Consider the following 60,948-nt stretch of genomic DNA (forward strand, 5'->3'; position numbering starts at 1 on the left):
GGCTGCCGTTCACGGGCTCAGGGGAGGCCTGCTGGAGCAGAGGGTGCAGGCCGGGGAGGCGCGGGGACCGGGAACCCTTCTGGTCCCTGGGGCCACCTGCTGCCCGTCAGTCCCGCCTCTGTGTGAACAACTCCCAGGTCCCTCTGGCCCTTCTCTGCCCCTCCTTTCTGTGTTTTGTTACTCTGGAGCCCGCTGACCTCCTGGAGGGCTGCTCTGCCCACCCCGTGGCTCACCACGCCCTCCCCGGCGGTAGGGGTGCAGGCGGGCGGCGAGGTCCTCGGCCTCTGTGCCCCCGCGTCCCCTGGCTCCGCCCAGGCCTGCCGCTCGTCTCTGAATTCTCCGATCTCTTCAGCCGCAGTATCGGTTACTCCCAGATCTTTTCCCAGAAACAGTTCGCGTTCTATATCTGGATCGTTGCTTTTCTTAAATCTGTGAAGTTCTAACTTCATCCTGTTAGTTTCCGGGCTGCTATTCCAGGCCACGGAAACCATTCTCCAGCCTCGGTCCTGCCGTCTCTGCCACGAGGATCCGCAGAGCTTGGTCTCATCTGCTGGATTATAAAATATGTCCTTCTTCAACGGAGGCATAACTAAGGTTTTTGAACAGGACAAAACCAAGGTCAAGGACAAAGCCTTCTGCCTCAGCCAGAGACCGTCCCCGGGGCTCATCAAGGACATGTTTCTTCCAGCGAGGCTGGAAATCCCGACAACAGCATCCACTCGAGGACGACACTCTTCTGCCTTGAGAGAACGCAGAACACACTTTCCTCATGCCAGGCAGAAATGGCAACAGTGGATCCACAGCTCTCCTGAAACTCGCAAATTAATTGCCCTGCTTCTACAATCAGACTGATGTTCATTTCTTACATTTTTGTCCGGTAGGAACTTACCTCTGCATCCACTTCAAAATACTCAACATCCTTTAAGAAATGGATTTTGAGGGGCGCCTGGGTGGCTCAGTCAGTCAAGCTTCCGACTCTCGGTTTGGTCTCAGGTCATGATCTCGATCTCGGGGTTTCGAGATCAAGCCCCAGGTAGGGCTCTGCACTTAGCGCAGGTTTCCTTGGGGTTCCCTCCCCACCATCATTCTCTCTCAAACAAGTAAATAAAACTTACTTTTAGAAATGGATTTTGAACGTGGCGGGTGTCAAGAGCGTGCCTCCCTGCCTGCAGCTCTCCGATTTCTCGGTGTTAGCTAGTGAGAGTCTACACGCTTCTTCGGGAAAGCTCACCGCCACCTTGTCCCAGGGGAGAGGGGCCTGGCTCTTTGTAATTGTCCATTCTCTCTTCTGGAGAAAAGCCAACTTGCACCAGACCCTCTTGAAACACATGGAGAGATAAACAAGCATGAGTAAACGCAGTAAGACAATCAGAGGAGACGATTAATTTTTTAATATTAAACCAGCTCCTCCATAGGGTGAGGATTTCCGGATCCAAGCAAGATTTCAGAAGCCTTTTCTCTTCTTTTCTTTTCTTTTAATTATTTTTATTAACATACAATGTATTACTGGCCCCCAGGGTACAGGTCTGTGACTCATCAGGTCACACATTTCAAACGCAACTACAGCAGCTTGTAGAAGTCCGCCCTGGCGAGGCCCTTCCTGACGGGCTTTTCCCTCGGTCTTGTGTGTAAGACTCTCCCCCTTTCTTTCACGCTTCCTCCTGCAGGCAGCACCATGAGTGGGAGGGCCGGCGTGGAAGCCTGCACCCCAAGGTGCTAGACCTGGTTCCTCCCTGGCACGGTCCTGGTCTGCTTTGAGTCATGGCCCAAGTTCACACCATCACCCCAAACCCACCACCCTTCCCTCTGTACGGTCTGTCTTCAAGGAAATTGTTGGAGGTGTTAAAGCAGAGGGATGATATGAATCTAAGCCAATGGCTGACCACGTCCCCTCAACTCAAGGTGGGGAAAAAAAAAAAAAAAGAGGACACACTACAGTACAGTGAAGAGAACAAAAATAGATACCTGATTAAGATCTGAGTGCCACCCAGGACCTGAGCCCTGCCGACTTCAAGTCAGCACACCCTGCTTTCTTCCAGCCATTCTAGACCTTTGTAGGAAGTGAAATGATGCCTTTGAAAAAAAAAAAAAAAAAACAGTAAAAAAATGATCATTCTTAATGCTAATGGGCATTTATCAAAAGCTGTGTCTTTATTTATTGCCTGTCCAAGCTAACTTGGTTCAATCATTCTGCATTGTTAATACAAAGCACGGATCGATAGGAAAGTCCCACGCCAAGGAAGCTTATCCTTCCTTGGGCAGCACAAGTGCGTCACCCCTGCATAGTCCCAGCTAGATACTATGTACTCAGAGATATTTTTGAAAAGCTAAATAAATAAACCTTTCAAGAAAAAAAAAAGAGAGAACTAAAAACGCACCACCTATGAAGGCAAGAGACTGTAAGGTCTTTGGGACTCTACTGAAACAATCATTTTCAAAGTCATTTTGTCTGACACTTGGAGGGTTGGAGTGCCTGTGCCAGTGGGAGACCGTGAGCCTCCCTTAGACGGATCTCCCTTCTTGGAACTTAGTTACTTGGCTTACTCTCAATAAAATGAAAGTCGAGTATCTACATTGCTCCTCGACTTTCACACCCTTTCTGAAAATGCAAATGCTCTCTTTTCCTAACCTTCCGGGGCTACTTTTGAAAGTGTCTCTCAGGACTCTTCCCTTCCAAAAGGTCCCAAAAAGGAGTGGCCCGAATTCGGCACACCACCAAGACAAGCCATTTGCAGGGCAGAGGCGCTGAGAGCAGCTGTCTCTTGGGATCGGGCAGCTCCGTGAAGCTCCTGGGGCTCTCGGCAAACACATTTTTTTTTAAATTTTTTATTTCTTTTCAGCGTAACAGTATTCATTGTTTTTGCACCACATCCAGTGCTCCATGCAATCCGTGCCCTCTCTAATACCTACCACCTGGTTCCCCCAACCTCCCACCCCCCCATCCCCTCAAAAGACCATATTTTAAACAGGCAATAGCCAGGCTTTGTTAAACATGGAGGTGCCCGTGCCCAGAGGGAAAAATAAGTACACATCTTGCAGCCCAGGAAGAGTGCGCAAGAGAGAAGGGAATTCTTCCCAGCTCGGCCTTCATGCTGCTAAGAGGGCAGGTGATGAGGTGACTGCACAGAGGTGACTCCCCGGTGGAGGACACGCACCTCCCGCCCAAACACTAAGGAGCTCGCAGGAGGGCAGGAATTCTTCCGCTAGGCCACAGAGCCGGGCCGTCGTATAACATCCTAGCATCTCTGATCAGTTGGGACATCGGGTCCACTCCTTGCTGTGGAGATTCTCTACCTGCAAAGTGCCAGGCGTTGGACAATTGGATCTGTCCCAACTGATCCCGGGCCCCCTTGGATCTCACAACAGCCCCGCAAATTAGGTATTACCATCCCCCGCTCTACAGAGGCCGAAGCACAGACCCAGAAAGCTTTAAGAAGGACGTCAACTCACTCATCCCAGCAACGGAGAGCCAGACTTTCAAGCCAGGTCTGCCGAGCCCCCAGCATGGGGGCGGCTTTCACACTCCCCAACCCTATTTTACCCCACGTGGGACAGAGGAGAACCTGGAGTGGAAGGAGAATGTGGTCCATAGCAGTGCCCCGCAGTTTGCTCAGAGCCCGAGAAACGAAAGACTTGGTCCCCTCTCCAGTCTCCCCATCACTGTCACTGGGTCCCTTGAATTTGTAGAGCATTCGTATGGCTTTTCATAAATAAGATTCCTCTTGTTCTACAATAAGCTTGCTAAGTTTGATATTCAGGGAAAAAAATCAGTAAAACCACATTTAAAATTCAGAAAACAGAGGAGACAGTGGAGGAAACATCATGACAAAGTAACCAAGATACAATTTTCCGCTTGGTTTTAACCTGTCTTGACAGCCACATCTCCACCCGCTGTCATTACGAACATGTACCCAGGACCTAATGGTGTTACATCTGGAACAGTTCACGACGCCTGGGCAAGGCTCGGAGCTCAGGGACCAAGGAATTGGACTGAAGCAGACGCTCTGATCCCGCAGAGAGCGCACACCTGCGCCCTCACCTCTCCAGACCGGGCACCTGCCGAGTCTGGGTTTCTCACTCCTGAGCGGGCGCTGTGCGTGTGCACAACGGCGCCCCACCCCCGCTACCCTGGGACCTCACGGGGACCTCCAGACCCACGCAGCTCCTGCCCATGCACAACCACCTCCTGAGCCTTGTGCGCCCAGGACCCCGGGCCCCAAAGTCATTGCGAGGCCGCAGCTTTAAACGGGGTGACAGTCACCATCTGCCCCGCTGCGTGCTGCGACCCCCAGCTCACAGTCATCAGGGCTCGGGGGTCCCCTTGCAAGAGGCGCCCGCGCAGCGCAGACCCGTCCCGCTCTCCGCAGGGGCCAGAGCGCGGAGCGACCTCGGCAGCCGGCCTCCCCGGGAGCCGCTCTCTTCTGCGTCCACCGTTCCCCAGACCCGCGCCCCGGCTCGCACCTGCGCAGCACGCACCCCCTTGAGTGCCCGGAACTGCCGGGGCACCCCAGGTCCGCGCGGGCGGGCCGGCCCCGCACCGCCTGCAGAGGCTCCTGAGTGGGAGGAGGCCCTGCGTCCTCCACCCGCATCTCTCTGAGGCGACGGCTGCCCTTTCGCACTAGAGGCACGGTGGGACCTGGAGCTTCTGCAGCCACTAGAGCTGTCCTGAGCCACAGGAAGATGCTCAGCGCCTCCCTCCCAGCCGTAGAGTCCCTCCAGCGCTGCCATCAGAGTGAGCGTGCGTCTCTCAGTGGGTTGAAGCTTGGAATTATGCGGATGCCTTGTTCACCCAAGAGGCCAGTCCTGCAAGCTGCCTCTCCTGGCCCGGCCGCGTCCCAGTCCCTGTCTTCCCGGAGCTGCTGTACACATGCCCGCCGCCCACTGCCGCAGGTTATGCCTTGTGGCTCGGGGTAGACTTCGACCTTGGACAGTCGTGTCCTGTGCCAGTGTCGTACTCGATCCTTCCAAGCCGCAGTTTCCCAGTTAAAACATGTGGTCTCTGCAGAGGTCAAGTTAGATTAAAGTACCTGGCATCACTCTGTAAGTCATAAAGCACCGAGGCCGTGAGTTCCCTCTATTTCATACGTGGATTTCCATGCCATTCTTCTTGTCAACCTCCTGTTCGCACACTCTCTGAGACACGGCAGAGCGATTCTGGGGACACTGGGAAAATGCAAATTATGAGCAAACCCAGCATCCATCCTCAAATTCATCAAGAAATGCTTCCATTGTACGCAAAGAATTGATTCCGGTGAGGTCATACGTGAAAATAGAAAAGTAGAACTTGCATGTATGGGATTCCACTCTCACTCATTAAGCCAAGAAGGCTTTCTGGAGAAGGAGGGATTTCAGGCTCCTTACAACTATCAGAAGGTGAACCTAAATGCAATTCTGTGGGTGAAGTGGTCCACTGACCCCTGACAGCACACGGATTTATCTCAGCGATCGCCCAGCTCTTAGGAGAGCCCATGGGGTACACGGGCCATGTTCTTCGTCTCACTGAAGCCACAGGGAGACCTTGCCAGATGAGAAAGTCAACATGGCCACAGAGATGGCAGCATCGGGTTTCTCCTCCTCGGCAAACCTGCAGCTCTCCACTGCCTCTGGAGCGGATGTGCACTTAGATGGTGAAGACTCCGCAGGGGAGGCGCCCCCGCTCGCTCCAGTCCGGCGGCCTCTCCGCGGCCTTTGGAAGCCTCCCACCATCTCTGAGTGACGTCAGTAGCTTTCAGGCGAGCTGAAAACCCCATCCTCAGCAAGAAGATCGTTTTCGCAAGTGTGACAAGCTCAGCTGAGACACGCTGGCTCGTTGGGGCGCCGGGCGGCTCCGTGGGCTGAGCAGTGGACGCTTGGTTTCAGCCTGGGTCCGGGGGTGGCGGAATCGAGCCCCACATGTGGCTGCAGGCTCGGCACAGAGTCTGCTCTGTGGGTTTCCTTCCCTCTCCCTCCCCTCCGCACCCCTGCACCCTCTGTCTCTCTCCCTCTCCCAAATAAATAAAACCTTTTAAAAAGAAAAAAAAGAGAGAGAACGGCTCCTGACAGCCCTCTAAAAAAATCCTGCTGAGGTAGTAGCACGTGTGGGAGTGGGGAGCAGGGGTGAGGGGTGGGCTCGTTAAATGCTAAGAACGGTGTGGCCTTCGGGAGACAGGACTCGGGTGCTCTGGGCCCAGCAGAGCACGTGTTTCCACGCACGCCGCCGCCCGCCCCCACGTGTCCTTGCCTTCCTCCGGGATGCAGCCGGGCGCAATGGGGTCGGCCATCGGCTGTCTGAAGGCTCTGCCTCAGAAGCAGACGGAGCCTTTCTCCCGGGCCGACCCCTGTCGGTCAGGAAGCCCCTCTTGACACCGTCTGGGCCCACACACACCTCCAGGGTGCTCGCGAGCGCTGCAGGGCCCGCGGCCGTGGGTCAGAGGCGACCTCACTCAGGCGCGCAACGACCTCCTCCACGGCCAACAGATTTTCATGAAATGTTCACGTTGAACGGCCGGGCTGCCGGGAGAAGGGGCGTCAGAGAAGCGCCCGCTCCGCGTCCTCGCACACCGCCTGCCCCCGGTGGTCAGCTCCGGGCACCAGGGCCACAATGGCGTGGACCGTCCCCAGACGTGTTCCATGACGAAACATAATGAAAAGCAGCTTTGGTCCCGGCGACAGCTCAGCCACCCCGACTGCTGTCTTCAGAGCTGCTCGTCTGGCCCAGACGGTCCCTCTGAACCGAAAATCTGCAGACACCTTTCCTGTGGCTCTGCGGCGGGCGCCGGTGGGACGGGCTTTGCTGCCACCTGGTGTCCACCGTCGAGGTTGCATAGGAGAGAGGCAGGGGCTGCGGGAGGCCGGCCCTGCAGGCTCTCCCAGTCCGTGGTGGTTCCAGGTGAAGACTGGCCCCCGGGCCCAGGGCTGCGTGGAGACAGGGGTGAGGAACCGTGCAGAGCTCTGGGCCACGGCTGACTTCAGGAGGTCGACCCAGAGACAGAAAACCCAATCCTGCCCCCTGAGTCCTCGCCAGGGCGAAGTCAGGGTGGCCCTCACTCGCCCGCTCCCCACAGACCTTTCCTTTTTTCATTACTGTAATTTTTTTTAAGATTGTATTTTGTTTGTTTGTCAGAGCGAGCACAAGCAGGGAGGCAGCAGCAGAGGGAGGGGGAAGCAGGCTCCACACTGAGCAGCGAGCCCGATGCCGGTCAATCCAGAACCCTGGCATCATGACCCCAGCCCAAGGCAGACGCTCAAGCGACGGAGCCACCCAGGCACCCACAGAACTTTCCAAATGGCCTCGGTGATTTTTTCTGCCTGAATCCCACACCCCCACCTCCGCCAAAGGCTCCCCTAGTGAATGGATGAAGGGCAGAGGAGGGAAACCAAGTCTGTGATCCCCTCGGGGCTCCTCAAGCCCCTACACAGAGTTCTGAGTGGAATCGTAGTTCAATCCGTGCCCAGAAATCTTCAGGAGACACGGGCCATCCCAGTGATGCACATGGTTCCTTAGGAAGGGCTGGACAGGACCCGTGACCCAGCCACACACAAACACGCAAGGGAAAACACTAAAGCTAATTTAACCAAACATATGTCCGACAGTTGTTTGCGGTTCATCCGCCTGCGAGTCCAAAGCTCCAGGAGTGCCTGGTGTGTATTCCGTATGGAAACAAAACGGGGAACGCTCACACCAGACTTCCTCGAACCTTTAGCAATAATGCTCTGAACTTGACTTCATCAGGAGGATCGGGGTCAGGAAGGTGTAATTCCATTCTCTAGTGAACTGAGAGTTAAGACAGAAATTGTCTCTTATCCTGGAAGATGGTTTCTGGTGGTTACAACGCTCACAGTCTGTGTCCTGTGACGACTTCTGTTCATACCTGGGAAGAATGAGACGTGTTGACCAAATTTCACACAGCAGAGGCTGGGGAAGATGGATCACGGGTTCGGTGGCAGGACTGCATCCAAAAATCATCCAACAGGGGAAAATTCAGACTTCTCCGAGATGAGACTAGAGCCTGCTAATTTTAAGTTGATTGCACAAAGAAAGGGTGTGCAAACGTGGCTCAAAGCCCAGGTGTGGGCTGCTGCCCACAACTGACCTGGCACGGCTGGCAAAAATGCCAGAAGAGTCTTGGTGGCACCGACAGAGACAAGTGGCAAAGGTGAACAGAGGCAGACACTACCTGACGTGGCCAGGACGGACTGAACCAGGAGGGAAAAGAGTCCGGCACGAGCTGAACTGTCCTTCGACTTGCGCAGAAGTTACGGGGTGTCAGGGAATGGCAGGGAGGGTGAGCGGGGCCCAGGAGAGTCGGGGAAGCGAAAAGTGACGGACGGCTGCGGTGGTGTTGGTCCGTGGGGCGCCCACCTGGGTTTGCTAACCGGCACCGCCTGAAGCTGGGCTCCCACCTCTCGGAGGCCGGGAGACGGGGCATTGCTGGAGAAACTGGAAATTCTTCGGACGCCTTGGGTTTTCCAGCACTTCTCCTACCTCATCCTCTCTCCGTTCCTCTGTCCCCTCCCAGCTGCCTGGATTTCTCTGCCTCCCTGTACGCGTTGGGGAGAGCGCGACACGGAGGACCCCAGGGCAGAAGGCCGCCCTCCTCGGCCACAGGGTCACCGCTCTTCAGTTGAAAGACCTGGAGTTGAACCGGACCCTGAAGACTGAACTCCAGACGCACGGGAAAGAGGGCCCAGGGTCTGGCTTGCATCCTGCCGAGGTTCTCCGCTGCACCGGGAGCGACGGAGTCCCGCACGGTGTGATTCACCCACACGGAGCGAAGGGCATGAGTTCAGCAATTTCCCCAGCAAAGGGGGGGGGGGGTGGCAGCTGCCAGGCCCTTTGCCAGCCTCCTGCCGGGTGGTCAGGACCGAGGACCCCTTTGGACACCGTCTGAGGGAGAGGAGTTCACTGGCTCACATGTTAGCCGGACACAAATTTCCCAGAACTTACATGGGGGGTCTAAACCCCTCCTCAGAGTTTCAGGGCTGGGTGAGGCCCAGGGGCGGTTCTGGGGAACCTCGGAGACCCCCGCAGCGCCTCTCGTCCCCCCACACATTTCTTCCACCTGAGAACGCGAGTCTGCTCTGAACCCACGCCCTCACCGGCCTTTCCTGTCTACAGCTTATTGCACGGATGGTTCTACGGTCTTCCAGGTCAAATACCATTTTCTCTCAAAAACACGAACTTCTACAAGTTACGGATCAGCAAAGCCGATGCGTGTAAGCGTGTGGGACAGGACGCGGTGATGTGCACCGACGGGGAAGGTTCGGGGAGCGAGTTCAGGGCTTGTGGAGACTCTGGTTTGTTCTGCTTCATACTGGACAGAGATAAGGGGGCCGTGACCTGTATACCCAGGGCCCTCCCCTGAGAGACCAGAGATACAGGAATCCCCAAGACTTCTTTAAAGGGGGAGTGGGCTGCCGAGGAGAAGAAAATAGGCGGCATGACCAGAGCCAGCTTCCGGCGCTCCCAGAGGGCCCGGCAGAACGCGACGTGATCCGACACTGAGGCTGCGGGGAAGGTAACTCTGCCGCCTCTCGCAGGCTCCGAACGAAAGGTGTGAAATACAGGCGGGCCCCATTTCAACTCACATCACCCCAGAGTCACAGTCTTTTCCTCTCATTACCCAACCGCCCGCTCCAGTTACGTTCCCCCCACGATCCTGCCCGTCCCGACTCTGGACCCGTGTGCGGGCCCCTGCCTGGCTTCGGTCTTGAATTTGTCTACGGAGACCCCACTTGGGAGCAGGCAACCAGGCGGTCTTTCCTCTGGAACACTGGGAAGCCACCTACTGGGTTGCCCCTCCGCCCTGTGCTAAGAGGCATCTTAGAGGCATCTTCTCCATGGTCCTGGACCACGGAGCCTCCCCAAATGTCGCCACGCCTGGCCGCTGAGGAGTGCTGGGACCACAACATCCCAGAGCCCCGTGGCACTGGGGCTCAAGCAGCTGCGCCTGGAGCAGGGCTCACAGGCCAACGGCAAAGCTGGGGAGCGCGTGTGGCTCTGCAGCAGAGCGTCCTCCTACCGGGAGAGCCCTCCTGGCAGGGCCTGGAAGCTCCACATCCTGAAACTGTAGAGACGTGATCCTGATCCACCAGGAGATCGGGTCCCAGGGACAGGTGTGCTCACTGGGAGAGGACAGCCAGCCAGGGTCGTACACAGAACGACGGGAGAAGCGTCTGCCGGCCGCGGATCACTTCATGTAGACCCCCCAACCGCCCTCTTGCTGCAGGAGGCCTTGAGGGATCACTCGGGGACAACGCTGGCCCCAATCCCAGTCCCTTTCTAACTGCTTGACTCCTGCCAGTGGGAGCACTGGTCGCTTCTCGGGGATTCCTAGGAAAGTCCAGTCTGGCCTCGGCTTTGCTCTGGAGGATGCACTCCATGTCCTCCGGGTTTCACAGCGTGTGGCTGACGTGACGGCTGACAGCCAGGCTACGCATCCATCCGGTGGCTGGAGGACTAGGGACAGATCTTGCTGTCACACACAGGGTCAGCCCCACCTGGTGAAGGCTTCCGGCTCTGCTCCCGATGTCCACGCCGTGGTCTCAGCACCCACCGATCGTGCAGGCACCACTGCAGTGCCAGCCCCACCTGTGTCCCTCCGGTGAGCAGACTCGCTGTCCCCACACCGCGCCTGGCAGGGCCTGTGCCCGTGAGCGTCCAGCACACACGTTCGTGTCACCGTCCTTTCCTTCTAGTTTGCGTCTACTCTGGAATCCAGGGCCGCTTCCCTGAAGAGGGGTCTCTGTTCACCAGATCCACTGCTGCGCCCCCATGCCCTCGGGCGCCCCCCACTTGGCACGGAGTCCACGTCCCAGGTCCGCCTGGCAGAATGGCCAACCGCCCTGCAGTGGGGGAGGATGAAGACCTAGGACTGTCCACACTCGCGTGACTCTACCATCTGGGATGTTCCTGCCCAGGAGGACGAAGTGACAAGTTACATCCCCGCTTGCTCCAGACGCGTCCACGGGCGCCTGCGGGGCGCGCGGCTCAGATGCGGGGCGTCTGCCTTCGGCTCAGGTCATGGTGCCGGGTCGCGGGATGGAGCCCCGCGGCGGGCGCCCTGCTCGGCGGGGAGCCTGCGCCCGCCTCTCCCCGCCGCCCCCCTGCCTGTGCTCTGTCCCTCTGTCCCTCCCTCGCTCTGTCGCTGAGTCACATGAATAAATAAAATCTTCTTTAAGAAGCAGAAACGTCCTGAACACGCAAGCACCGGAGGGATCCGCGCGCGAGTCTCGGGCAGCGACGCCGCAGCCGCTCCCCAACCCGCTCCCGCCGCTCCGACCCGGTCCCTCGCGGCCTCGTCCGCTCCGGGGCAGACACCGCCGCGCTCCGGCCGCTCCTCCGCGGACCCGAGACCCGCGCTTGGGGAACCGGCCCGGACGCTCGCAGCCCGTGTCCGCCCCGTCCGCGGGCCCCGGGTTTGGTCCGAGGGAGCCCGGCCCGGCCCGACGCCCCCGCGGTTCACGGTCGCGCCCCGGGTCGTCCGTGGGGGCGTCCATCGGGGGCGTCCGTCAGGGCGTCCGTGGGGGCGTCCGTGGGGGCGTCCGTCGGGGCGTCCGTCGGGGCGTCCATCGGGGGCGTCCGTCAGGGCGTCCGTGGGGGCGTCCGTCGGGGCGTCCGTCGGGGCGTCCATCGGGGGCGTCCGTCAGGGCGTCCGTCGGGGCGTCCGTCGGGGCGTCCGTCGGGGCGTCCATCGGGGGCGTCCGTCGGGGCGTCCGTCGGGGACGCGTGTGGAGGCCGCGCGGCTCCGGCGGTCGAAGGGCCTCGGAGCCCCGGAGCCGCCGCGGTGCGAGTCGCGTCCCTCGTGTCCCGGGACGTCCTCCCTCCGGCGGTGTCGCGGTCGTGGTCAGCTCAGCCGCTCGCCCCAGAGCCCGCGGCGGGGACACGAGTGTCCGGCGGCGCCGCTGCCGTCGGGATCCGCTCCGGAGCGGCGAGGCCGCGTGCGACGGGCCCGGGGGGCGGGGGGAGCGCGACGGTCTCGGGCAGCGCCGGACACTCAGGCTGAACCGGCCGCGCGTCCAGGGCCCGGACCCTCGCGCGGCGGCGGGAACGGGCGTCCGGTCCGCTCCCCGCGGGGTCCGTGCGCTCGCGCCGGACACGGATGGCACCGGGCGCGGGACGCTCGGGCGGGAAAGGCCGTGTGTCGCCGTCGCCGGAGGAGACCCGAGGACGGACGTCGAGCCCGACAGCCCATGGGGCGGCTCCGGCGGGAGCACAGGGACCGAGCGCGTCTCCGGCGAGGACAGCGGGTGACAGCGAGCGCGGCGGGACATGCGGCCGGAGGGAGCCCCGGGGGGGCGGCCGCGCTCCTTGACCGTCCGGGTTCTTACTCCTCACGTTACCTTGCGGAGGCTCCGCGCCCGTCATGGAGCCCGACCTGGGGCTTGAACTCGAGGCCCTGAGATCAGGGCCTGAGCTGAGATCCAGAGTCCGAGGCTCCACCGACGGAGCCACCTGGTGCTCCTGAACCCTTATTTTCAACCCTGCCTTCATCCGCCAGTCTTCACGGGTTAGAGGCACAAATTGCATCAGAAAGACACAGACCCCACAGCTTCGTGGACAGGACAACAGGCAGTGCCCAGCCAGGACGGAGGGGAACAGCCCTAGAGCCCCAAGCCCAGCACAATGCCGGAGGCCACAGCTTTTCGAAGGGCTCTCAATGCCGACAAGGGAGCACTGGAGGGAGGAGGTACGGGTAGAGCAGCACGGGAAGTGTCACCCCAAAGGGTCACAGGCCCAGGGACACGCTTCTCTACCTGCTACCCTGTAAGTGCCTTACACTGAAATACTGGTGTTTGCTGCTTTGCAAATACACAGAATCATATAAATGCTAAACTCATTACTAAGTTATTAGATAGCTACAGGCCTTTCTTGCCAGGAATGTCAGGGAGTCTTTAAACAACAAATAACTTTTTAAAAAATCCAAGATAAAATAATGCAGTCAGCAAGAATGAATGGATACTTAATAAAGGACAAAAGCAAGAGGTCAAAATAGAAGAAAGGAGCTCATTCCCATTCAAAACCACTCAGTGAGCCTCTACCTCGAACGGTGTCCGTGTTTGTTGTTAGAAATACAAGGATGGATAGCCGCTGTTCTGGGGGAATCTTCTTTCAGTGCGGCAGAAAGATGCCTAAAAAGATAAAACTGAGGCAGTTATAGGAACCCTGACCTTCAAAACATGACATTGTCCATGAAAGACAGAACTTGGGAAAGCCCGCCGCTGGACACAGGAAGAACTGCATGGAAGATGATCCACCTTTTCTGGTTTCCAAGTGGGAGAAAAGTTCTCCCTTCATAGTTTAAACCTTTGAGCTGAGATGTTGGATTTAGGGTCACTTAGTCTAAAACCTTGGACCTGAGACTCTGGACTTAGCACTGGTTCAACACTTGGGAACAAGCAAACCCCAACTGGCAAAAGTGACGTTCAATCAAGACTGGAGGGGACGCGGGGGCTCAGTCATGGGGCATCTGCCTTCGGCTCAGGTCATGATCTCAGGATGCTGGGATCGAGCCCCGCATAGGGTTCTGCTTAGCGGGGAGCCTGCTTCTCCCTCTCCCACTCCCACTGCTTGTGTTCCCTCTCTCTGTCTTTCTGTCAAATAAATAAATACAATCTTTTAAAAATAAATAATAAAAAAATAAAATAAAAACAAGACTGGGCTACTGTGGCAGGTAGGTCTTTTTCACTAAAGGCCACGTGTCACGCTCTCTTCTCCCAGCATGGCTGTGGCATGCCTACTCTCCAAAGGGAGCGTCCACATTCCTTCCCCCTTAAATCTGGATTGGCCGGAGCTAGAACTGGAACCCTGTGCTTACTGTCTCTGGGCCGCCAGCCGCCCGCCAGGTTTCCTGCAGTCGCTGGTAACCCTCTTCGCGTCCAGGAAGTCCTTTCACTGCTGCTGACCAACCGGTAGTTCCTGGGGCCTGCAGCCCTGTAAGCAACAGAAAACTGACTTATTCACCACAGATAATAGTTACATAATAAAAGGGGTTTTTGTCCTAACCCAAAAGAAACACAAATTGGGGGGAAACCTGGAGTCGGTCAGGCTGCAGACATACATACTTCCGGGAGTCCTTCCTCACTGGCTTTCAGACCACCTACCACGACCGACTGCACGCATCGGTGACGCCAAACCCGAGTCTTCTCTTCTGGAAAGAGAATCGGCCACTATAGATGCCTCCCGAAACCTTGCAACAATCCCACAAGAACCAGAAGGCTGCAGGCGTTGGGTTCACCGTGCGGCTTTGCCATGCGGTTGTCATTCGGGGGGAGGGAGAGAGAGAGCCTCAGCGAGGAGGTGGGCAGTCTGTCTGCTCGTGGTCCAGGGAGAGGGTGGGAAACCATGGAAGAAAAATGCCTGCTTTCTCCCGGGCATCAGTCTTGGTTTGGATATCAAAGAACTGGACTATCTACTGAGGGTATTTTAACTAATGAGTGTAAGGACGATCTTGCAGAATGGAGGGCTGGGCGGGAGCCAGACGGGGCACCAAAGACACAGCGTTCAGACACGGACGAGTCTCTACCTCCGCCTCCCACCCATGAAGGTCAAGAGCTAGACTGACGCGCACCAGACTGACCAGCGAGTGTCTGTCTCGGGCTGAGCCTTCGGGGATGTGGAAACGCTCTGTCTTGATCTCGTTGGGTGTTTTACAAGCAGATGTACATGTAAACCCTCATCAAGATGTACACTTGAGGTTTGTTTACTTACGGAGTCTTACATCTCAATACAAGTAGTTTCCCAGCAGACTCCCAGGATCGGAAGCTGAGTTCTAGCGACTGCTCCGGATGGAGGGGCTTGTCATGCTCAGCCTCCCTCTGTGGGCACGAAGCCGTTAGGAAAAAAGGCACCACGGCTGGGTTTGAGGACCACTGCGCAGCGGTCACGCATCCCCCCCAAGCCGGCCCCAGAGCCCGGTGCAGCAGAGGCTGTGGTGGTCTGAAAGAGGCATCAGAAACCCAGAAGCTGCAAAATCTAAGTGCTGCTCCTCACAGAACGTTCTGCCTCCACTGCCAGCCGACGAGGATCTGTGTGCGCCTCTGCTGATGGAAACGGCGGTTTCCCTCGCAGCCCCTTCTGCACACTGTGGTACTCGAGATCCAAGACCCTAACAGCAACCTAAGAACTAAGATGCCTGAGGCATTACCAGGCAGACAAGCCGAGCAGTGGGACAATGAATGCGTCCCTAGTAGAACCCTGCGCGTCTCCATGGCACAGAGACAGTCTCCACGAGTTGGGGAGAGACGTCTGCCCAGCTGGAGCGGGACTTGGGCTTTGCACAGGATCTAGCCAGTATGTTGGATCCTCCAATGGGAAAGTCTTTACTTCATGGGATGATCTCCGCCCCTTTTCTAGGCTAGACCAGTCATGCGTGCTAACAAACCTGGGTGGCCCACTGAGTGACTGGAAGCATCTGGAAGCACCTGGCCTAGGTATGCTGGGCTGAGGTGTTTGGTGACAAGGCTGACTCACCTGGAAAGGGGAGGGCTGGTGGAGCCACACAGACCAAACAAAGGTCCCACAAGGGAAGACACCTTCACAGACCAGGGGACACCTTCAGAGACCAGGGGGCACCTTCACAGACCGGGGGACACCTTCAGAGACCAGGGGGACACCTTCACACACCAGGCTTGGCTCAAAGAATTGTATTAACTCTTTATTTCGTTGTTTTTTTTTTTTAAGATATATGTATTGATTTGAGAGAGTGCAGGGGAAGGGGCCGAGGGAGAAGGGGAGAGCCCCCAGCAAACCCCACGCTGAACACAGAGCTGAAAGCAGGGCTCAGTGTCACAACCCTGAGATCACGACCTGAGCCGAAACCAAGAGCCAGACGCTCAACCGACTGAGCCGGGCACGTGCCTCATTCGGGTGGGGTTTAAGTTTCTCTAAAATTCATGGCGACAGGCCTGGATCTCTGGCGTGGCATCAGTGTTGCTCAGGAGCTGGGTAAAGTGAGCAGCTGAGCAAGGAGCTGGCACAAAGGCTCCAAAGTTAGTCTGGGACGTCAGAGGCTCCGTCAGTCATTACGATGACTTCAGCAACCAAGGGTTGCTCTCCCAGGCAGAAATGAGCCTGCACTATCTGGAGAAACCACCAGAAAGCACACTGCTCTGGCTGCACTGGGGACACCATGCAAGGAGAGGCCCTTGGGGCAGAACCAGCTGTCATGTCCCGTGTTCCACAACCATCACGGGCTCCTGGCCGATGACACGCAACCACCCCAAATTCGGCTGAGGCTTCCACTGTCGCTGTGCAGAGGACCCCATCCCCTGAGCAAGATGAATAGAAAAAGCAGAAGGTGATCAGCTTCTCTCTGCTCTGACCTGGGCCACGTTTCCTGTCCAGTCCTGGCTGTGAGGAGTAGGTCAGAAAGGGCAAGACGAGAGACCGGTCCGTGGACCTCACTGAGCTTGCTGAGCTGCGGGCGCATGACCAACGGCTTCCGTGACCAGGGCAGGGCCCTTGCCAGGCCTCCTGGGTAGCTGGAGGCTACCATTGCCTGAACTCCTAACAGACAAGAAACGGCCACTTTTGTAAACTTACCAAAATAGCATCTTGCAGAGGTGCTAATACATTAATATCTCAATGGCCTCTTACGCTGTCACAGGGGAACCAGGGAACCGAAAACACTCCTGCCACAGGGCATGCGGAGCAGGTCGCTTTTCCGAGAGCAGCGGTGTCAGTACTCTGGGCTCGGTCACTCGTCCGTCAGTTAGGGACCTGGAGCACTGGGCAGGCAGCCCTGAGAGCATAAAGCCACTTCCCGGGACCCCACGCTGCTGGAGGGGCATTGTTTCCAGAGCTCCGTGTCCAAGAGTGGGCTGGCACCGGAAGACCAGACAGTGCTAGCCACAGCCTGGCGAGGGTCCCTCGCCTGGGGAAAGAGCCAGGGACTCAGTGGCGTGCTGTGTGGACACCCAGACTACGGCTGGGCGTGCAGTGGGCGTGCGTGGGCTCCCCACAGGCTCCCAGCAGAACCCTCTCCCACGCCTTCAGGGATGCCCAAGGGACCACTCCGTCCGCAGGCTGGTAACGGTCTGGGAGAGCCAGGCATCACGCAGGTCTGGAAACCCCTCCGGGCGTTACCAGCACAGCCCGCAGCGGTACAAAAGGGAAAAGGCAAACTGAGACAACACTGACTTCGTGCACCGGCCCGGGACGGCTGTAGCACCAGCCCTCGCTGCGGCGGAGGCTGAACTCCTGCCTGGAGTGAGGCTCCTGCAGCACCTACTGCTCCACTTCTCTGTTCCAGGCAAGTCGGCTCCAAACCTGGCTCTGCGGCTGACCTCCAGGGCTCTTGTTGGCACGCGGATTCCTGGACTCGGACCCTAAAGATTCTTATCCAGGAGGGATGGAGTGTGCCCAGAGCTGTGCTCCAACAGGTGCTCTTGGTCACGTGGCACAGGGGATCCATGGAGCGGTATTTGGAAGGAACGGCTCGAGCCCACACTGTCTCCACAGCATCCATTGCTGGGACGGGCTGTGGCTCAGACAGGAGGTTTGGGGGACCACCCAGCATGTTCTGGGCTCCCCACACTGACCTACTAGCGTGTGCCTGACACGCATCTCCGAGCTCTGCCTCCCCACGGGCCCCACAGCTGTCATTCTAGCACACAGGCACGGCACACCAACTGCACTCCGTTTATTGGGCACCTACTAGGGACAAGGCACAGTTCCAGGTGCTGCGGGGTACAAAGACAGAAGGCTAGCCCTCGCCCTCAAGGGCTCACAGTCTAGTGGGGGACAGACACGCTCACAGGCAAACAAAAACACGGGGGCGGGGGGCGAGCTCCAGAAAGAGGCAGGACCCGTGGGAAGGCAGGCAGCCGGGCAAAGTCACGTGTGCCGAGGCACCCTGGGTGTTTGGCCGGGCCCTCCGGCCAGTCCCCGGGGATGGGCAGGATTCACACGGATGGGGCTGACCAGAGAAGGACGTCTCAGGCACAGGGAAGGCAGGGGGATGGGAGGGTCCCCTGACATGTCGGCCTCTCCCGGGATGACGGAGGGAACTGAAGCTGGGAGCAGGGGCTGAGGCCAGGAAGTGGGGGTGTCCTCCGAGTCGGGTAGGACTTCGTTCTGTGGGCCATGGTGAGCCACGGAAGGTTTCTGAGCAAGGGAAGGACATGACCTCGCTTTCTAAACTCCAGGCGCATTGCTGTAACACGTGATGGCCTCTCTTCTCCGGAACGTCACTCCGGGGCTTGCACTCTTTCCTGGTGTCCAAGCAGAAACCCCGGGGCTGCAGAGACTTCCCAGGGCTGCCCAAGGCCAGGAAGGCGCAGTGCAGGTAGACGCGGAGCTCGCTGAAGAGCTTCGCACCACCTCCACGGAACAGCAAGCAGGAGGTGAGGCCTTCTAGAATCATCTGAAAGTAAGCAGCAGAGCCAAGGAAGGTGCCCTGTGAACCCCAGTTACCTAAGCATGTCACCGACGGGCTGCCGAGAAAACGGGTGTGGGACAAGAAACCAGAGAGCATCTCCAAACTAAACCACTTCCCGGAACCCCTCCACCCTGCGCTCACTGGGTGGGGAGACCCGGCTGTCTAACTCACTAGACGCAGAGGTGGGGCTTCTAAACGCTCTGTACAGACAGGGCTCTCCGCTGACCCCTCCCCAGGATCCGGCTTACCCATCCAGCGAGGAGGGAGAATGGCGCCCCCCACTCCCCGGGCCACCCCAGCCCGAGAAGGGATGTGAGGCCACCGCTGTCCAGGTGGACACGGCGATGCTGGTCAGCGAGGGCTCCCCCAGAACCTCGGCACCCGCTGAACTGGGTGCCTGGGCGGAGAGGGGTGAAGTCACAGCTGGGCTCCCCAGAAGAAAGGTCCCCGGGGAGCTGGCGTGCACGTCTGGGCCAGGCCCGGCAGGACCTCCGCCGCCGTTGCTGATGGTCCACAGGCACGGGTAGGGGCTGCAGAGACACAGAACGCTGAGGATGCTGTCCGCAGGCCCAGCCAGCTGCCCAGCACGCGCACTGCACCAGGAGGCCCAGGCCTAGGAAGACGGCGCCTCCCCCACGGCTTTCTGGCTCTGACACAGCACAGCCCTGTTTCTGTGGAGCAGCGGAGGCCAGCGGTGACCCGCTGCGGAAGGAGCATGGGATTAGGTACCCTGACCTGAACTTCCTCCGCCCTGCCACCGGCACGTTTGATTTTGAACACAGCGTTTCACTCCGGAGCCCCGCCCTGCAGCCTGCGTGGACGGCTGGAGAGCCAAACGGGGGCGGATATGGAAGGCCAGGCCTGCGAGGGGGACCTCAGACTGGCAAGAGGGCTGACGGGTGTAGCGGCCGGGACACACAGGCGTCAGAAGACCCGGGTCGGCCGCCCCGCCCTACGGCTCACGGCCTCCGCGGCCTCACCTTCAAGACTCCGGGTCGCACTCACACACAGGGTGCAGAGGCCGGCGTGCACTGGAGGAAGAGGGAGCGGGCGATGCCCGGCCCACGGCACCCAGGAAGGGCGGCGCTTGTAACGGACTCTCGGCTGCACCCAACGGCTCTGCTCCCGGCAGAAAGGCTGGGAGCTAGACCACCGCCTCGGACCGCTCCCATTTGCAAGCCCTGGTCACAAACCTGGCTGTGCCGGGGAATCACGAGGCAAGTTCTGAAATAACACCGGTGCTGGGGCCTGCCGCCGCACACCCTGACGCGACCATCTGGCTTGTGGCCCGGGCATCAGGGCTTTTTAAAGCTTTCCAGTGGATCATAATTTTTGCTCGCGAACACAGACGAACACGCCCGCTGCTGCAGCAGGTGGGGTAAACGCCCACGCCCGCGGCCTTCCGGCGTCCCTAGTCCGGACGTTTAGAGTCCTGCCTCTTCTGCTACGCCCGGCCTGAGAAGAGCTCGGGACACGCCGACCGTCCCGGGCACGTTTGCTGTTCTCTAGCAAAATCTGTACGGAGCCGGTCGTCGGTTAAACACGCTACTGAGGGAACAAGAGGGAGAAATGCCCCTGTGCTCTGCGCCCCAGCCCAGAGACGACAGACCTCACGGGGCCAGAGGAAACCCACAGGAGGCCAGGCTCTGGGGGTGTCTGTCTCTCTGGGTGCTGGCCAGCTCGGCTGGCTGGGATTTGAGGCCTGATCTCCAGAAGAGACGTTTCCACAACGTCGCTCAGGGGGGGCCCTGCCTGATGCCTCCCGCCCGGTGGGAGCCCCGCGCTCGTTACACACGCGGTGCGCGACCTTCGGGCCGCTTTTAATGCCTCCGAGCTGTAGTTCCTCCAGTGGTAAAACAGGGTCCAGCGCCAGCCTCGCGGACGTCTTGGATACTGTAAATGACTTCCGTGAGGGACGGAGGACAGAACTCGCCACGGGGCTACTTAACGTCTTCAGGGGCTCCCTGTCTGCCCTCCTACCACAACCCAAATCCACGCTCTTTCCTCAGATGACCCACTCGGGCGCTGTCCAGTAGATACAAGACGTGACCACAACTGCAAGGCTCCGCTGTCTAGCAGCTACGCATTTCAGGAGGACGACGCTTCTCGCTATATTTTATGGAACCAGGAATATTTAAATATTGTCATTTCAACATGGTTTTGAGGTAAAAAGAGAAAAAAAAAGAGTTGAGCTTTTTATGCTCTGTGTTCTGCTCCATCTTCAAGCCAGTGTGTGTGTGTTTCCGGCACACACACCCCGCGGGACCCGCTCCGTCTCCAGGGCTCAGCGGCCGCCCGCAGCCGCCGGCAGCTGTGTGGGACAGCACAGCTAGACCCCGAGCACCAAGGCAGCATCAGCATCAAGACCACCAAGGCCAAGCGTACAACACCCACAGCCTGTCACAGGGCAGAATCGCAGGCTCCAACCCAGACCTGTCTCCAGATCCTGCATTTTAACGACATCCCAGGTGATTCTAACTCTCCTCCGGCGTGAGCAGCCGTGCTGTACACCCAAACGCTACCATCTCCTCACGTTTTCTAGACCGGCAAACCACAGCCATCCTCGGAATCTTCCGAGACCCACCGTTCAGTGTGGGATCCCTGTCTGGACCTTCTCACCATCGGCGCACCTACGCGGGAAGTACAGCTGGCGCTTCTGCAGCGCATTACCGCTCACGAAGCATTTTAGTGCCTTTTCTCCTCCTGGGCTCATCACGACCCAGGGCAGCCCCTATAGTTTCCGCTTTAGCGACCAGAATGCTGGAGCTCAGTGAGGCCAAGAAAACTGCCCGAAGACGCGACATCAGTAAGGGACAGAAGCAGGACTAAAGCCCACGTCCACCAAACGCCAAGGTCCCTGTCCGTCCTCTCTCCCCTCATCTCCAGAAGTCCGAACAAAACGCAGGTCTCTGGTGTGCAGGCCACGCCGCGGCTCTGTCACCTGGGCTGTGGGCCAGACTCCCACAGCCTGTCCCCGGGTAGGACGGGTGGTTTATGACAACACGGACAACCCAGCATCTTGATTCTCAGTATCTACTGACACTTCCTCCAGCCACCTCCCACGGTCGGTGTCTATCTGCCGCCACCACGGCTCACACCATCTCTGGCTGGTTCAGGACAAACAACTCCAGGCCATCAAGTCTTTTCCCTTTTCAAAACAGAACACCGAAGCATGCAGCGGAGCAAGTGCTTTCCCCTCCCTCGTCTCTGGGAGAGGAAAGTCCATCGTCTTGCTCCCTGCGCTTGTAGTGGCTTAAGAGTCAGGACAACGAGTCTGCAGCGAAGCCACCGTCGGAAGAGCGGGGACATGAGTCTCCAGCACCTGCATCACCCCCGAGACCACCGAGGAGCAAAGCTGCCGGTGCTGGTCTTACCTAGGCCCTGGGTTGAGCGGGCCGCTAGTGTGCGGGACGGGCAGGATGCTGGTGTGCGGCGCGGAGGACAAAGAGGTCCAGCTGTCCGCTGCGGAGAACACCTGCAGGTTGCTGCTCGAGCTCTCCATCAAGTTCACTTTGGGGAAAGGACAACAGTTGAGTTGACAGAGCGCAGAGAACAAAGACGGTGGCCGAGGACCCGTCTCACGGTGACACACCGTGGTCTGTGCTGCTGATGCCGGGAGTCTGTGGGTCCTTGCGGAGGGAAACGAGACGCGGTCTCCCAGACACACCGAGTGTCCACCGTAGGCCACACGGCGCTCACGTTTTAATTGTCACCGCAGCGACCTGACCTCCCCACAGTATAGAGGAGGCCCGGAGGGGAGGGTCGGTCCGCCGTGGGTGACCAGACCCGCCGGACGCGCACCACCCCGCGCTGTCCCGTGGAAGAACGGGCACGTCAGCGTCCCCTCAACACAGGCCGGAGGGCCCGCCGGAGCCCCAGACGGCATTTCTGAGGACCGGCCCCTTCCTCTTCTGAGCAACCCCAAGTAACGTGAAACCCCGCAAGCACGGAGTCTGCGAGCCTCCGCCTGCGTGAACGTGCAGACACGAGGGGGAAGAGGGGGGCGAGGAGGAAGTTTCTGGTGCCTACGCCAGGCTGGCCCAGGCACGCCTCTCAGGACGGGGCCCTTGGAACCGCTTCAGCCTCAGCCCCGCGCCCCCCCACCCCCCCACCCCTGCCACCTCCATCCCAGACCTGCCCCCCAGCCACCCTGGGCCTCTCCCCGCTGTGCCCCTGCCCGCACCACTCTTCCCTGGAGTGCCCTGGGCCTCTCCGGGGTCCCCTGCTGGCCACCTCACTCCCGCCCACTGCCACCGCTTTCCCCTTCTGCACATCCCGCAAATCCCAGCTCCGGCCGGAGCCCCTGTGGGCGGCTCCGCGGCTCTTTCTCCCCCAGCCCCGCGGCCGGTGAGTGTCACAGACTTCCTCCAACTTCACTGTGCCCGCGCGTCCCCCCCCCCCCCGGGCCCTGGTTAAAGTGAAGGAGAGCCCGAGAGCCTACACTTGTAACAAGCTGTGCTGCTGCCACGGGTCCGAGCGCCACGGAAGAGCCCCTGCGACGGCGTGCCCCGCTCTGGCATTGACGTGTCCCGAGCTTCCTCATGCAAGAGCCTGCCCCCCCCCGTCCCATCCCCCCTGCCAGCTACAAGAGGGCCTGGCGCCCAGCGGGTGCTCAGAAGCTGTGTTTTCTGTGCTGACCGAGGAGGGACCCGGTGAGAACACCGCCCACTTTCTGATGTCACGAAGCTCCATGTTCCATCTTCCCGGCAGAGGCTTGCAAGGTTGCTGGGAGCAGCAGCGAAGGGACACAGGTGGCAGGCGACGGGGAGGGCCTCTGCAGACAGCTCGGGCGTCCCGAAGGATGGAACCTTAACGCTTCTCCTCCACGTCCCCTGCCGCGCGTCTCCCTCTCTCTGCTGTCTAGCGTCGCTCTCCCCACAGGGGACCAGAGTCTCTGTCAGGCTGGGGGTTTGTCTACTCCGCGCACGGACAGAACCCAGCACACAGCCAGCCCTCAGGAAATCTCTGGGGCGCCCATCACTGAGCGAGAACTCAGCCCTGGCTTCCCTTCCCCCTTCCTGCCTCCCCACACATCTAACAAGCAGGCAAGGGTCTGGGCTTCTGCAAGACCAAGGCCGGCTCGGTGGGGTCAGGGAGGAAGAAAGCGCACCAAGGCCAGCGGCGGCTCCGCAAATAAGCAGAGAAGCTGCGGATGTGCCCGAGGCCGGCCCTGTGCGCCCCCAGCCGAACCACGCGGAAGTCTGGCTGCAGTCGCCCGGCTTCCTACGGGCCCTCCGGGACTGGGCCCGCTCCGCCCTGGGCAGAGCCGCGGCCTACGAGTGCGGAAAGGAGCCACGGGGAGGCGGTGAGCTGAGGACCCTGGGCGCCCCCCGGCTTGGCTTTTGGAGACGCAGCTTGAGCTGCTGAGTCCACCGGCGGCCTGGGAGGAGGCCCATCACACGTATCAGGGACCAGGACATGGTCTTATGAAAAAATCATAAAACACGGAAGACGTCATGATTATATGCTCCACTGCTAGTGAGTAAAACAAGACGTTAAAATAACAATACACAATCCATGTTAGATGAAAGCGATGCCACCTTCGATACTTCTTGTTACTACGGGCTGTTTACTGTTTCCCAAACCAGCCCCACCCCCAGGGGCTTCATTAGCAAAACCACGCACCTGAGGGAGAATGGTTTCTGTGCGTGTGAGCCGCAGGGTAGGGAGCCTGCCGGTGCCCCCGGAGGCCAGGGTAGAGCGCACGACCACCGTGGTGCGCGTGGGGCGCAGGCAGAGGCAAAGGGGCCGCATACTGGTGACCGGCGTGTCCTGCTGCGCACACTCCCTCCGGGTTGGAAAAGATCCAGCCTCCCACTGGAAGAGACGAAAGGAAGGCTCGGACCGACCCTGAACTTGCACACCAGAGGTCAGGTCTCCAGGCCCCTCACACACTGCGCCTCTGTGTGAGCGACCCTAAAGGTCTGCCCCAGGGAGACGGAGGCCGCCCCGCTCACTGTCCCCCCCCTTCCACGCAGCGGCGTGGCTGGCTGCTTAGGACAAGGCCCGCAGTGCTCTCAAGGCTCGGAAAGCCGCGCGGGGAAGGCTGGCACAGAGCTGTGCAAAAGGCCCTTCGAGTGAGTGAGTCACAAGAATGCAGAAGTCAGGTTGCTTCTGACTCACTTGAGTTAAATCAAAAGTCAGTCTGAGACGGGGATGTCAGATGTCTGTGTCATCCCCAGCCACCAGGGCACCCTTAGTGAGCTTCACGGGAACAAGGGTCTCTCTCTGCCCAGGGGGAAGGTGTCTGCAGCTCACCCCCAGCCAGAGCCACGATGGCTCCCCTCACCACCCCCCACCAGAGGCTTCTGGAAGCAAAACGTGGGGAACTGGCTAGCACTAAGAATCTTGCAGAACATTCTGGAAGGTTATACAACAGTTCACAGAAATTTGTTTTTGAATGAAAAGGACAAGAAACAAAGAAAAGGCACCCGAACTGGAAAGAAAGAAAGAAAATGTTCTTGACGCAGGTGTCCAGTGGGCAAAGCCAGGCATGGGGTCTCCCAGAGCCAGGCTCCTGTGCCCTTGACTCTGGAGACATTCGCTGAGAAGATGACAACACGAGAGCTTAGTGTGGGGCTCAGCACACGGGGCCGGTACAAAAGGTTCGTTTTTCCAGCTCGCTTTAAAAAGGGCTTTTCTTTCTTTCTTCCTTTTTTTTTTTAAGTGCTTTTCTGGGAGCTGTTCCCTTTCCACTCTGCAGTGGAACACGCGCCAAGGCTTACGGGAAGGAGCCAGGAGAGAACCCCAGAACCCCAGAGCAGGGCGACAGCAGAGTGCCCGAGCGAGTGAACCACTACGATTCTCATTCAAGTTTCTCCGATGCCAGGGTTAACCTTCCACCCTGACCTCACTGGCCTGGGCCTCCGCTGCAGCTCCAGGGCCTTCCTCCCTCAGGGGGTCTCCCCCGCCATCCTGACATGGGGAGGCCGGTGCCTGGTGAGGGACCCCCAGTGTCTGTAGGGTCCCCAGCCGTGTATCACTCACCCCACCCCGTGGGCGTCCAGTCAGCCACCCAGAGTCCTCCCCACGGGCAAGGCTGGAGCCTGCCTGAAGCATTGTGGTGGGAACCAACTCAAAAATGGGCAAACACTAAAACAGGGCCAACCCAGGCCAGACCACCAAGAGTGGAGGTGGAGAGGCAGGAGAGACTCCCAGAGTGCACTTGGGACAGTCCATAGCCTCTGGGACATGAAAAGTCCAGTCTGAGAACGCTATCTCCCGTCCCAGCTTCGGTCCAGCCCCTCAGGAACACTGGTTCTCTCTGGGAATCCTAGAAGGGCACACACTGGACTTGAGTGGAAGAAGCAACCTGTTGAGTCTTGAGAGAAGCTGTGGAACAGTCCCCAAGCCTCTGCCACAGGGAGGGTCTGCGTGTGGTGGGGGATGGCTCCCAGGGTCCCCAGGGAACCCCCCACCCGGCGTTCACCCGACTCACGGTGAGAGTAGGCCACGCGCTGGCTCTCGGACACAGCTTCAGGAGCGTCTCTGAGGTGACTCCTGGAACACAGGGAAGTGCGCCCGGGCTGTCCGGCGGAACACAAGTCCAGCGGGACATCTACCCCACGCTCCCTTTGGAAAGCAATCCCTTTCTTGAAATAAGGAAACCAGACACCTTTGGTCTCAGACGTCTCCCCCCTTCACCCAGGGTGCTTTATCTAGTGTGTGATCCCCCTCAGAACACGACCCGTGGTCATGCTGATTTGCCCTGTTTCCCGCTGTCCCACTTAGTTGGGTCTCTCTCGCTTGTGGTCACTGCTTCTGCCTGACGGAACTCCGGCGCTGACAGCAGCTGGGGTTTGCGCAGGACTTCGGGGCATGCGCGAATCTGGGATAGGCTAGACCCACCAATAACTCTGCCAGGAAAATACTGCTAGACCCACTCAGCAGATGGAAAAGCGGGTCTCAGAGAGGTAGCATGACCAACCCCCAGGGAACAGCAGAGCCAGGACTCCAAGTCAGGACGACCTGCTTTTCCTGTTCATCTCACACCTGCGATCTCCCTTGGGCTTTAGATATCTGAAATTAAGTTAAATACTAACAGGACAAAGTCCATCAATAGAAGTCAATTAGGTAATATTGTTGTTTTATTTTTTTTCTAGAATGGAAAAGGAAAACACGGAGCTGGGGAGTCACTAGCCTAAGTGGTGGCGTCACCATTCACCATCCCAGAAGCCTCGGAACTGGCAAGAGCAGAAACTACACTGATCTTAGCCAAAAGGCCCAGAAGAGATCCCTAGCAGTCTCTGAATGGTCTTCCCTCAGACCTGAAAGATAGGAGCTCTCACCTTTATGACCTACTTATATGAATCACTCACCTCTCCTGGGCTACATGGAGTTAAAAAAAATAATAATAATTGCAACTGTACCACTCAGAGAGAATTGGAGGAAGGGCAGAGTGATCATTAAAACTCAAAATCACAGGGCACCTGGGTGGCTCAGTGGGTTAAGCCTCTGCCTTCGGCTCAGGTCATGGTCTTAGGGTCCTGGGATCGAGCCCCACATCGGGCTCTCTGCTCAGCAGGGACCCTGCTTCCCTCTCTCTCTCTGCCTGCCTCTCTGCCTACTTGTGATCTCTGTCAAATAAATAAATAAAATCTTAAAAAAAACAACACTCAAAATCACTTTTTTTTTTTTTTTACATCTGCCTATGTTACTTTCAAGAATCAGTAATAAAAGAGAGCTGAGCAAACATTGCCAGTTAGAGGTTCCCCTGGAGCCCTGCTCCCAGGCACAGATGGTTAGGAGTTTGTTGAATATGAAATTAAATGTCACAAACCTATTTCTATCAAAGGTAATGCAAGTTCCTTCCAAGACGAGCATAAATCTCACATTTGCAGACGTCAGCTCATACGATTTTACTGAAATTTCTCTACTCACCTTTCCTTGGCATCCAAGAAGGCTTTGGCAAAAGGGTTGTACTTGATTTTGAGAGCTGTTATCTTCCATTTACAAAGACAAGAAGCGTTAGTGAAAGTGGAACATACATGAACAAACGGAACCTTTACCTTCACCTGGGAATTTCTGTAACATCGCAATAACCCCTCTTGCTCTCCCTCTCCACGTGTCTTTGCTCAGTTCTGCACGAAATTACTCATGCACGGCCTCTGACAGCACTGTGCTGTAGCCCGTGGTGAAAATGGGAAACACAGCAGGATATGAGCAAAAAAAGGGCAAAGCATTAGAAATGTGCAAAGCCTGAAGTGCTAACCCTAGCATTCCTTCTTTGTTTATTCATCTTTTTTTTTTTTTAATATATTGATCATGCCCCTCCCATCAGCTACTCTTCTAAGAAGTCACCAGGAACACGGTCAGTCACGCAGGTTTGAGTCCGTGTCTCCCGGAGAGCACGGTCCAGCCGCACTCCCTGAGTCTCAGTGATCACTTCCTCGGTGATCCGGGTTACAGAAACACACTGTATTGCTCCCCGCCGCTGGCGCTCCGTCCCATGGCCTTTGCCGGCTTCCCTCTTCAGAGCCAGCGGCCACCATATACAACGTCTATTAGCTAACGGCCTCTCCCCGTGGGCTATACGGACTTGAGGACAGCACCCACACCTGTGATGCCCACCGCGGTGTTCCCAGCAGGCAGTCCTAGTCAACAAATCTTTGCTCAATAAAAGAGCATTGGAAAGAATGTTTATTTCAGCAAGGGCCTGGTAGAAAGAAGAAAAGTTAAATAAAAGCACCACTCTTTCCGACCCGGGAACGGGGAAGAAATCAGAAGAGGGAGGCGAGCCATAGGGTCTGATGCACCTGTCCCGGTCTTTCTCCTGGTCTAAACCTAGAGAGGTCAAGGTGCACAGTGAGACCAGCACTGACCCACAGGCCTGCCCCCCTCGAGGGTGCATCGGCGTCGACTCAGCAGGGAGTGCTGGCAGCGAGAGAGGCTCTAAGTTTGGGTTTTCTTGACTTGATTCCCACGGGGCATAATCAAGGCTGAAACAGGCCACCGGGCAGCTAGGACACAGTCTCCAGCACCCCCTGACATACACAAACATGCGCTCTCCAGAGTTGCAAAAGACACACCCCCCTCAAAGACCCAGACTCCCTCCAAGGGAGAGAAGCAGGAGAGGGTGGGCCATCTTGAACACAGCATGTTTTCGCCTGCGAAGACAGCACCTGCTGAAATGATCAAATATTTAACCTCTGTCCCCACCCGCCTGCTAGAGGGGCTCAGCCAAGAGGCCAGACTACATAAAGGAAAGAAATCACATTTTCTCTGCCCACCTGTGATTCCACTTCAATCCACAGCTCAGTTTGACCTGGAGGCTCTCTAAGTTTCCAAGCCCAGGTGCTCATCAGAATCCTTTGGGGAGAATTTAGAGACTCTAGACTGCAAGTACCAGCCCTGGGGATTCAGACTCGGTGGGCTGGGAAGGAGCCCAAATTCTTTAAAAGCCTCCAAAAAAGAAATGCAGATGAAGGGAGCAACAAGACACCTTCTGGGTCTATTTTGGTATGAGAGGTGCGCTTTGTTTTCTTCACCAGCAGGTTATCAAAGCTGCTGGGAACGGTGCCGCACCGAGAGGAGTACGCTCCCTGCCCCGCGGTGTGGGGGTACCTAAACCCACGCTCTCCCTGGAGCAATGCCATTGCTAGGAGTTCACCCACGCAAGCCAGCGGCAGTGCACGGGGGCGACCCGGGGCGACCCTGCAGCGTTATCTCCAACAGCCGATGAGACGACTGTGCACGGCCTAATGCCCAGCAGTGGGCAGCTGACGGCCTGAAGCACGGATGTCCTCTGCGGCACGTCAGGAAAAGAGACAGGCCTGGGAAAAAGGAGAAGTCTGCAGACTAACATGCAGGACGTGAGCCGGTGCACGCGAGGGAGCCCATTCTCGTCTGTTACAGACGGGAACACCGGGCGCAAGCACACTCGCAGCTCTCAGGTGTCGTGTCCTCGGGCCGGCTCCAGACGCAGGAGAGAAAGGGCAGCTCTCCTTTTTCTTGTTCGCGGAACGTACGTCTGTGCTATTTATTTATTACACGGGCGTTTCTCTAATAAACAGGTATTATTCTAAAAAGAATTTTTTAAACTTGAGTCAGAAAGAATCCGACCCACCCCGGCGCTTCTGCGTCCGGACGCGCCGGCCCAGGACGCTCTCCAGTGAGCCCGGTCGTGGCGCCCCGGCCAGCGGCAGAGGCCGGGGCTGGCTCCTCGCCTCGAAGGGCAGGGGCTCCCCGCGCGGGGCGGCCGAGGGCACACGGGGCCCGGACCACGGAGCCCCCGGGCGTCTGGGGCTTCCGCGCGCGCAGGCCGCACCTTCCTGGGCCCGCAGGGGAAGCACCGGCCCCCGGACAGGCAAGGGCGCGTGGAAGGGGCGACCCGCCGTTGAACCGCGTCTCGGCGAGACCTCGGAGACCTGCACAGCCGCCCGCGGCCCCGCGCGGTGCCCGCCGGCCCCTCCCGCCCCGCGCCCGCGCCCGCGCACCTCCTCGTTCTGATAGGCCGTCACGGCGATGAACTGGGTCTCGGGGAAGGAGCAGTTCGCCACCATCCGATGCGCGCCCCCGACCCGCACAATGTGCACCTGCGGCTCGTACTTGTGCAGAGAATTCAGCATGATCTGTGGGGCGGGATAGCAGAGGACGGAGGCCCGCGGACGCGGCGCCCGGCCCGGCCCCCCAGGCCCACCGCGCCCCCGGCCCGCCTGACCAGGGCCGGCCAGAAAGCTGTCCTAAAGGCCGGCTCTCCGCCCGGCCCGGCTGTGCTTTCTCTCCCTCCCTGTTCTCCCAACAACGACCGTGGGCTTCGTCGGGAGGACATCCTGGTCTTCCGGGAGGAGCCCTGCCGTCTCCCAAGTCGCCGCCTGCAGAGAGGGCACCGGCCACCGCCGCCCCACGGCATGCGCTCGCGGTGACCCCCGAGCCCGACTGCAGGACTCACGGCGCGAGGCGGGGAGGCAGGAGCTGTGCGCGGGTCAGCGTCCTGCTGCAGGAAAGGCCCGGAACCTCCCGCACGCTGCGGGGCGGCGAGGCGCATCTCCTCCTGCGCATCTCCTCCTGCTGACGCGTGAGCTCCGGGGTCCCGCAGGCCAAGCCCGCGAGTCAGAGGAGGCGCGAGGACCCGGGACCCGGCGGCTCCCCACACAAACAGCGGGGGGCCGGCCAGCCTCTCCCCCAGCCACGGGCCGCCCACCCCCTCCACCGTCCGCGTCCTAACAGAAATCACAGCTTTGCACGGTACATTCGCAGTCTTCGCAGAGAAAAGAAAAGAGGGACAAAAGCCCCGAATTCTTACTTACTCTGACTGGAGACCTTAAATCAAACCTTCCTTATTTAAGGTCTGTTTGTTTTTCTGAAAACCCAAAGCCGCTCGGATATTCTACTGACAATTATCATAATGCCCCGCTGGAAGCCGCAATTATTTCATTTAGGAGCAGCTTTTTATTAAGGTTTTTGTCTACTGCCAACACGCCACTTACACCAAAGAGAGGAGAGAACAACAGAGCCGGGCCGCACAGACGTCTCCTCCCGGGGCTGGGTAAAAAGGCAGCACGCAGGCCAGCGCTGCGGCAGGGCCGATGATTAAGGAAACCGCGCACTCCTGCACGCTCTTACCATCAGGAAGTCCATTAAAAACTGAGAGCGGCCAATTAAGACCTGTTTATTCCTGATCACATTTGGGCTCCAGGGAGTAATTGGCTTCCGTGGGAGAAGAGGCCGGTGAGGACCCCTCTAATTGCCTAAATGCACCCTTGATATTTCTTGATTGGTGCTGTGGGGCGGCCGCATGGCCGGGTGACCCGGTCGTACCTGCCCGCCTCCGTTGAGCCTGTTGGTGAGCTTGACTTTGCTGAAGGAGATGGGAGCTTTCATCCAGTGGGCTCCGAAGTTGGGGGAGTCTGGGTGGATGTAGACGCAGCTGTGGCTGGAGACCTCCGGCTTGCCCGCGGGCACCCACTCCCCGTTGACATACTTCCAGCGGTGACCGTCCGTGGGGACGAAGTCCAGCAGGAGGGAGTACATAGCATTGGGGTCCAGCCCCGTGACACTGATCTTGAGGACAGGGAACATCCGTCTAAAAGGAAAGGCAGAACTGAGTCACAGGAGGGATGTCAATGTTGGGGGACTCACCCAGCCGTCCCTCCACGCTCGGGAGACCTGCCCTGCAGTGCCCCCGGGGCGCAGAGAATGCCCAGGCCTGCGGCCCCAATTCCAACAGGGGCCTCTTCTTACAAGTGCATGTCATGGTGGGGTTTTTACTTCAAACCATTGTGTCTGTTTTAACGTCCGAAAGCCACTGATCTCATCATTTGACAGAGGAGGCTGAAGCCCAAAGTCTGTCATCAGATGCCACATTCTCAGAGATCTTTCTTCAAAGACGTCCTCCGGGCGCACACCAGTCTCCACACTAACGCCACCAACCAGCCCTTCCCCCACAAGGAACACCAGTGTGGAGCGACAGTAATAGCATGAACAGGGAGCAGGTGGTTTCACGGTTATGGTTAGACCAATTCCTTCCCTGCATGACTTCTCAGAGCCTTTAATATACTAATGCACTCTACAAACCTCTGCAAAGGTAGGGTCTGTGCACACACTGAACTGGTATGACTGTGGAACCTTCCTTTCACTGAGGGTTTTGTGGGAATTCGAGCTCAAGACGCCCCGACCTGGTCCTTGGTCCTTCTGCTGCGCTCTAGAACAGCACCAGCAAGTTTGGTCTCATGCATTTGCAGAGCCCCTCACTGGGCGTCTCATTCCCTCTGATTTGTTTTTCCCTTGACAAATGTACTAAGTTGCTCCAAATTATCCTTAAAAGACCTGGTTTCTAGACATACCCCCACCCGAATGCCTGAGACACTGGCTTATTTGTCAATACCTCTTAACATCTGAATCCCCAAACTGAGAAGCTAACAGTCCCGAGTCTAGACACTTGCTGCCAAAGCGACCCCTGAACCAGCACCACTGGTCCCTGACCAGCTGGAAGGTCATTTGAAATGCAGAACCTCAGACCTCACGCTAGACCTGCTCGATCAGAAGCTGTGCTTTTCCAAAGTCCCCAGGCCAGTCACAGGAACATTAACACGTAAGATGTGCGGGTGTAGAGCATCTTTAGCTTTTGAGAAAAAAACTCAGGAGATATGTGAGGGAGTGAGGGCGGGGCTAGCTCACGGTCATTTGCAAGGAGACCCTGGCCTTGGGGCACCTGGGTGGCTCACTCTGTTCGGTGTCTGCCTTCGGCTTGGGTCATGATCCCAGGGTCCCGCATTGGGCTCCTTGCTCAGCGGGGGGATTTGTTTCTCCCTCTGTCCCTCCCCCTGGCTCTTTATTTCTCTTGCTCTCTCTCAAAAAACAAATCAATAACACCTTCTAAAAAAAAAAAAAAAGGAGCCCCTGGCCTCGGGATTGTGCATGGGAATGCTGACGGCTTGTTCCCTCCCTCCCTCGGCTCCCCAGAGTCGTCTCTCTCCTCCCCCAGTTTTGGCTCAAGGAGAGAAAATCTAAGTAGGAGGCTGGACCAGTGCGAGTGCGTGAACTACAGGAGACTCCGACGGGAAACCTGCATCTCGAGTCCAGGTCCTGCCTGATGCTGCGTGACTCACCTCCTCCCTCCGGTCCCTTCACGACATGATGGTGACTTTCCTGTAGAGGAAAATGATGGTCCTCCCCCCGGGAGCGACCTGTGGCATCAAAATTCGTCCCCTTGCATATTCTTTTGCTCTTTCTTCAACAGAAGGAGTTCATCTATTCTTTTCTCGTTGTATTTGACGAAACTATTCCCTTCCACAACATATTTTAACATTTTAAATTATTTTAATAATATTGGCCAAGTATCGAAAGAAGCAGCCCCCTGAAAAGCACAGATGCCGTTTGCCAAGAATCACCAAAGCAGACATCAGACATGACCCCGCCGGCCACACTGGTCACCCTCACCAACGGGAGCCTGGCTCGTTTCTGTGAGGCACATGGAGAGACGGTCTGATTTCTAGTCTATGGCTTTTTCTGAAATGGTGAAATTGTTTGGTCCGGTGTGGTTTGGTTCAAAGAAAACAAAGAAATGAAATGTGTAATCATAATTTCACATATGAAGTTTAAAAGTACTGTAAGTTTTCTTGATAAGGATATGCAGTACATGTAAAAGTAAAAAAAAAAAAAAGAAAGAAGGAAAGAAGGAAAGCTCATATAACGTATCTTCGTCATACACTGACCTGGCAGCGTAAGGACACAGCCCCTCAAGCATGTGGCATGGCCGCTATCTTCAGAGCATGAAATGCTAAGAACTTTCCTACAATTCTGCCTTAACACTGAAGAGATGATTTGGAGCACCTGAGCGGCTCAGTCGCTTAAACGTCTGCCTTTAGCTCTGGTCATGATCCCAGGCTCCTGGGATCGAGTCCTGTGTCCAGCTCCTTGCTCGATGGGAAGCCTGCTTCTCTTCCTCTCTGTCTCTGCCTCTCTGCCTACTTGTGATCTCTGTCTGTCAAATAAATAAATAAAATCTTTTTTTAAAAAAAAGATTTTTTAAAAAGTAATAATAAATAAATGTAGAAGATAATTTTAAATTGCAAGACTGTTATGAAGGAACAACAGTGGGTGATGTCACAGAGGGGAATTAAGAGTGAGAAACTGCTCTAGATGGATCTTAGCAGGTCCAGGGGACAGTAAGCTAAGGCCAAGTAAGGAGAAGAAATGAACCCTACAGATGCCAGAAATGACTTCTATAAAAGCAACTGCACACGAAAAGAACAGCAAGTACATGGTCCTGGGGTCCAGATAAGCCTGGACCGTTGAGGACTACCGAGGAAAGAGAAGATTAGGGTGACTAAGGCAAAATGAGGGGGGAAACCTGTGCTCTCTCTCTTTTCATTTGTGCTCTCTCTCCTAGCTGTGTCATGCTAGGTCTCACAAAGAATGTAGCATGACCTTTAATTCCAGAATATGGGAATGTGTCATGGCTTTTCTCCTGTTGTGCTATGTTCAGGAGCCACACCTGATGTTCTCAAGAACCTGCGACCGCACGAAAAGATTCTCAACATCGTTAGCCATCAGAGACATGCAAACCGGAAAGTGCAGTGAGGAATCACTTCCCATTCACGAGGACGTCTGTGATTAAAAAGTGGACAGTAACAAGTGTTGCCGAGGCTGCAGAGAAACTAGGAGCCTGAACACAGCGGTGGGGATGCGGAACAGTAGGACCACTCTGGAGAACAGTCCAGTAGCTCCTCAGCCGGTTACAGACAGAGCTGCCATATGACCCCGCAATTCCATGCCTACACACACATGCGAGAGACATGAAACACACAAAATCTTGTACACAAATGTTCACAACAGTGTTATTCGTAAGAGCAAAGAAAGTGGACACAGCCCACGTGCCCATCCACTGAAGAATGGGCAAACAAAACAGGACCCATGTACACAAGTGAGTATGATTTGGCAATAAAAATGGTACAGCACGGCTGAACTGTGAAGACATGACGCTCATGGAAAGGGACCACCTATTGCATGATTCCACTCGTACGAACTGTCCAGTCGGCAAATCCACAGACTGTAAAAGATCAGTGGGTGCCAGGGCCAAGCAGGACGGGGGGACTTGGGGGATGATGGCTAGAGATGCAGGATTTCTTTTGTGGATAATGAAAATGCTTAAAACATTATTTGTGAGCATGTATGTATAACCCTGTGAATATAGCAAAAATCACCAAATTGTACACGCTTTCAGTGGGTGAGTTGTACGGCACATGAATGGTCCCAATAAAACTCTTTTTTAAAGTAAAGAAAAAAAGATAAAGAAACCATAGTCCTGGATTTTAGAAGGACACATCTGAAAAGTTACAGAATGGAGCCGGCTGGGTAGCTCAGTCGGTTAAGTGTCTGACTCTTGATCTCAGCTCAGGCCTTGATCTCAGGGTTGTGAGTGCAAACCCCGCACTGGGCTCCATGCTGGGTGTGGAGTCTACTTAAAGGGGGTAAAAAGTTTGTGAAAAGTTACGTAATGGTTTATCGCTTTATTCTCTTTAGTACTTGTCTACCAAGAATTTTATGATTATTTCTGTTTTGTTACACAGCTACACCTGTGGTGAGCACAGCATAATGTATGAACTTATCGAACCACTATGTTGTACACTTGAAAATCAGACAACACCATATCTATCTACTCAAATTAAAAAAACTTATTTTAAAAATACTTTTGTTCTTTTATCGCCACACGAATGAACTAAGATGCTATGAATTTTTTAACCTCTATTATCCCAGTGAGGAACAAGAAGGTCCATCACCTTGTCATGAGTCTGGTAACCAGGACGGGAGCTCATCCCAAGTCTAGGCCTAGTCCAGACCCTGAGCCTCGTGTCCACGTCACCCCCACGTCACAAGGAGCAGGAGCACTGTCCAGGGGAGTCCGTGCCCTCACATGCGGGCAGCACGCGCCTGGCTTTGTCCTCCAGGGTGAACTGCACCTCTAACCCAGCCAGCTTTTCTTCTTTCCTTTCCAAGGGATGGCTAACCACAGAGGAGCCCCAGCGCCTCTGAGGAGCTGAGAAACATGTACACCGGCCCCTAATTCGGGGGTGGGGGGGAGGAGAGGGAGCTAGCACAAGGACCAGGAAAGCAGGCGCGGATGGAGGAACGAGCACTCCGCAGGTGGCTGGGTTCTGCTCCCTGCCACGGCGCCAGGAGGCCGGTCTCTGGCTTCTGCTTTCCTTGCAGGCGATCTCAAGAGCCAGGACTACTGACGGAGGCTATGAGGAGTGAGGTCTGCGGGAAGGAGGCAGCATTTGCAGGTGAGGGGAGCAGAGATGGCTGAAGGTAAAACTCACTCGCTCCTGTAAGCACCTTCCTTTGTCCCCTCCCAGAATTGCAAGAGGCCGAAACAGTGGGTCGGAGGCAGGTTACGCAGACTCAGAGGACCCTCAGGGATCGTGCCCGTCAACCTGGGGGAAGTGTCTGGGGCTACAGGGCACGGAAATGTATTTGCCGGATGCACAAGCTCCGTTTTCTCCCCTCTCTGTGCCCACATCAGCTCTCTGCCCTGAATCGCTGGCAAATCCGACTTAGGATTCCCAGCGCATGTTTTTGGATAACAAACGGACGTCTCAGTTACATCCGAGATGCTTCCAACTTCTGAAAACCTGCTGGAGGCAAATCCGATCAGAACTGAGTCGAAATTATTCAACTGCTTGGAAATACCTGGGAAACAGAGCATCTTCCGCTAACGTGAAGATGTTTTAGTAAAGAAAACAAGAGGTGCAAGAGATTTCACAGATTTGTCTCAGAGCCTCAAATTAGTGTCTTTCCTTCAACCTACAATCGAAGTTCAAGTTCGCCCGGAAGGAAAGGGAGGATTCACCGCCAGACGCTCTGCTGAGGGTGCGAAGGAAGGTTGGCACAACTGCTGCTGCTGCATCGGAAACACACGTGTGGAAAACCAACTGACGTTTAAAAAGAGGGAAGGGAAAAAGCAGGGAAAGAAAAGGAGGGAGGGGGGAGCCAGGAGAGAGGGAGGGGGACGAAGGTCGTCGGGTGCCGGCGTCTGGGGATGATGCGCAGGAGAACCCTCTTTCCCACCTCGACCTGCCAGAGGCAAGCCTCCCACTGGCATGCTCCGAAGGGTCTCCTTCTGAAACCCAGACTGAACTCTTCCATCAGGCCATGCTATGTTATTTCAAAACTTTCTCTTCTTTTAATTCTATTTAAAATCAGCTAATTCACATATCGTGCATTCCTAGTTCCGGAGGCTGAATCCGGGACTCATCAGTTGCGTGGAACCCCCAGGGCTCCTCACTTCCCATGTCCTCCTGAAGGCCCTCACCCAGTTACCCGTCCCCCACCCCTGCCCTCCAGCAGCCCTCAGTTTGTTTTCCAGAGCTCAAGCTCTTATAGCGGACAGGAACTATCTGATGACCCCCCCACCCCGATGCTTCTAGAAATCCAGAGTCTGCCCACGGGGGCCGGCAGGCTATGTGAACGAGAGGGGCCGGAGCCGGGCGTTAAGCTTCTCTGCAGAGAAGGGCTGTGGGGGCGGGTGCCCCAGGCTCAGGAGTTGGTGTGAAGGGCAGGGGTGAAGCATCTGGAGGAGACGGGTTGGGTCTGCAAGTGGGGACAGTGGGTACGAAGGAGACATACAAGAATAGACCCATAAGAGAGGAGGGACCGGAAACAAGAGCTTTCTGTATCGAGGACAGGAAGAAGTTGCTAACAATTTAAATCTGTGAAAATAAGAGACTGAGAGTAATTTCCGGCTAACCTCATTCATCATCAACACATCCATCTCTTAGACGAGCATCTCCCTTCTTTTATCTGAAGTGTAAAGGGAACTGTTTCCTGGCAAAACCCGCTAAGGGGTTCAGGGACCATAATGGAACCTAAGAGAAGATTCGGTTCACTGGAGAAGGGGAAACGGCCGCAGGGCCTCCACGCACAGCAGCAACCGAGTTGACTGGGATGAGACGTTTCTACAAAGAATATTTTTCCCATATTTAATATCAAAGGACATTAAACGGGAAGAATTTTACATTTTAAATAAGCAGGAAAAATGATGTAGGTGAACACGGGCAAGAGAAAGCTCTTCCTAAATTGTGAAAGAACATCCCAATGTGTCCTATCATTAACCTGGATCTTAAATGGCTTCAGAAACTGTATTTCTTCCTCACTGGACTAGACGGACTGTATTTTTACTTGGTGATGGTGCTTATTCTACTCTCACAGGTAGCGCCTGGACAGCCGAATGGAGAGTGTGAGGCTGGACGTTGGCACAAACACTATCCACTAAGCACAAGGGATGAACCACAGTCGCTCCCACCTACTACTGGACAGAACTTGTACAACTGCAGCGTCATTCAGCGTAAAAGGAAGGAAAGTAAATCCAACTAGAAACGTGGGGCTGATTCTTTGATATTAAAAACATTTTTGGGGCACCTGGGTGGCTCAGTGGGTTAAAGCCTCTGCCTTCGGCTCAGGTCATGATCTCAGGGTCTGGGATCGAGCCCCACATCGGGCTCTCTGCTCGGCGGGGAGCCTGCTTCCCCACCTCTCTCTCTGCCTGCCTCTCTGCCTACTTGTGATCTTTCTTTCTGTCAAATAAATAAATAAAATCTTTAAAAAAAAAAAAAAACATAATTTGGGGGCACCTCTGTGGCTCAGATGGTTAAGCCTCTGCCTTTGGCTCAGGTCATGATCTCGGGGTCCCGGTATCGAGCCCTGCATTGGGCTCCCTGCTTGGTGGAGGAGCCTGCTTCCCCCTCTCTCTCTACTGTTCCTCCTGCTTGTGCTCTCTCGCTCTCACTGCCAAATAAATAAAATCTTTTTTTAAAAGTATTTTCTATTTCTTTCTACCCAAAATAATGTATAAATGCAGATCAAGAGTAGGCACTGAGATCGTTACAACTGCAAATATTAAAAGTAACCAATCCGATATATGAAACAAGTAGGGGACCCATTTAGAGTCAGAAAACAGAAATATCAAGCTCGTTTGGTTGGTATTCCTAGCAGGTTTAATATCCTTTCTACTAGGAGTGATCACAATGTATTGAAATGCCCTGATTTCTGGCACACCTTCCCCTCGCAGAGCACTTCAATGCCATGCAAAAGTGCTCGAGTTCACAATTCTCCCAGAGAGACAAGGGATGGTTCGTTTCTACGGTGTGGATTTTTTCTTAAAATAGGAAGCCAAGGCATCGGGAAAGGAAGCATTTTGCACAAGGTCAAAAGCTGGCCAGAAATCCCGCAGGCCTCAACTTTTCTCTCGTAGCAGAATTTCTCCTGAGGGCCACCGCCGGAGCCCTGCGGAAACGCGCCTTCCGACCTCTGTACTTCCTGACCTTGTGAGCCAGAGGGTCTGTGAGCGGCAGCTCAACGCCGGGAGCGTCTGGCCAAGCTGCGGGCAGAGAGACTGTCTTGCCGAGCATGTGCACTTCCTCTACAGAGCGAGCGCTCCCACCGTGACCTCGACAGCCACTTAGCAGGGCTGGATCGCACAGAATCCAAGAAAGGCCGGCAGAGACCGGTTGCTGCTCATCTCTAATCTGCCGCACCGAGAAAAAAGAAGGTGTCTTCCCTCAGCGCATCACGGCCTCGGGCAGGTATTGTCCTTGCCACGGCTCTCACGCCATCACACACACACAATGTCCCACGAACACACACCAGGAAGCCGAGGGAGCGATGGGCAGCGAGATGACGTCTGCCCTTTGGTTCCCCTTCTTCAGCTGGTCCCGAATTTCTGGCAAGTTTGCCGTGCTTAAGAGGAAACACTCAGCTTCCAAATAAAGTTGACTTTCACCTTATCTGAACCGAGCTGGAGCTCAGGTCTGCTCCAGGACAGGCAGTGAGTCAGAAAATAACAATAATTTCGGGCTAATCTCCCTAACCCATGGGGCATGGCCCCCGTGCGCTGCCTTCCCGCCGTCTGTCCGGTGAACACGCAGGCAAGCTGGCTTCACCCCTGCACCTCTGCTGATCTCGGGAAATTGATTGAGTTGGCTGGGGAAAGCCGAGCGAGCCTGTCCTTCTGAGCTCTGCCATCAGCCCGCGCTGCCTCTGAGCAAAGACGGGCAGCCTCTCCGGCAGTCGGGGGCTCGCCGCCCTCGCCAAGCCCTCCCAGCCCAAGCGGGCCGGCGGAGAAACTCACCTGCCATTCTTGGTCACGATCATCTCGTTAGTGACTTCCTTGAATCTCTGCCAGAGAGGGGCATCCTCCAGGACGACCTGAAGCTGCTTCTCCGTAGGGTCGCCTTTCTCCCTCCCGGCCTGTAGCTCACTTTCCACCACGTTGAGGAGGCGAGACACAGTGCCGTCGCTGCTCTTCTGGCTGCCTGGCTCGCTCATGGCCACAGGCCCCTCTCAAACTTGGCTGAGAAGCGTCACCTCTCTCCTGCCACCACCTCCTTCCTCCCCTCACTTGCCGGCTTTTCAAACCCAGCTGGGCAGTGTCTGGGGAGCTGGAGAGAAGATGCCGGGCCCTTGCCTAAGCCCCTAGCATGACACCCCTTAAAGTCTCCAAATTATACCACCAACCTGTTAAGCTCCAGTGGGGAGGGGAGGGAGGGGAGAGGTAGGAAGAAAAAGCCCTCTCTTAATTACTCATCGGATCAGGTGGGAGACGGCCCCGCTCTCCCATTGGCTGCCAGGCACAGAATAGACATTTAAGAAGAGTACTCCATCCAAATTATCAGGCTTTTATCTTGTTGTACCTGAAGAGGTCTAATCACTGTTTTGAGGACCATTTTCCCATTAATTAAAATTGTTCCAGGCCCAGACTGCAACAATCAGGCAAACCATGTTTGTGTATAAATCGTGGCATGCGGCACCTATAGGAAAAGAAGTCCTGGTGAGAACCGGCAAACTTGATGCCAAAGCGGCTTTCCGGACGCAGTCAAGAACCCAAACCCCGCCGCCGTCTAGCAGCCCCGGAGAGAAGAGCGTGCGCTGTGCCAGGAACAGGACAGCTGCGCCCGGGAGTGAAGGGGGGGCTCTGTGCACCCCCACCCAAGGATCAAGATCCAGAGGAAAGGAAAGTGGACCTAAGGTCTCCTCCTCCCCGGGCACCCCCCACTGCTCCTCTCCACGCTGAGGGATCCTATCCCGTGCACACGCACGCCTGCTCATCCCAAAGGCCCTCAGGGTCTCTGGCAAATGGGACTCTGAAGCTTGTCCTTCCTCCCTAGAACCCAAATCCCCAATTTGCCTTTTTCTAGCCCTCGCCAGAGAGGAAAAAAACTCATTTAGCATCATATTACTCTTTCTCTACAGAGGCATTCTTCCCTCCACGACTGAAAATAAGCTGCTGACATTACAATGCTGAGCAACTTTGATCCAGAAGGATCAGGAGGATCCAGAAGGGCCCTCTGGCTTTCCTGGTAGACAGTCCATGACCTACCTGGCATTCCAGGATGGATTCCCACATTCCCAGGTAATACACTACCAGCAGAAAATGCTTCTCTTACCCGTAACTCAGAGTAAAACCTGGGGAGATGCGGGAAAGGACAGGGGTCGCGCGCTCTACCTTCCCAACCCAGAGTAGACCCTGGGGGTTAGAGCTTTTCCCTCACTACAACCACAAGAGCATCAAAATGAAAAGGAAAAACAAAAGCAAAAATTAAAACATAAAGTGCACTGAGGAAGGACACTCAGTACTTAAAGTGTATTCGGGGCAGGGACCCTGGGAGGCTCCATGGGTCTAGCTTCTGGCTCTTAGTTTTGGCTCAGGTTCTGGTCTCGGCGTGTGGGATCCAGCCCTGTGTTGACCCGAGGCTCAGCACTCAGCAGGGAGCCTGCCTGAGAGTCTCCCTCTGACCCCAGGCTCGTGCTCTCTCTAAATAAACAAATAAATCTTTAAAAAAACAAAAGCACCTAAAGATACTCTAACTGTATGACCCAGCAATCGCTTTCCTTGGTATTCATCCAAAGTTGTTGAAAATTTATGTTCATACAAAAACCTGCACAAAGAGGGTTTTGGGTATTTTTTAGATTTTATTTATTTATTTATTTGTCAGAGAGAGAGAGGGAGAGAGAGCGCCCACACGTGCACAAGCAGGCAGAGAGAGAGGGGGAAGCAGGCTCCCCACCAAGCAAGGACCCTGATGTGGGACTCGAACCCAGGACCCTGGGACCATGACCTGAGCCGAAGGCAGTGGCTTAACCGACGGGGCCACCCAGGCATCCCACGGAGAGGTTTTTAGTAGCTTTATGCACACTTGCCAAAAGTTGGAAGCAACCAAGATGTTTTTTAATAGGTGAATGGATAAGTAAACTGTGGTCCATCCAGACAAAAGAATATTACTCACCACTAAAAAGAAAGGAGCTATCAAATATGAGAAGACATGGAAAAACCTTACATTCACACTTTAAGTGAAAGAAACCCATCTGAAAAGGCTACGTTCCAGAGCCTGCGGCATTTTAGAAAAGGCTCAACTACGGAGCCGGAGCCGGCGAACACTGGAGGTTGCCAGGGGCTGGGGAGAGAGAGAACAGGTAGAGCACAGGGGGCTTTTAAGGTGGAGAAGATACTCCGTAAGGTACCATAACGATGGATACACGTCATTCTACGTTCGCCCAAACCCACAGAACGTACAACACCAAGAAGGAACCTAATGAAAATCCTGGGGGCCGCCTGGGGGGCTCAGTCGGCGAAGCGTCTGCCTCCGGCTCAGGTCATGCTCTCGGGGTCCTGGGATCGAGCCCCAACTCAGACCCCCTGCTCAGTCGGGAGCCTGCTTCTCCCTCTCCCTCCACCCCTCCCCGTACTTGAGCTGCCAAATGAATAAAATTTTTAAAAAATTTTTTGCAATTAATAAAAATAAATAAACTTTGTTTTGAAAAAAGAAAGAAAGAAAGAAAGAAAACCCTGGATGTGGAGTAATGATGACATGTCATTGTAGTTCATCAGTTATAATAAATTTACCATTCTGGTGCAGGATATTGATAGCAGAGGAGGCTGTGCGGGGGGTGGGGGGGCACGGGGGCAGCAGGTATATGGAAATCTGTATCCTCTCAGCTCAATTTTGCTGTAAAATTAAAACCACTCCAAAAACTAAAATCTACTCAGGGCAGGCAGTGAGGGGGCATCTGCACATGTGACTATCCAGAATTACCAGGTAGGGTGCAGCGTAGTCACAGAAGTCTTTATATGAAGGAGCAAAAGGGTCAGAGCCAAACAGAGAAGGCGCAAGGAGTGAAAGCAGGCATCAGAGAAGAAAGAACCCGCGCTGCTGGCTTTGGGGATGGAGGAAGGAGTTGCAAGCTGAGAAAAGTCAGAAACCTCCAAAAGATGGACACACAAGGAAATGGATTCTCCCCTAGAGCTTCTGGAAGGAACACCTGCCGACACCTGGCTTTTAGCCCCATGAAACAGACTTAAGACTTTGGACCTCCAGAACTAGAAGATAAATGTATGTTGTATTAAGACACTAAGTCTAGGGTACTTTGTTAGAGCAGCAATAAGAAACTAATACAAAGACGACGACACATCCAGCCAAGGAGAGATTTCAAGACGGTGCGGCTTAGGACCATGGCGTAAGCGTGGCTGGGAGCTTCCTCTTCCAAAGAGCGGGGGAGTAAAATCTGGCATAACTACACTGTGTTCCTAAAATAAAAAAACAAGCCATTTACCTGGGAGAAACTTTTCCCACGAATCTTTATAAAGAAAACACTGAGTAATATAGTGAACAGTGTTTCCCCAGACAGTCCATCATATCACTAAGATGAGGGTCCCTGCCTTCAAAGAATTAAACAACCTAAGACGGAGAAAAAGGCATCTGCCCAGAGAACTTTAATACCGAGTGTGCAAAGTGTTTTGGAAGTACCGATAACGGAGAAAAGTAGGAAATAATAGTTTTGTTTCTTGTCAGTTTCATCCCAAATCGTGAGCTCCTGAAAACCAGAGTAGCAGGTCAGCTCAAGAGTCTCTTCAACCTGGGGGCCCGGGAGAGGACGACTCTCAGGGAACAGCACATGCAATGGCCACCCAAGAGCGGGCTCCTCCCAGCATGGCCGGTGCACCCTCTCCTGGCCTTCACCCTGGCCTCTCTGGACAGCTGCTGCCCTCTCCGGGCAACACTTCCTCTGAGATCCGTCTTGTGTTAGATACTTCAGAGGGAACCACGTAAAACTGCAGCTACTCACCCTCTGTTTTACCTGAAAAAAACTAAACATCGATTTCCTATGGGTCAACCTGATTCTTGGGTTTGAAACTAATATAAAATGCCTTGACTGATATGTCTAAATAATGCCATTTTACTTTAATTGTTCTCTAGTTATTATCTTATTATAAATGACTCTGAGAAACATAAGCAAGAAAATAAGAACCACCCACAATCTCAATACCCAGAGACGACTTCTGTTGACAAGTCTGGCATAGACATTTTTCACCTACAAATACACACATACTTTCTGCTTTATAAAGAAAAAATGGGATTTAGGGGCACCTGGGTGCCTCAGTGGGTTCAGCCTCTGCCTTCAGCCCAGGTCATGATCTCGGGGTCCTGGGATCGAGCCCCACATCAGGCTCTCTGCTCTGCGGGGAGCCTGCCTCCTCTCTCTCTGCCTGCCTCTCTGTGTGCTTGTGATCTGTCTCTCTGTCAAATAAATAAATAAAATATTTTTAAGTAAAATTTAAAAACAGCATGGCAGATGGAACACACGCTTTTATATCTGCTCCCCACCAATCCCCTCTAAAATGGCTCCAAGGAAATAAAAAATGTGAACCCACGAAGCTGAAGCACACAGAAGAGGAAATGGAGGCAGGAAAGGGCTGTCAACCAAGGCTGGAAACTGACGGACTGGACGGCTGGGTGGTGACGGACGGGCAGAGCTGAGAAAGCTAAATCTTGGCTCTGCAGGCAAAGGCCAGTGAGAAGCAAGCCAGTGTGTGCCACAGCGCTCGGAAGTACATCACAGACACCGAAAATAGAGGGTGGGTACTTCCGGCTCGGACCAACCAGGAAAGGTTTAGAGAAGAAACAGTTAACTTGTAGTTAGAGAAGAAGGTTTAGAGAAGAAAGAGAAAGTTCAGAAGTTTAGAGAAGAAACAGTTAACTTTTTTGAGATCCCCACCCCTCCGCCAGGCAACGATCTCTCCCCTGTTGCAGCAGAAAACAAGAGACTGACTTTCAGAAGAGAGAGGGTCTGAGGGGATTGGTACTCAGAGACAACAGTCACTGACGGGGACAGCGGGGAGGACCATACTGAAAACAGAGGGCCAAGACACATGCCTTAGGTAACAGATCCAAGGAGTCCTCAGTGAAACGACCCATCCCCAGCCACTGCGGATGCCAGTCAGATGGGGGAAGCCGACGTGGGTGAAGCCCTGCCCATGCACACGGGCATCCTCAGCCGGAAATACAACTACACACACCATCAAATTTCAGACATGCCAGTCAGACCAAAGGAAAAAAATAAATTAAGGAAGGAATCTGAGGAAACAGAGACCATTCTGTCATCTCACCTCAGACTTGGGTCCTTTTCCAACCTCATTCAGGTTGTTGGCAGAATTCCGTTCCTTCTGGTTGAAGGACTAAGACTCCTAGAAGCCACCACTCTCCATTACCATTTCAGAAAATTGTCCGTTTTCCTTTTTTCCTCCAGGCCAGCAGGAGAACATCTGTTGCTGCTTCATTCTGCTTTTAAGAGCTGAAATGACTCAGTCAGACCGACCCAAGATGATCTCCCTTATATTCAGCCACAGTCAAGTAATTAGGAATCTTAATTACATCTGCAAAGTTCTTTTTGCCATATAAGGTAATGTCATAACAGAGGTACCTCATCATCTTCAGAGGTCCTGCCGACACTCAAAGGGAGGGCATTACATGGGGCATGTCCACTGGGGACAGAAAGTTCGGCTGCCATCTTCAAATTCTGCCTCAGAGTACATTAAAAATAAACAAGCAAGAGAACAGTGGAAAATCTGAAGCAACTACAAACTACCAGGGAAAAAAACAAGTTGTCCAAGAAAAAAGTGTAATCACAGCATACTGTGGCTTAACTGGAAACACAAGTAAGAACAAATATTAAATATTGATTTAAACAAAAATCATATTAAGATGACGAGCAAAGGAGAAATTTATATTTTAAGGAGAAGGGGCTGCTAAATTCTCATCTCCTATAGTGTGAAGATGGTAAATAATGTCTAAAGTTGAAAAAGCAAGAGAAAGCAGTATAGGTATGTCTAGAAATCCAGAAAAAACTGACAGAAATAACAGCAAAAAGAGAGGAAAGTGATCGCCTCTAGAAAAAGAGACGAAAGCATTTTCTTTCTTGTAGTAAGTTTTTAACCTTATGAGTAAATAAAACACTAATAAAATTTATTTCATAACCCAATTTTTAACAGTTTATAGGAATATTTTCCGATGTTATCAAATAATAGTTCACATTATTATCTTAAAGTTCATCAAACATTCCATCTTAGGAATGAATCATGCTTTATTTAACCTACTTTCCCAATCTTCTACTCTTTTCTTTTTTAAGATTTTATTTATTTCTTTGTTAGAGAGAGATAAAGAGCACAAGCAGGCAGAGTGGCAGGTAGCAGCAGAGGGAGAAGCAGGCTTCCTTCCGAGCAAGAGGCTGGATGCGGGACTCGATCCCAGGACCCTGGGACCATGACCTGAGCTGAAGGCAGCCACTTAACCAAATAAGCCATCCAGGCATCCCCCTATCTTCTACTCTTAAATATTTACAGGCTCTCTGGGTTTCTTTTTTATAATTTTAAACAATTTGACAAAATTTTAGACAATAAATATTTGGGAACATCCATGATTATTTTCTTACACTGTATTCTCAGAAATAATGTTAGTTGATGGAACAAAATATGCTGAGCAATTCATATGCACTATCTCATTTAATCCTTGCAACAATTCTATAAGGTCAGTGCTATGATTATATCCATTTCTGGGTGATAAAACTGAATCTGAGTGGTTTTAAGTAATTTGCCCACAGGCATCTAACCTGTGAATAGTAAAGCCCATACTGGAGCCCAAGGAGTGGTTTATTCTTTTAACCATTATGTTGTACCAAGTACTTACTAAGTACCTGGCACTGCACGATATGCTTTATATATGACCTCATATAATACTGATAACCTGGTAAAGAATCCGTGCCACCACCGGTTTTTTTTTTTTTTTAAACGGGGAGGGCACTCGGCTCTGAGGCATTACATATCCTGCTTATGACACGTACAAGGTAAACGGTAAAGCCATTTCAGTCCGAATTATCACTCCAAAGGCTATTGTTATTTTTATCTACTAGCAAGGGATCAATCATTATATATACTTAAAAAAAAAAAAAAGGCTCAGAATCCTTCATGGAATGCTTGTCTTGCTCCGAGATAACATGCTACTCTGGCTTTCCATTAGAGTGTGTTGCTGAAAATTATCCTCTAAGAGCCACTCTTTTGCAACCCCGGCATATTTTATAAGTAGGGGTTCTGGTCAAACATCTTAGAAAACAAGTCACTCATCTGTTCTCTCTTCAAGTGTCTCTGCAGCACAATGCTTTCCTAAAATGCAGAATTCAATCTTAGATAATACATGTTTCAATGTCACATCTTCATCATTTAAAAAGTATAACTTCATACCTGCATCTTGGGGCAAAATCACTGAACTAATTGTTTTCCTCCAGTGTCATTTGCCGTATTACTTTTTACCTAAAACCAACAGCTAGCTAGAAGACCCTCTATAATTATTGTGTATTATTTAATATACCAAGATGCGATGAGATAGAAACTGCTATTTAAGAAAAATCATTGTTTTTGCTTAACTATATGCTTTGAGAGGCATTATGATTTTTATTGAGCCCTTTTTAAGAGAAAACTAGTATTTTGTAAGTATTTTTTTCAAGAATATTTTTGTTTTTAAAACATATTGCTATCTTTGAGATGACCTAAAGGTATTTTGATGGAAAACACTGAAAAGTAATACTCCATTAAGAAAGCTAAAAATAGTTTCACAGGAAAATAATGAAAAGTAAAACTAGTAGCTTTTAAGTTATTATTACATGTAATAATTCTTCCTGGATTGGGGAATGCTGCACTTTCAACAAAGTATCAAAAAAACCAAAAAAGACACACACACACAACCAAAAAAAACTCAACACAATTAAAAATATATATACTACTCCTGATCTGTGAAGAAGTGATTTAATATCAGAATGGAGATGAGGGGGAGTCTGGGTGGCTCAGTGGGTTAAGCATCTAACTTCAGTTCAGGTCATGACCCCAGGGTCCTGGGATCGAGCCCCATGTCTGACTCTCCCCCAACCCATGTGCACACGTGCAATAAAATAAAAGGAGATGATGAACTGAGACATCGCACAAAACCCTAAGCACCTAAAATCCTGGTCCCTGGGGCGCCTGGGTGGCTCAGTGGGTTAAAGCCTCTGCCTTCAGCCCAGGTCATGATCTCAAGGTCCTGGAATCGAGCCCCGCATTGGGCTCTCTGCTCAGTAGGGAGCCTGCTTCCCCCCCTCTCTCTGCCTGCCTCTCTGCCTCCTTGTGATCTCTGTCAAATAAATAAAATAAAATCTTTTAAAAAATCAAATCAAATCAAATCCTGGTCCCCTGCTAGCTGTGGAGACAAGCACCCGTCTGGAGTGCTCAGCCACACGTGTCACAGCCACAGTCCACCGACAGAACCGCTGCTCTAGCTCTCACCAATGCTTCCCAGCAGGTGCAGCCCCACACTCCTTGTGAGGAAACAGATACCCAACCACACAACCCTCATGCCAAAAACTCCTTAGAGAGCCTTTGAGGTGTTAACCCGAAGCTTGCTGTGTAAGTAATTCTGTTGTGAGTTCTATAAAAAAGCTGAGACCTCTTTCTGCAACAATTCACCTGCCCGAGGGTTTCATGTCCATCTGGATTTTCACTTATGGGCCTCCCTGGAAGTGGGCTTGGTGCAGGCTGTGTGCCCGGCACCACGTCTGACCTCCAGAGGCTCAGACCGCAGGAGCGGGACAAGTTACCTGCAGGGCCGGTCCGGCAGGGGTCTGGCAGGGAGTCCCCCCAGGAGGAGGAGGAGGAGCAGGGGGAGGAGGAAAGGGAGAGCCAGGGACTCCCTCACAGAACAGGGGCGCTTGGGCTGGGGTTTTAAAGAAGAGCCGCTGTCTCGGGCACAGACGGAACGATACTCCAGGAGACAGACCATCCGACAAGGTCAGAGGAATAAAAACACGGAGCGTTTCCGTAACATCAAGGTTCAGCCCCCAGAACATCGGACCCCTCGGGAAATGACAGTGGGCTCGGATGTGCGGTTTCCGTGAGTGAACGATTGTGGGTGCGGACTCACCCTGGTTATTATGACAGAGAAATGTGACCAGCATGGGAAACCCACGCCTCTGAGGATATTTCTTAGGACAAGTAAAAAGTAAAACCAGAAAAGAGATGGAGCTTAAATTAAAATGTTACTAAGGCAATAGTGAAGGTAAAACTTGAGCCTCCCCAACGAGGGGAGATGACTGGGAGTCAGCAAAACCTGCCACAGCCCGAGAGGAGTCGCAGGGTGATTCGGGCGGGTAGACAGGCGGAGGGCAGCATTGTGGGGCGAGGGCTTTCGGTGGTGTAGCAGCCGGGTGGGAAAACAGGCAGGCAGGGGAGCCCTGGAGGAGGTGGGGAGGGTAAGGAGGAGCAACAGGAGAGACTCTGCAGGGGTGAGCCCTCCTGAGAAAGCAGGGTCCATGGAAGCTGCTGCCCTTAGTACGGCGGTCAAAGGAGAAAGCACGTGCATGGGTCACACTCAAGCGGCTGGCAGGGGCCAGGCAGGGGACGGGACCGTCCCCCAGGACAGATCACGGAGGAAAGCTGGAACGGGCTCCATGTTCCTTACAAAAGGGGCTTTCACTTCCAAGAAGGGTCAGCACAGCCTAGCTCTGAACCCAGCCTTGGACACCACCTGAATGTTCGGAACTGGGAGCTGGGCAAAGCAGATGCCCGGTTCCGGGACCTCTGGCCTTGAACACTGCTGAAGGGCTCAAAAGGGCAAGATGTTCCTCTCCTGCCTGATGACTCAATAAAGTTCTATCTCCCGGGCCCAGCAGCTGCCCGCCTGCCAGGCAAGGGGGGCCTTATTAATGAAGGTGTGCGGTCTGAATGACACCTGATAGCACTTCTGTGTCCCCAGGCACACAGCAGCCCAGGTCCTAGACTTAAAGGGCAGGAACTGAAAGCCGGACAAACTGAGCACTGGAGCCCCGAGCACAGCCACAGAATCCAGGTCTGCACATTCGGTGCCGGCAGCCTGCAGAAACCTAACACCTGCCTCCACCCGCCTAAGGGGGCCCCGGGAAATTAACACTCACCCAGGTATCGGTCATAATTAAACTGAACAAAAAGACAGCTGCTCTACCTTTCTTTTTTAATCATCAACATGCAGCCCTGGGGATTACTGGCTTTGGGGGGATTTAGGGAGGATTACTCTTTCATTAGTGTCTGGGGTCAGTTCCAATACGATGACACCACAGCCTGTTAAGATACCCTCTGAGGCCACAGTCCATCCGTTCCTATGTCTCAAAGGCTGGATCTCACAAAGCCGCTGGTAACACACCATTTCTCAGGTCCCCCATCAGCTGCACTTTTTCATCACAACAGTCCCCCAAAATGAATTCTGCCCTGAGTTTCTAGGGGTCTATGAGAATGTTGTTCCAAATCCCCACTTCAGTCTCTGACGATAGTAAGAAGGAACAGTACAGGGACCGGAACAGGAGTGTCCTCCGTGTGGACACAGCTGACAGATCTTTCCCTCCCTACACAGCTACCCGCCACAGATCCAGCACCTCTCCGGCAGCTAAATCGGGGACACCGACACACAGACGGCCGAGTGAAGGCTGGGCACGCCAGACACAGGGAAGTGGAAAGACTGATGCCCAGCCAAAGGTGTCAGAAGACATTCTCAACGTTGTGCGGCAGATAAACAGAATGTGTCCGGCTCAGTCTGCCGGCCTGCTCTGACCTCCTTCCCTGTTTATGCTTCCACTTCTCCAGCGGTACTTCTCAAGGCTCTCCTCCAGGCGCTGTGCAAGGGGCCGGGGGTAGAGCCGCTGGCAGGAACAGATACGGCCCGCACCCTCGTGGAACAGTGTCGGCTAAGGACAGGGGCACCAGTCAGGGAGGTGAGAGAGAGCCTCCCAGAGGAAGTGAGGCCTACAAAATCTGAAGGACAGGTAGGCAGGAACTGGGCGAAACGGAGAGACACAGGGAGATGAAATCGCATACACCAGGCCCACCAGGCCAGACAGCGTGACAGGGAAGAGACTAAGGAAGGAAGGTGGCCAGGGAGGCAGGGGCGGGACCAGATGAGACCATCCAGTCTGCTGGGTCAGAGTCGGAGACACTGCCTCATCCTAAAAGTGCTGCACTTCAAAAAGCCCACTCGCATCACAATGCAGGGACTGGACTGCACGAGGGGACAAATCAGGGGCATTTTCTATCTCCAACGAGTGACGTCCCTGCACAATCTCTGAGTCACAAGGCCTCGTCATTGCCGCACTGAACGGCAGTAACTTGAATCTAAAATGAGTCTAAATCGGCCTCCTTTGGTTCTCGGGGAGCAGCTCCAGTTCTCGGATTAAGAATCTGGGGGCCAGCCTGTGTCTGCTTTCTTCCAGGGCTCCGGTCCTCTCCAGGCCCGGCGCCCCTCCCAGCCTGCCAGCCGGCTGCGTTCCTGCCGCCAAGACCGCAAACGCTTCTCTCCCGAACCTGTTCGCAAACCCTGGGGATCTGCCAACGACTTGCGGCTCTGTGCAGACTTCTCGGGGTGAGTCAGCGCAAGTATTCCCGGGATCTGGGTTCACAACTGCCGCCGAAGGCTGTTCTGCTCGGCGGACAATGCCTTCCCACCGCACCCACAGGAAGGTCCAAAGACCGTGCCAAGCTGCCGCCTGTGCACACTGTGAGCCGCTTTTCACTGGGCACTTCTCCAACTGCCGTTTTTTGGGTTTTTTAAAAGATTTTATTTATTTATTTGAGAGAGAAGGAGTGAGAGAGAGCATGAGCGAGGAGAAGGTCAGAGGGAGAAGCAGACTCCCCACGGAGCGGGGAGCCTGATGCGGGACTCGATCCTGGAAGTCCGGGGTCATGACCTGAGCCGAAGGCAGTCAGTCGCTCAACCAACTGAGCGACCCAGGTGTCCCAACCGCCGCTTTTCTGCCCAAAAGAATTGTTTTGGTTTTCCTGCACTTTCATATCAGCTGCAGAATTTTTACTTTCGGGTGAACTTTGCACAGTCTATAAATTTCCCAATTTCACCTCGTACTTCCTCTTGAGCAACGTCTATGAAAATACTGACAGTGTCCATTTCAGCTTTGGTCGTCAGGGGACCCCACTACTTGACATGCTCCCTCCTTTCTTATTTAATCCACTCAACTCGTAACAAGTCACCAGCACAGTGTCTGGTCCCGCCCCTCCTCCCGGCCCACCTTCCTTCGCTGGTCTCATCCCTGCCACACTCTCTGGCCCGGTGGGCCTTGCGTATCCGGTTTCATTTTCCTGCGTCTCTCCTTTTGCCCAGTTCCCTCCTACCTGCCCTTCAGATTCCAGAGGAAGCCTCGCTTCTCCTCCCTGACTGGTGCCCCTGGTCCAAAAACATTTCTTTTTTTTTTTTAAGATTTTATTTATTTATTTATTTATTTGACAGAGAGAGATCACAAATAGGCAGAGAGACAGACAGAGAGAGAGAGAGATGAGGAGAAGCAGGCTCCTTGCTGAGCAGAGAGCCCGATGCGGGACTCGATCCCAGGCCCCCGGGATCATGACCCGAGCCGAAGGCAGAGGCCTAACCCACTGAGCCACCCAGGCGCCCCCCAAAAACATTTCTATATACAAACTTGCTAGTGATTTTTTTTATATATATTGTCTCTTGGTTGACTGATTGTGTTATCTACCTTAAATCAAGCTCTCTGACTTTCTACATAGAAGCTAACATTTCCTCCTTCCTCATGAGTTAGCGGAAGGATGAACCTGACTCCAGAAAACAGAAGCGAGTTCTAGCCCACAGTTCAGAAGAAAGCTGAGGGACGCCTGGGAGGCTCGGAGGGTTAAGCGTCTGCTCAGGTCATGATCTCAAGGTCCTGGGATCGAGCCCCACATCGGGCTCCCTGCTCTGTGGGAAGCTGCCTTCTCCCTCTCCCTCCTCCCACCGCCCCCCTGCTTGTGCTTTCTTTCTCTCTCTCTACCCCTCTCTCTGTGTCAAATAAAGAAATAAAATCTTAAAAAAAAAAAAGTTGAAAGATTTTTGGGAGTTGGGGGGATGGGCAAAATGGGTAGAGATTAAGAGGTACAAACTTCTAGTTCTAGAACAAGTAAGTCACAGGGATGAAGAGTACAGCACATGCAACACAGTCCACATGTCATAATAACTGTATGGTGAAAAATGGTAACTCTCTTTACCATGTAAACATTTCCTAATGTATGTAAATGTCAAATCTATTCTATGCCTGAAAGTAACATTGTGTCAGCTACACTTGAACTGAAATTAATTAATTAATTTATTTAAATAAAGTTTTTAAAAAGAGACTTTGCTGGGCGGGGGGGTGGGGTGGTGGTGCACCTGGGTGGTTAAGCGTCTGACTCTTGATCTCAGCTCAGGTCATGGTCTCAGGGTCATGAGATTAAGCCTCTCGTGGGCTTCCGCTCAGCAGGGAATCTGCTCACCTCTCTCCCTCTGACCATCCCCCTGCTTGTGCTCTCTAATAAATGAATCTTTATTTATTTAATAAATAAAAGGAGGAGGGACATGGAGAGAGAGTCCAAGACTTCACACTGAGTATGGAGCTCAATATGGGACTTGATCTCACCACCCTGAGATCGGGACCTGAGCCAAAACCAAGAGTCTGGTGCTTAACGGATTGCATCACCCAGATGCCCCAAAATAGAGACTTTCAATTACCCACTACGTATCTATATCTAAATCTAATGAGAAATGTCTTTTATAATGAAAAAAATACATGCAGATAAATAAGGAACCAAACGAACAGGTTTTTTTACGTACAACTGAAGCATTTTACCTAAATTAAATGTAATGTTATCTTCTAAAACTAAATTCTGAAGCACAAAAATTCTAAGGCAGCCTAGCAAACTACTCCGGTTATGAGGAAAGTAGGAAGAATGAAATCAAATTTCACCCTGCATGCACAAACATATTCACAATACTTGACTATTTTTTTGTTTTCTTTTGCATCTGCTTTGATAGAACTTGAAAAAGATAGCATATAAAGGAAAAAATATAAGAGCTGAGCAAAAAAATTACACACACACACACACACACAAAACAGCCAGGAAGAGAACCAAAATGGTCATTACGCTTATTGGTCAACTAGTCAAAAGCTTAAGAATTATAAAGAAACATAAAAGTCCATTTGAGGCGATGACAGAATCTCAAAAGTTAAGAGGACAGTATTTTTGTTTCCATTAATGGCAAACTAAAAATCCGGAACAAGTCCTCGTGCTGAGGACAAATATGTAATCTGAACAAAATATAATCATCTCCTTGAAGTCATCAGAGCACCAACAAGATGGCAAAGAACTACAAGGTCAGGACACAGAGGAAGATAGAGGCTAGGGAAGTGATCTGGGTGTTTGCAGTGCTTTTCCTGAGAAGATTTTTGTGATTCAAAAGCGGAGGCTAACAATCTCACAAGCATTTTGAAGGCCTTCTCAGTCTGGGGGGCAGGGAGCTTAGGGTGCAAAGAGGTCAAACAACAGATCTCTGGGTCGGCCCTTGAAGAGCCATGCCCCGGGTATAAATTGTCGCTGGAAGATTCCAGGCTTCAAATTATTTCAACTAAGCATTCTGCAAATGCAACACCAATGCCTATAATAAAAAGAGGCAAATAAGGTAAAAGACAGTAGGAAGGAACACCAGAAAAACCAAAGGACACTAGAAACAGAACTATAAGGCTTCAGATAATAGATTTGACCCATACGTGCTGACCACTATCAGGGAGGTAAAAAAAATTGTAGGGATTTTTCCACAGGAAACTGAAAACTATTCTTAAAAGAACTAAATGGAAAGTCTAGAACTAAAAATACAACTGAAAATAAGAACTCAGTATGGATAGGTTCAATAAGCTACTGGTCATAGCTGCAGACCACATCTACTAGAAGAGCCCGGGTACTGGCAACGAGGTGTGAGGAAACAGAAGAACTAAAGCACACAGAGAAGAGAGAGGGACAGACCATGTCAGAGTCCCGGAAGGAGAAGAGAAACAATGAAGCTGTAGCTGAAGGCATAAAGGCTAAGACCTCTCCAAAACTAATCAAAGACATTGAGCTAAAGGTTCAAGAAGCCCATCTTAAGACCCTAAGACGACACTGGCACCCCAGTACATCACAGTGAAATACTGAATACTAAGCACAGAGATGGAAAAAGGCAGACTGCCTTCAAAGACGCCACCAATTTTCATAAAACAGACTTCTTAACAGAAATGATGAAAGTAAAAGGACAACAGACCACTGAGAATGATTCTGGAAAGCTGGCACACTAGGAAGAACCAGAAAGCTGTCTTCCCACTTAGATAACAATCGTACTGGCAGAATCCAATTTAACTATTTTGGAATCCTGGAATCTGCTGAAGGCTTGCACCTTCCAAGGGAAGGCTTGCACAGTAAACTGCAGTTTATTTCAGTGAATTTCAGCTCTCAGCACAGACCATCACCCATCTCCCACCCCTAGACTCCTGACAGGCAGCCATGCACAGGTTCCTGGGGCAGCTACACACAGCTTGTGAAAGCGAGTGTAGAAAGGACCCTGACCTCTAAATATTGGAGATCTGTGCTCTGGTGGCTTATTGCTGCTTCCTCTCACAGAAGTGCACACAGAGAAGTAAGCAGCCACTGCTGCTGCACACCCCCACTTACTGAAGCCCCACCCCCTCCAGCTAAAGTCATTTCCAGGAGATTTAGAGGGCCAGTACCCTCTCCCCCACCCACCTTCATTTTTTTTTTTCCCCTTTGGGACCTGTACGTTAATAACTAAGACAAGCAAAAACAAGACATATACTGGGAAAAATAGGAAGTTCATGTCCAAGAAAAGGCTCAGAAACGACTACACCTCAGGCCTCTCCTTGGCGCAGACAGCCTACAACAATCAAAACAAAACAAAAAGCAAGAGATGCCTGGGTGGTACCAGCTGAGCATTCAGGTCTTGATCTCAGGGTTGTGGGTTTGAGCCCCTTTGGGTTCTACGTTGGACGTGGAGCCTGCTTACAAACAAACAGACAACAACAACAAAAACAGCAAGCCCTGGAGAAGAGAGAAAACCTGATTTCCAGAGTTATCACATTATTATATTCAAATGTCCAGTGTTCCACCAAAAAAAAAAAAATAAATAAATAAATAAAAATAATAAATCTCAAAGTCATACAAAGAACGTAAAGTATGGCACGCTCAAAGGGAAGAATTCAAAAGCATCTGTCCCTGAAAAAAACTTAATGACAAGTAGATTAGACAAAGACTTTAAAACAACTGTCCTAAAGAGTCTTGAACAATCAGGGCACCTCAGTGGCTCAGTGGGTTAAACATCTGCTTTCGGCTCAGGTCATGATCTCAGGGTCCTGGGATCAAGCCCCGGGTCGGGCTCTCTGCTCAGCAGGGAGCCTGCTCCCCCCTCCCCGACCCTGCCTGCTGCTCTGCCTATTTGTGATCTCTCTCTCTGTGTCAAATAAATAAATTGAATCTTAAAAAAGAAAAGTCTTAAAGAATCAAAAGAAGATGTGGAGAAAGTCAAGAAAATGTGTGAACAAAATGGAAATATCAATAAAAAGATAGAAAGCAAAAAAAAAAAAAAAAAAAAGGAGAAATCCTGGCACTGGAAAGTACAATATGGAAGTGAAAAATTCACTGAAGAGATTCAAAGGCAGATTTGAGTAGGCAAAAGGAAGAATTAGTAAACTTGAAGGTAGAACCACAGAAATTATCAAGACTGGGAAACAGAAAAGATTGAAGAAGAGTGAAGAGAGCCTAAGGGACCACTTGGATACCAACAATTTGACTAACATATGTACTGTGCATGTCCCGAGAAAGGGGCGGAAAGAATATCTGAAGTAATGATTGAAAACTTCCCCAATCTGATGAGCAGATATGAATAGGAACATCCAAGAAGCTCAATAAACTCCAAGATAAATGACCCATACCAAGACACATTATAATCAGACTTTCAAAGGACAAAGAAGTGAATCTTGAAAGCAGCAAGAGAAAAGTGAATCATCCCATACAAGGGAACCTCAGGAAAAGTATCTGCAGATTTCTCAACAGAAACTTTGGAGGCTAGAAGACAGGAAGCCAATATATTCAAAGTGCTAAAAGAAAAAAACTGTCAACTACTAAGAATTCTATAGCCAACAAAACTGCCCTTCGAAAGGGAGAGAGAAATCAAGACATTCACAGAAAAACAACAGCTGAGGGGTTCATGACCACTAGTCCTGCCTAGCAAGAATGCCCATGGGAGCTCTGCGAGGGGAAGCAAAAGCCCACTAGCCAATACCTTGAAACTGCATGGAGAAATGACACTTGACATATGAAAACCCAGGAGCAATTATGAAAGCGAATTTTGTTGTAAGAATGGTGTGTAACTGTATTCTTGTTTTCTACATTACTTTAGAGACCAATAAACTCCAACACATTTAAAGTAAAAAAAGGATTTCCATAAAAACTAGGATTACTGTAACTTTGGTTTGTAACTCCAAATCCTATTCTCTACTTAATTCAGGAGACTAATGCATTTAAAAGAATTTTTGTTTATGTTTGGGGGCACACAATGTATACAGAGGTGTGATGTTGTGACATCAATAACCAGAAGAGGTGGGTACCCAGCTGTAAAAGAGTAGTTTTAGGGTCTTATTGAAATTAAGCTGCTATACATTCAAATTACAGTGTGACAACTTTAGGATGCTAAATATAATCCCCATGGTAACCACAAAGAGATCACTACAGAATACACACAAAAGGAAATTAAAAAGGAATTTAAACATTTCATTACCAAAAAAATCAGTGAAACACAAAAGAAGATAGGAATGCAAGAAATCAAGGGCAAGAAAAGCTACGGGATCTATAGGAAAGAAGTAACGCAGTAGCAGAACTCTCTCTGATCAGAAATTACTTTTCATGCACGTGAACTGACCAAAGGAAAGAGACTGGCAATATGGACAAAAAACACATGACCCAACTCTATGTTGCCTACAAGACACTCATTTAAGATCCAGACACACCAACAGGTTGCAAATGAATGGATGGAAAAAGATGCTCCAAGCAAACAGTAACCAAAAACGAGTGGGAGTAGCTATTCTCATAACAGGAAAATAGACTATAAGTCAAAAAATTTTATAAGAGGTGAAAAGAAAACTATAAATAAAAGGTTCCATATGGCAAGAATATTTAACAATTATAAACATTTACACACCCAAAGACAGACCATCAAAACACATGACACAAAAACTGACAGAACTGATGAGAGTTCTACAATAATTGTTGGAGATACCAACGGCCCACTTGGAATAATGGCTGAAACAACCAAACAGAAATTAGGAAAACAAGGACATAAAGAACATAGAACAACTCAATCTAACAGACAATACAGAACAGTCTACCCAAAACAACAGCATAAACGTTCTTTTCAAGTATACATGGGACATTTTCCAGGACAGAAGACATGTTAGGCCACGGATTAAGTCTCAATAGATTTTAAGACACAGATAACATACAAAGTATCTTCTCTCACCACAATGGAATGAAACTAGAAATCAAAACATAAAGAAAAATGGAGGCACCTGGGTGTCTCAGTAGTCAAGTGCCTGTCTTCGGCTCAGGTCATGATCCTGGAGCCCCAGGACTGAGCCCCGCATCAGGCTCCCTGCTCTGCATGGACTCTGCTCCTCCCTCTGTCACTCACCCTGCTTGGGTTCTCTCTCTCCTCTCACTCTCTCTCCCTTGCAAATAAAATCTTTAAAAACAAAAAACAAAAGGAAGGAAAACTCACAAAATTGTGAAAAAGAAACAACACAGTTTTAAACAGCCAATGGATCAAAGAATAAATCCTGAAGGAAATTAGAAAATACTTAGAGATGAATGAAAACAAAACACAATATACCAAAATTCATGGGATGCAGCAAAAGCAGTGCTAAGGGGGAAATTTATAGCTATAAATGTTCACATTAAAAAACAAGATCTCAGGGGCGCCTGGGTGGCTCAGTGAGTTAAGTCTCTGCCTTTAGCTCAGGTCATGATCTCAGGGTCCTGGGATCGGGTCCCACATCAAGCTCCCTGGTTGCAGGGAGCCTGCTTCACCCTCTCTCTCTGCCTACTTGTGATCTCTGTCAAATAAATAAATAAAAAGTTAAGAACAACAACAAAAACACAAGATCTCCAGACGCCTGGGTGGCTCAGTCAGTTAAGCCACTGCCTAGGGCTCAGGTCATGATCCCAGGGTCCTGGGATTAAGTCCCGAGCTGGGTTCCTTGCTCTGCTGAGAACCTGCTTCTCTCTCCGCCTGTGCCCATCGCTCTGCCTGCTTGTGTGCACTCTCTCTCTGGCAAATAAATATTAAAAAACAAGATCTCAAATCAACAACCTAACTTTACATCTTAAAGAACTAGAAGAAAAACAACCTAAACCCCAAGCTAGGAAAAGGAAGGAAATAAACAGAACGGAGATAAGTAAATTAAAAGAAAAAAAGATCAATAAAACAAAAAGTTGGTTCTTTGGAATGATCAAAAAAAACTGACAAACATTAAACCAGCTGAAATAAGAAAAAAGACATAAGATCTAAATTACTATGAGCAGAAATCAAAATGGGAGGCATTACTATCAGTGCCACAGAACTAAAAAGGATTCTGAGCATTCTATGCACAGTGACATACCAAAAAACGGATGATCTAGTTGAAGTAGACAAATTCCTAAAAACACAAAATGTCCTAAAGCTAAATCATGAAGAAATGAAAACGAAGAGTAGGCCCACGACTAGTATGACAAAAGCACACTCACAAACCTCCTGCCACGGGGGCCTGGCTGGCTCCAACTCTCCACGGCGGCTCCCATCTCCAGGCCAGGATCGAGCCCTGCGTGAGGCTCCAACTCAGCGGGGCGCCCGCTTCTCTCCTTCACCCTCTTCCTCTGCCCCTTCTCTCGCTCTTCCGCTCTCTCAAATATTTAAAGAAAGCAAAAACCTCTTGCCGAAGCAAGTCCTGGGCCTGGTGACATCACTGGTGGGTTGTGTTGTTAGGGTCTGTGATCAAAGGAACGAGACGGATACAAAGCGAAGGTCAAGCAAAACTTTATTTCACGCCAAGCATCAAGAATCAAACTGACCGGTCAGAGCGATCTCTTAAAAGGCAATGACGATGATCACAACAAGGTCACTTCCAAGAAGGCCGCTCTGGACGAGGCTGCTCTAGATGAGGCTGCTCCGCAGAGGCCGCTCCATGATCGGAGCCGCTCCCAAGAGGCCACTCCCAAGACGAGGCTGCTGCTCGAAGAGGTTGCTCCCCGGACAAGGCCGCTCCCAAGAAGAGGCCATTCTGGACAAGACCGCTTCCCGGACGAGGCTGCTCCCCACAATGAAGAGGCAACGATGACCGTGACGAATGACAAGGAGGACAACCCGGACGACACAGACTCTGCTCCCCACGATGCCACTCTGACAAGGCTGCCACCCAGAGGAAGCCACCGCTGTGGACAAGGCTGCTCGTGGCTCGGGGTGGCGAGACACTTTGCGGCGAGGCTGCTGGCGGCTAGGGGCCGTTGGCATCTCAGGGCCGCTGGCGTCCAGGGGCTGCAGGCGTCGGGACCGCTGGTATCTAGGGGCTGCAAGTGTTGGGACGGCTGATCACTGGACCGCTGGTGTCTCGGGACTGCTGTCAGCACAACTGCTGAAGGTGGGGGCGCTGACAGCTCAGGGCCGCTGGAAGCTGCAGGCGGCTGAAGGTTGCAGGTGGCTCGGGGCGCCGGAGGCAGGACGGCTGCCGGCGGTTATAGCTCTTACAAGAGCTTTTACAGCGCCACTCCCCGGACTCTTCCGCTCCCACCAACTCCTCCTTCTGCTCTCTCCACAGCTCTCCTGCTCTCCTGGAGCCTCGCACAGCGACCTTTATGCGGTTGGTTGAGCCCCGCCCCTACACAGGCGGCCAATCGGATCCCTATTCGCTCTAGTGGATATACACGGGCCGCACGGATTGG

At 53.0% G+C, this 60,948-nt stretch overlaps 1 protein-coding gene across 1 annotated transcript; it reads right to left on the reverse strand.

The window, feature by feature from the left end:
• Positions 1–17,623: 17,623 nt before the first annotated feature.
• On the reverse strand, positions 17,624–40,598 carry TBX19 (T-box transcription factor 19). Its single transcript, XM_045087765.1, has 7 exons — positions 39,928–40,598; positions 31,119–31,383; positions 29,795–29,929; positions 27,240–27,301; positions 25,798–25,859; positions 21,734–21,869; positions 17,624–18,889 (listed from the first exon to the last, which is right to left on the reverse strand). The coding sequence occupies exons 1-7, from the start codon at positions 40,122–40,124 to the stop codon at positions 18,604–18,606; spliced, it is 1,143 nt and encodes a 380-aa protein (XP_044943700.1). The 5' UTR covers positions 40,125–40,598; the 3' UTR covers positions 17,624–18,603.
• Positions 40,599–60,948: the final 20,350 nt, after the last annotated feature.

The sequence above is a fragment of the Mustela putorius genome, unplaced genomic scaffold (assembly GCF_011764305.1).
Source record: "Mustela putorius furo isolate JIRA1106 unplaced genomic scaffold, ASM1176430v1.1 tig00001451_pilon_pilon_pilon, whole genome shotgun sequence".
Lineage (NCBI taxonomy): Eukaryota > Metazoa > Chordata > Mammalia > Carnivora > Mustelidae > Mustela > Mustela putorius.

What these genes read in the sequence shown, in the direction of transcription:
- TBX19 (XM_045087765.1), bottom strand. Translation starts at nt 40,124, where the DNA reads ATGAGCGAGCCAGGCAGCCAGAAGAGCAGCGACGGCACTGTGTCTCGC. An exon ending in ATCGTGACCAAGAATGGCAG is followed by an intron (nt 31,384 to 39,927) that starts GTGAGTTTCTCC and finishes CTTTCCTTTTAG; the next exon opens with ACGGATGTTCCCTGTCCTCA. An exon ending in CGGCCTATCAGAACGAGGAG is followed by an intron (nt 27,302 to 29,794) that starts GTGCGCGGGCGC and finishes TGTAAATGGAAG; the next exon opens with ATAACAGCTCTCAAAATCAA.